We start from the raw sequence: 62,242 nt of genomic DNA, 5'->3' as shown, positions 1-62,242 counted from the left end.
TGTCCCCCTCCTCTCCTCCCCTCACATCCGTCCTCGCCCCATTGGCCAACAACAACCTCACACACTCCCTCCTCCTCTCCCCCACCGCCAAGTGCAACGCCGTCCTCCCATCACTCGTCTCTCCATCCACTTCCCCGCCTTTCATCACCAACAATTTCATCACCTCCAAATGCCCACCTGCCGCCGCGTGATGCAACGGTCCCCACGCCGAACCTACCGACCTCTCCGTGCTCGCCCCGTTCGCCAGCAACAACTCAACAATCAACGTTTCCCCACCCGCCGCTGCCGCTTCCATCGGACTCCTCCCCGCGCGGTTCGGCTTCTCCACGTCCGGCTTGAACTCGAGCAACACCTGAACCAAGTCCGCCCGTGAGCGCGCTATCGCGAGGTGAAGCAACGTTTGCCCGTGCGTGTCAACCGAGTCCACCGACCTCCACTCCGGGTTCGACCTCTCCAACGCCTCGCGCAGTGCGTCGACCAATCCATCGGTCACGAGCCGTGTCAACAAGCTCGACCCGACGAAGTAGGTCCGAATGCCAGTGTACACGAACACTTGCTTCTTGCGTGCGGTGAACCAGTCGTTAGGGACCGAGTCTAGTGTTGCGTTCGACTTCGCAGCCGCGCCCGGCACGACGACGCTGTGGAGCTCGAAGGAGTCGGAGTCGTGATCGAGGTTTGGATCGGTGGTTGAGAGGAGGTAGGTGATTTGGAGTTTGAGAGTGGATAAGGGTGCGATGACACCGGATTGGGGTCGGATGGAGTAGCGCGCGCGGTTGGTGGGTTGGAGACGGAACGCGACGGGCATGGTGTGCATGACGTTGCGGAGTGTGAGTTCGCCGATGGATTTGTGGTCGGGTTCGAGACGGATGATGATTTGGTTTGATGGCTCTAAGCTTATTAAGCGATCCATTTAGTGTTTGGTTTTCCGATGTGGGACTTGTTTGATGGCTCTAAGGTTTGGTGGGAGAAGGGAGATGAAGGGGGTTTGGAGTTAAGGACAATGGGGAGGGTTTTATAGAGTGGGTGGGGATTTGGCCGGCTGTTGAGGGAGAGGGAATGAAGAAACTGGTTTGGTTTTTGTGGTGTTTGTGATGGAGTTGAGAAGAAAGGGGTTAGGGTTGGTTTTGGAGTTCATTGTCTTTTGGGGTTGTGTTTTTTTTAAGATGTTGCTTTCGTGGTGGTGGATTATGCTGAGGAGATGCTTTTTTTCATCAAATTGTTTGTTTCTTGTTTTGTGTGTGTATATGCTACTTGTATACCCTTTTAAAATCGGGAGGTTTGTCCATTGTATTTTATAAATAGTTGTAGTTTCAACTTCGAAGTATATATATATATATATATATATAGTGAATGTTCAAAATATTAAAATGGTTCCTCTATTTTTCGTTTTTCGTCCTTTTAGTCCTTCTAATATAAAAATCCGACTTTTTATGTACGTATTTTACGTTTTTATCTTTTTATCTCTACAATTGATGGATCTCTTTTGCAATCAAAAGTAGGGTTGATGAATTAAAGGGATAAAAAGAATGAAAATGTGTAATCTGAGACCAAAAGCAGGATTTTATAATAAGATGAAAAATATCTCAAATCTGATAGACCAAAAATGGCAGATTTTATATTAGAGGAATTTAAAGAGGCGGAAAAGCGAAAAAAATAGAGGGACCATTTTGATATTTACACCTATAGTGAATTCATCATATAGGAGATATGAAAAAGTTTGAGAGGGAAAGACGGTAACAATGATGAATAGTATATTAAATAGTACCCGGAGCATGTACCTCGAGGAGTATGTTGGGTCTAAGTTTTGTTTTTATCTTCAACAATCTACGGTACAGAACTAGTGGAAATAGAATTAGATTGTTGTGATTGATTAGATTACTGTGTAAATATGATTGAATAGTTCAGATCAAAATACTGTAAATTTTATTTTTTACTAAAGTATTGACTTTTTAATCTATGAGCATTAGATCCTTTGTCTAAATTGTTTATATCCTACTGAGGGGCCCATGGCTATTGTTATAAAATAAAATAAAATATAAGAGATATCAGCATTAAAGAGTGGATGAATTATTTTGATTTTTTTTAAATGAACAAATTTTTATTGATATTACTCACAATACGAGAGGAAAAATTCAAACTCCCAACTCCGCACGAGACTTCCGTAAGTAAGCATTTACTATACCAATATTGGTGAACTATAATGATGTCAATGAAAGTTGATATAATTTTTTTATATAAACAATGGATAAATCATATAAAATTAGTACATCAATAAAAATTTAAAAAAAATAGCTACGAGTGATAAAAAAAAATTATATAGAAATGGTGACAACAAATAGTTTCAAAAAATATAAATAAATAATGAGAGAGACAAAATCAAACAAGATATGGAGAATTCCCCATTTTAAAAGATGTCCACACTAATAACAGTGTCATCAAAAAATTTAAAATTATCATGCAATAATATTGCCATTTTGATTTGAATATTTCTTATAAAAATGGAGAAAAGGTTGTATATATCTATATGTGTGCACACTGCAAACCAATAGAAATTATAATTAAGAATACTTTTCTTCGCAGCATTATTAAAAAAAAATGCCACCCAAACTCCCCCCTCCTCACTTGAGATTTTACTAAAACATATCTCACATGTTCTCTCTCCCCCTCATTGACTCTCTCTCTCTCTCTCTCTCTCTCTCTCTCTTACTTCTTGTCAATAACTAAGCTTCGGAGCTTCCATTTCACTTGGATTAAATATTCTATAATTTTTCAACTTTGGAACTCTAGTAAAATATATTTGATATTTTAACTAATCTCTTCCATACTCATATATATATATATATATTATAAATTATGTTTAGAAATTATTCATAGAATAAACAAGCAAGATTTTGTTTTTGGCTTGCCATCTCTTTATTCATAGTAGTCATATAATTAAAAATAAATAAATAAATAACCAAGAGATTTTTGAAGGATTTTGAAAGGATCATAAGGTCCCTATGATTTTTCAACTACTCACAAAATCTTTTCTTTGAACCAATACTTCCCTACAAATTTAATATTATATTTTTATTTTTTAAGTATATATACTTTTGTTTTTTATCATCTTATTATGAAGATCACTAAGTAGAGACAAGCTATGCTTATACTAGCTATGCTTACTGTGAGGCCTCACAGTAGAGACAAGCATGCTTATACTAGCATAGCTTGTCTCACAAACTTGCTCCCTACAAATTTTTTATCACACATGACAAATTGTTAAAATCTATTGCGTAAAATTTAATATTGTGATTCTCAATTGATCTTCTTGGCTATTCTAGTTACAATTAGACCCAACAACGAATAAAAGAGAGAAAAAATAAGAAATATGAAAATTTGATTTTATTCACTTGAACTCTTATTGCATGGTTGATTTGACAATTAATGGCTATGTTTTTTTGCACTTGTCTCATGGAGTCATGGTTGCCATTTGGAAATTACCCATTGATTTTTCTACTTCAATTCATCATCCACTCTTTTATATTTAACATCTTGATTCAATGTTAGATTAGATTGTGCCATCACCTTCAATGCCATCTATCATTCAACCTAACTTTTTGATAATTAGAATAAGTTTAGATTGATTGAAAACCAAACCAAAATGCATGAATAGAAGTAAAAGATAAAACATAACAAGTCAAGTGGTTCAACAAAGATGAGAAAATGTCACCACTCTTACATCATTAACTGTTGGGGTTTGGACGGTATTTAGAAACAGTGAAAAACTGCGGAAGTTACTGTAGCAATAGTACTGTTTATTGACACTGTGGTACTGTTACTATTCACATGCTGCCGATACGCAGCCCGTGCAGTTCACTGGTGATCCGCTGCGGTTCACAAACAGGCTTGCGCGGCCCGCGTGCAGCCCACACACTTCACTGGCGATCCGCACACTCCGCTTACTAGCTTGCGCGGCCAGCGTGCAGCCCGCGTGAACTGGAAAAACCTTGAATTAGATCCTTTGAGGCTTCAAAATCTTCCCAAATGTTCTACAAATCTTCAAGGCTCCAAAGTAAGCTCAAAAACACCATCAAACCCTTAAATCTTGTCAAAATGAGATGAACATGCAAACAAAGATTCAAGACAATGATTTTTAGCGTGGAAACCCTACAAATCGAGGGAAAAACCACGGGACTCTTTAGAGCCTCTTAAACATGTATCCACTAGGGTCAATAATGAATTACAATGGATCTTCTCTAGCTAACTAGAGGTTTACAAGCACAAGAACAAAGGCATTCATGAGAAAAGAGTTCTCCTTGACAAACATCATCATCATCAAGATGGCTAACAAACAACAAGTAGGGGGAAATAGAAGGATCAAATCTAATCAATAGGTAGTGCTTCTTGCAAGAAGTCTTCTCCAGGAGTTTGAGTGAGATCCGGCGAGGTTTGGCCGTCAATCTCCTTGCCCTAGCCCTCTCTCCCTTTTCTCCCTCTTTGTCTTCCCTCTCTCTCTCCTCTTCAGGATAATACCACTCTACAAAGCATAACCTATTCTCATTACCAAGGAATGAGAAAAATTTCACCTTGTAGAGTTACCTCTTTGCCCTCCATCTTCTCCACTATTGACCTAGCTTCATTTTTTTTTCATCATTGGGCTTGGAGCCCAATTATTCATCCAACCCAACAAATGGGCTGGACCCCCAACATTAACAGTGTTTTTACCTTAGATCTTCGTGTTTATTAATCAATCAGACATGTTAATTTTGATACTCTAAATAAAACAAAAGTGCAAAGTTGATCTTAAATTATGAAAGATCAAAAAGTTTTTTCTAACACCTTAAGAGTTAGGTATAGATAATCAAAAACAGAAATTGGAATATATTTACCATTGAAACTATTTGGCATTTACAAAGATTTGATGAGTATATATATATATATATATATATCGATGAAAATGTTTGAATCACACAGAATGTATTAGAGAGAAATGAATCAGTTACATATATATATAGTATAGATCATGCGGTACAAGTACATAGAATTGGAGTAAATGATTAAAGAAAAAACATATTACAAAAAAAGTTGAATACACGTGTAACTACCAGAAATAGTTATAGCAATAGAATAAAAAGGATGAGAAAACATGACAAAGCTTCTAGAAAAATAACCACACAAGAAAATTCGTCCACAGTGGCTCTATCAAACTGACGTGTCAAGAGATCTATAGCTGATTTCTAGAAAGGAGAGAGTTCTTCCCATATTTTTCCTCTTACTAAAAAACATGCACATAAAGTCAAACTATATTTAATTATTTTTACAAATTCCTCCGGTTTAAGTTTTTTTTTGTCCGAAGCTTTAGAAAGGTTGACTATACCTTTTTTTTTATGGTTATAAACTTATATTTAAAATAATTATGTTATTAGGTAATATATTACATGGAAACCTTGTTCCTTCAAAAATACATAAGCCTATATAAACAATGGTTGAGGACTTCTTATAAAGTTCGATCTATTAGGGTTTATATATATCACAAAAATATATCACAAAAACCCAAAAGTAGAACATGTCAGATGAATCCCATTGTGAAGAGATAAAACAGAAGGTTGAAAATCATACACAATCTTCACTTTAATGTCTTTGCCATACTATATGCTTTTGGCAATCCAACAATCAACAGCTATGAATGAAATGCAATACTTATTAAACTTATTTCAAATTTCATTCATTTTCCTCATCGATGTTGTCAAAATACTCAAAAGGGGAGTATAATCCATGATGAGAAATTATCTTTGTTAGTTAATGTTGTTGGGTCCAGCCCATTTGTTAGGTTGGCCCATGGTTATGGTTAATAATAATAATAATAATAAAAAAATGAAGCTAGGTCAATAGTGGAGAAGATGGAGGGCAAGAAGGTAACTTCACAAGGTGAAATTATTTCTCATTCTTTGGGAATGAGGATGGTCATGCTGGAGTAGTGTGGGGGTTCCTTTTAATTGAGAAGGAGTAGAGAGAGAGATAAGAAGAAGAGGGAAAAAGAAGAAGAGAGGGCTAGGGCAAGGAGATCGGAAGGCCAATCCTCGCGGATTTCACTCAAACTCGGGAGAAGACTCTTTTGCAGAAGCACTACCTATTGATTAGGTTTGATCCTCTATTTTTCCCCTACTTGTTGTTTGTTTGTAGCCCATTTTGATGATGATGATGATGTTTGTCGATGAGAATTCTTCTCTCATGAATGCCTTTTGCCCTTGTGCATGTAAACCCTCAGTTAGCTAGAGAAGATCCATTGTAATTCATTATTGACCCTAGTGGATTCATGTTTAAGAGGCTCAGGAGTCCTGTGGTTTTTCCCTCGATTTCAGGGGTTTCACGCTAAAAATCGTTGTCTTGAATCTTTGTATGTTTGTTCAGTCTCGTTCTACGAGGTTTGAGGGTTTGATGGTGTTTTTGAGCTTGTTTTGAAGCCTTGAAGATTTGTAGAACATTTGGGAAGATTTTTGAAGCCTCAAAGGATCTAGTTCAGGTGTTTCCGGGTTCACGCGAGCTGCACGTGGCGCGCAGAAACTTGATAGTGAAGTCGCGTGGGTGCACGCGGGCAGCGCAGCTTATTTGTGAACCGCACGGATCGCTGGAGTGAATCGCACTGGGCCGCACGCGGGCGCGTAGAATTACTGAGTGAAGTTTTGCGGGCCGCACATCGTCCGTAGCGTAAGCGATGAGATGAGTGCAGACACCGAGTGAAGCGATAGCTGATGCTACAGATTTAACTTAAGGTAAAATTTTTATTTTATAATAAATATGGACAAGTCACACAACTAAACTCTCAATTTTTGAGTTAAAAGAAAAATAAAATACCAAATCTTGGATCGTTGTTTAAACAAATTCAAACAGTACAAACTATAAAAAAAAATTTCGAAATAACCTTGGTAAAGAAAAAGAATGGGTTGGGCTTGAAATACAGCCCACAACCAATGTAATTTAGATTATGGATTTTTAAAAATAAAAATAAAATAAAATTATGAAATAATGAGTTTATTCTATAAAATAAAAATCATATTAACTGTCACCGCAACAATAGTCAATAGCCAAGCAGTTATTGTTAGAAATTTCTCATAACAATCAACAATTCTGGATTGACAACTAAACTAAGGAGATCAACGAAAAATATCCATAGTATATGAAATATATTGTAAATTAATATAATAAAAGGTGTTACTATTCAAAGATGGTGAAATCGGGATACATGTCATCAAAGAACTAGTCTATGTTCCTCTCACAGATGATGGACCTAAAATCCTTGCCATCGGAGGTATCCTGCAATAAAACAAAAAAGGCGATGCTAGGGTTTATTGATTTCTTTCTCTCCAACTTTTCAAACGTACACACGCGCACCACCACAAACGCATCATTAGCATATTATTAATATGCCACATTTTGGGTGGACCCAAGCCCAATGGGCTGGGTAAGTTTTAAGAGTGGATTCAATCGCTCATAGTATAGCTAAATAAAAAAAATATTCATTTATAAATGACCCAATATGTCACATGCATTCAACAACGATATTAACTATCTTTTAGCAAGATAATCCAAAAGTTAAGACACTTGACTCACATACAGTTGAGACATAATAAAAAGCTAATCAAATTCAAGCATTGAATTAACTAATAATTTAGATTATATGAATCCACCTTTTATACCAAAAAATTAGTTTATATTTTTTAAAATCATAAACATTTTAAAAAATCAGAATAGTTTTGATTCACTCTCGAATAATTATAGAAGAGTCATTTCCAAAACGAAATGTAACCTCTTATATATATATATATATATTACATATTTAGTAATATGAATTTCGATCAACTTATTCTATATATGTGATAAAAAAGAATATTTATTTATTTATTTATTTAGTTAATTATATGGCATGGAGATTGTAATGAAATTTTATAATTAAAGAGAATAACGAGAGATTGCATATGTAGCAACATGACACACGCTCCATCTTTAGCTCACCTACTCGTTGGTTAGGAACACCTAACTTAAAGACAAGCATTCCATTTGTTGATTGCTCTTACAAAGGTCTAATTAAAAGTCTCCAACTATAGTAAGTAGTGATGGTGCTTGTTTTCCATTGATTTTGAATTAGTGGATTCTCTATTGTCTCTCAAAAGAACTCATTTGAAGGGTGTTAGATAACAGGGATCTATCAAAGTTGGTGGTGGATTTTCTATTATTTATTTATTTTTACTCTTTTGAAAATAAATATATATATATATATATATATATATATTTACTTATACATTGTAAGATGATTCTTATTTGTATATATACTAAAATTTAAGTAAAAAAAATTATTAAAAAATTATACTAATATTTACTATATTCTCTTCTTCATTTATTATAGAAAAGGAAAAAAACAATAAAAATATTAATTGATATTTTGATAAAATTTGCGATTTTTTTATATAAACAAGTGGAGATGTTTTGTAGATTTATGTTAGGAATTATTCAGTTTTATAAATGTATAAAACAATTTTCCCTTATTTATTTTTAAATAGTTAGTTTTATTGACTTATGTATGTAACTAAGAATATAATACTTTTATTTTGGAGTAGCTCTAAAGTTTTTTTTTTTTTGGGATATATATATATATATATATATTGAATTTTGAGAATATGTCGCAAACTTGATTAACGATGACATAAATATTTTTATAGACCATTTCTTTGACTAAGATAGTTTTTTAAACTAGTCGTTTCTTATAATTGAATTTATAAGTGTTTGAAAATACAAAATTATCAATTTGGATTAATTATTTATTCCAATTAGAATATTAAACTCCAACATACAACTCTTTCCCACCAACTACTTCCATACATATAGTTCCATTTCACCAACTCAACCACTTCCTCCATCTTCCTTGATTTTATTTATTTAATTTAATTTTTGGTTTTCATGTCACTTTTGATGCTATAAATTGAAGAAAAAAAGAAAAAAATAGTTTTTATGAACAATATTCATCTTAAAAAATTATTAATTTTCTCTCAATATCAATATAATATATATATTAAAAAAATTAAATAATAACTAAATATTAGTTCATCTTATTTTTTAGTTATTTGTGAACCCTGTAACAGATATTTATTAAAACAAATATTTTAAAAATTAATAAATATATTTATTTATATTATTATTATTTTTTAAAAAAAGATTTGAGTTAATTAAAATTAAAGATTTTTGTAAGGACTTGGATGCAAAATAACTAAATAAGTCAATAAAGACACTTTATAAATACCCCCTCGACGTTCCCAAACAATTCGCGCCTCTTTCGAGACTCTCTTCCTCGCGGGCCACTTCTCTCGCCGGAGCCTTCGCATCTCGTTGCGACCGCGTCCTTCTCCGCCAGAAAGGTTCTCACTTTCCGTCCGAGATCTCTTCTCCTCCTCTGAAAGTCCTCATCTTTCTCTCCTTTCCTCTCTCTTCTCTACGAATCTATATAGTTCACTGTTTTTCATCTCAGTTTATCAGTGCTTTGCTGCAAAGATTTAGCTTTTTGGAATAGTTTGGAGTTGTTTTATAGTTTTTTTTTCTCTTGTTGATATCTTGCTTTTGAGTGTGTTGGGCTGGTGGTTTCGAATTCGTTGTCGTTGGACCTGATCTGGAGTAGTTGTGGAGCTTCAGATCTGGGGGCCAGGGTTTAACATTAGAGCTTCAGATTATTAGGAGTTCTAAAAGTGAATTGGAATAAAATACAGTGACTTTTCAATCAGTTCAAGTTTTTCTATTTATCTGTTTGGAAGTTGAGTGTGTTCTCTTGAAGATTTATTCATCTTAGTAGAAAAGGTGCTAGTTTTCCCACTATTTTATTACATGTTTCAGTGATCTTAGATAAAATTGATTGTTTCTGAATCAGTTATATGATTTTCTCATGTTCTGTTGATATAATTGAATTGGGAATGGACATGAATTTTCATCTTTTACTATGTAGTTTTTGACCAATTAAGTCTCTCCTTTGTGCACTGTTGGAATGACATTTTGTCTAGGAGGGTTTTTAATTCCCAGATTTGAATAGAATTGAACTGCCTTTCCATGAAAATATAAGCTGATTAAATTTGAAAATTTAATTTCTGCTGTGCTTCGCTGTGATTTTGTGTTTTTCTTTTTCCAAAGCAATGTAAGGTCCATTTCGTTATTGTGCTTTATAGTTGGCTTAATGCGTGGTGGATCAAATTTAATTTAATTTTGTTTTTTAAATTTGTCAGTAATGGTATCTGTTTCTGGAATTTTGAAATATGGTTTTGTCTGCATAACCAGAAAGATGGCATCACACATTGTTGGATATCCTCGTATGGGGCCCAAGAGGGAACTCAAGTTTGCTCTGGAATCCTTTTGGGATGGGAAGAGCAGTGCTGAAGATCTGCAGAAGGTTGCTGCAGATCTCAGGTCTTCCATTTGGAAGCAAATGGCTAATGCTGGGATCAAATACATTCCTAGCAACACTTTTTCATACTATGATCAAGTGCTTGACACAACAGCAATGCTCGGTGCTGTTCCCACTAGATATGGATGGACTGGTGGTGAAATTGGATTTGATACCTATTTCTCTATGGCCAGAGGAAATGCTTCATTGCCTGCTATGGAGATGACCAAGTGGTTTGACACCAACTAGTAAGCTAACTTACCTTGCCTTGAGCATCTTGAATGTTGAATGTTTTCTTTTGTTTTGTCCAACTTTGTTTAACTTTGTATGTTTGTTGATATTTTCCTTGTTGGTTCCTGACTAATTTCCTGTTTTACTATTTATTTTCCAGCCATTTCATTGTCCCTGAACTGGGTCCAGACACAAAGTTCTCCTACTCTTCCCATAAGGCAGTGTCAGAGTACAAAGAGGCAAAAGCGGTATGGATCTGAACCAGCAGTTACCTTAATTCAGTTTGATGGTTTACACAATAACATACTATAGTCTTGTTTGACTTGAGACATCATCCTCTTCTTGCTATATAATGTCTCTCTGTTTTTATCTGCATTTCGGAACCTTTGTGATGGCTTTATGAATCGTCATGTATGTAATGCAACTTAAACCTGTACTACGATTTATAATCTGTTAAAAAATAAATGTAGATTGACATCTAGCAAGTTTATTTGTTACCTGTTGATGTTCTTAGTTATAATTATAGTTTTGGGATTCATTACTGCAATGACAGTTAGATGCTATACTGATAAGCAAAGTTGAGGAAACTATATGTTATTTGTTAATTGTAGCATGTCCTAGTAATGTGCAGACAAAACATTCAATTGAATTAGGCAACACTTGGATTTGTAAACTCAGTCCCAAAATCTATCTACATATTCTATGTTGAGTGTCATAAATTTTTTTTCGTTGTTGAGTATTGCAAACTTTTTACTTGTTATTTGGCAATCATCCTCACTACTGCCTGATAAATCCTTTGCTCAAGCTACGAAGCTGATTCACATAGTTGATTCTTTGGAAATTATTTGCGTATTGTTTATGTGCCCCATTTCTCTGCAGCTTGGCATCAATACAGTTCCTGTGCTCATTGGGCCTGTGTCGTACTTGTTGCTCTCAAAACCTGCTAAAGGAGTAGAAAAGTCATTTGCTCTTCTCTCACTGCTGGGAAAAGTTTTGGCAGTTTACAAGTGAGGATTTGATTGCACGTGTATTCATATTTTGTAGTAATAATTGTTTTTGTTGTGTTGGTATAACATGTTAATCATGCACAGGGAAGTTATTGCTGAGTTGAAGGCTGCCGGTGCCTCATGGATTCAATTTGATGAGCCTACTCTTGTGATGGATCTTGACTCTCACCAACTTCAGGCATTTACAGAGGCGTACTCTGAATTAGAATCATCATTTTCTGGTCTGAATGTTCTTATTGAGACCTACTTTGCTGATGTTCCTGCAGAGGCATACAAGTTAGTGGGATCTCATGTTTATTTTTTGAGCCCTGATATATTCTTGCTTACAAACCATTTCTTTTTCCTTCTATTGCAGGACAATCATTGCCTTGAAGGGCATCTGTGGTTTTGGTTTTGATCTTGTACGTGGGACTAAGACCCTCGACTTGATCAAAAGTAAGGGCTTCCCTTCTGGCAAGTTTCTTTTCGCTGGAGTTGTTGATGGGAGGAACATTTGGGCCAATGATCTTGCTTCCTCTCTCAGCACTCTTGAGTCCCTTGAGTCTGTTGTAGGAAAAGGTAATGTCACTTTCTTTTACATGGAAAAACATTCATTTCATTTTAGATGAGCTAATGATGTTTTTTTAACAGACAAGCTTGTGGTCTCAACCTCCTGCTCACTTATGCACACTGCTGTTGATCTGGTAAATGAAACAAAGTTGGATGATGAAATTAAATCATGGTTGGCTTTTGCCGCTCAGAAAATTGTTGAAGTGAATGCACTGGCCAGGGCATTGGCTGGTCACAAGGATCAGGTACTATGCCTTCAAAACTCTACCTTGTGCTACGAGCTATTAAATCTTAGTTTTCCCCTCATTTTAGACATTTTAATTGATTCCACATGACAAGCTTCTTCATCAACTTCAAATTTATACAATTATACTCATCTTTTTTGCTCTGGTGTATAATGCATACACAATAGTAAAAGTTCTAATTTGCGCTTAAATTAATGTTTGGTATTTTCATTAGGCTTTCTTCCAAAGCAATGCTTCTGCTCAGGCTTCAAGAAAGTCATCCCCTAGAGTTACTAACCAGGAGGTTCAGAAAGCTGTAAGTTCTTGATATATTTCTTTCGTATTTCTGCTTTCAAAGTCAATATATCTTATTCCGCACTATGTTCTTGTATCTAGGCTGCTGGTTTGAAGGGCTCTGATCATCGCCGGGCTACTAATGTTAGTGCCAGATTAGATGCACAACAAAAGAAGCTGAACCTCCCAGTTCTTCCTACAACCACCATTGGTTCATTCCCACAGACAATGGATGTCAGGAGAGTGCGCCGTGAATACAAGGCCAAGAAGTCAGTGCTCTTCAGACTTATTCATGCAATATTACAAGACAATGCTATGACTTATTCTCTTCCTCATCATTTTTTACTGATTTTATTTGGTCGCAGGATCTCTGAAGAGGAGTATGTGAATGCCATGAAGGCAGAAATCAGCAAAGTTGTCAAGCTGCAGGAAGAACTTGATATTGATGTCCTGGTTCATGGAGAGCCTGAGGTGAGCTTAATTTATGAAGATGAATTTTACTGTCGCTTTGACATTGTGTTTGTTTGATCACATGATTCAGCAATTATCTGAACTCTACTTATTAACGATTTGCCAAAACTTCTTGGATATACTTATTCTTCAGAGGAATGACATGGTTGAGTACTTTGGGGAACAACTCTCTGGCTTTGCATTCACAGTTAATGGTTGGGTGCAATCATATGGATCACGGTGTGTTAAGCCACCAATCATCTTTGGTGATGTTAGCCGTCCGAAAGCCATGACTGTGTTCTGGTCTTCAATGGCCCAGAGTATGACTTCCCGCCCAATGAAGGGAATGCTGACTGGTCCGGTCACCATTCTCAACTGGTCTTTCGTCAGAAATGACCAGCCGAGGTGATTTCATCTACACATTGTGCTTCATTCCTGAAAGTTTTTCTATATTTGAATCTATTTGACTCATATGTTTGTCGCTAGATATGAGACATGCTATCAAATTGCTCTCGCAATCAAGACCGAAGTCGAAGATTTGGAAGCTGCAGGCATCCAGGTGAGCAATTAAACGTATTCAAATCACATTACCTCAAACAGATCATCTTAATTTTGTTTGTTGTGTACAGGTTATCCAAATCGATGAAGCAGCTCTCCGAGAAGGCTTGCCGCTTCACAAGTCAGAGCAAGCTTTCTACTTGGATTGGGCTGTTCATTCCTTCAGGATCACCAACTGCGGTGTTAAGGACACTACTCAGGTCTCTCTCTCAAATTCTTATACTTCTCAGCTATCAACACAAATATTTCTAGTTCTAGAGAATTAAATTTTGAAATTCATCTAATGACTTACAGATTCACACTCACATGTGCTACTCCCACTTCAACGATATCATTCACTCGATCATCGACATGGACGCTGATGTGATTACTATTGAGAATTCCCGCTCCGATGAGAAACTTCTCTCTGTGTTCCGTGAGGGAGTGAAGTATGGTGCTGGCATTGGACCTGGCGTTTACGACATTCATTCTCCGAGAATTCCATCCACAGAAGAGATCGCTGACCGTATAAACAAAATGCTCGCTGTGCTAGAGACAAACATTCTGTGGGTCAATCCCGATTGCGGTCTGAAGACCCGAAAGTATCCTGAAGTGAAACCTGCTCTCACTAACATGGTTTCTGCAGCGAAAATTCTTCGCAAGCAGCTTGCTAGTGCTAAATGAGAATTGAGAATAAGTTCTATATTCTGATTATTATGCATCTTTTAGTTATAGAATGAGTTGTATTTGTGTTATGCTTGTTGAGCTAATGATCAGGAACATCAAAGTGTCACTGCTTTTCAGCAATTTTTTCTTTTCCTTCATTCTGAGGCTTGAGGTTTGTTGTGGTTTGTATCAGTTGTTTCTATGTACTTCAATCAGTTGAAATGCTGGGAAAAAAACTTCTATTCACCTTTTGGATTCAGCCAGCTCTCTCAGAAGTAAAGAAAGATTGAAAAGATCTACAGGTTGGCTTAAGAAGTAGATGTTTGGTGTTTGACTATGAGTTTAAATTTTTTGTGTATGTAAAAAACATTTATGGGAGAAATCTACCTTATCGTAGGCCTTTTATTATTTATCTCAGACTGATTTAGAACTCGTGATTTGTAGAAAATCAGTGGATTGAAGACCTTAAATAAAATTAAAACGAAAAAAGAGGTCTAGTGGATTTTCGTCTTTTAGCTTGCATTTTTTTAAAATTATTTAATTATTTTTAATTTTTATAATATGGATAAGCCATTTTCAAATGCACACATTTTATTATTATATTTCAATTATGCTTTGGAAGAAATCTTGATATTTCTCATAAAAAAACAAGCGGTTTAACTGCTTAGTTATTGCGATGGTGGTTTTTTTAAAAAAATTATCAATTTTGTTCTATTTGATAAGTATATCCAGGTATTTCTATTGGCTAAAACAAATTTGTTTATTTGAGGCATAAAAATAAATATTTTTTATAATTTGAGGACTAAAGCAAATGTTGGCTAGCTGTTTGATTAAATATTTTTCTTATCTTAGTGCCACAGTACAAAGGGTTTTTAACAAAGTAAAGCTTTATTGGAACGACTGATGGTTAATTTACTCCAAAAATTCCTTTTTTGCATGTGATATTTAAAAACATAAGATGAGATACAATTAGCATTCTTCTGTTATTATTATTATAATTTTTTTATGAAGCATTCTTTTGTAATTCATCTAATCATCCATAGTAATGATTTTTTTTTTAAATCACTGATAGTTATTAAAATGATGAATCGTCAGTCCAAAGATTGAAACCTTTTTGATCTCAGTACAATATATTGTATAATATTATTCATCTGTCATTGTCTCGTGTATTAACCCATTCTATATAATAATTTTTTAGAAGTTGTGATATCATTATAAGTGGTATATTCCATATTTGCCTATTTATGTGACGGTGGTTTTCACTTTTATAAAAAAATTAATTTATTATTAGAATTTTCTTAATAATATTTATAAAAATTAGTATTTAACATATATTTGCATTTATGTTTTGAGAAATTTTTTTTATTAAATTTTAAATTTAGAATGATGGTTAAAATCTTGAACAATATATATATATATATATATACGTCGAGAAATAAATAGTATATAAACAGTTATATACATCTCATTGCTTTTTTTACTGAAATAAATTAAGTGGGATTGTTGTTTATTTATATTTATTTTTAAGTGTAAATGAGATTTAACCATGATAATTGAGTATGCATCACTAATGTTGATCTAATACTTGTAAATCCAACAACTGATTTACGTTTGTCCTTAGATTTTGGTTTTTATCTAACAACATGCATAGATATATAGATATAAAATTAAAATATGCTAATTTATGATTTGCCCCCTAGTTCAGTGATTCTTCTAAAATGTTTGGGCAATATAATTAAATTGAGGGGTCTATCTGTAAATAACTCTCTTCATGCTCACCCACAAAACCCTGCCCTAGGGTTTTTCACCTCTGCTTCTCCTCCGGTTCTCCGACCGCCGGCGTTGAAGATCCCGTGATATCTCCTCCAGTCTCCAGAATCCAGGTGGGCTTCTCCATCTCTCATACTGTTCATTTTTGTGGTGCATGAGGCGTTGGGGATTTGGTTAATTGCATTTGATTTTTGGGCCTCAGGAGTTATGGGAGACTTTTTTTTTTTTTTGGGCATACTCTTAAGATTTGACTTAAAATTTTTCATTTTTTTGGTTTTTATTCAACGAAATTCATGTTTTTGTTTTGGTACATATCCGATTCTTGCTAAAGTTGCGTGTGTTGATTCTTATTGATTCTCTATTTTGCAGTCAAAATGGCTTCTGATTTTGGGTCCTTGCATTTTTGTAGTATCTTTTGCACTAGATGTGTTGGTTTGTTGATGATTTGAAGAGTTAGTAATGCATACCACCATGTGAGGAGAATGTTTGAAATGTTTTAAGGGTTAACTTAAATTTCTCATTTTGTCATTTATCTGTTATTTTTTTAATGAAATTCTTGCCCTTTTGTATAATTTTATCTTATCCGGCATGCATTTTTGTAGTATTTTTTGCATTAAATTTCCTTGGATTTGATGATTAGTTGAACATTTAGTAAGATGTATGCCACTATTTTAGAAGAATGGTTGAAGTATGCTTGCAACTATCTAGTTTTTTTCAATGAAATCATTTACTTTTGTATATTTCTGTCCTTGCTGAAATTGTCTTTGATTCTTGCTAATTCTATATTTTCAAGTCAAATTGGTTCTTGATTCTTGATTCCTTGCATTTTCAGGTTTTTTTTAACTTGCTAATTCTCTTGGTTTAGTGATAATTTGAACATTTAGTAAATGTATGGCGGCATGTGAGAAGAATGTCTACAATGCTTTCAGGTACCTGATATTTTACCATGTTTGTGACACGGCTTTTTGGACGAACTTTGTGCACAGCAGCAAAAACAGAGGCTTCTACTTCTGCTGCTGCTGCTGCTTCTGCTACAGTGAAGACAGCTCGCAATCCTCTTGAAGAGTTCTTTGAGGTGGATAGGAGCGGAGATGAAGAAAAGCCCATTGTATATGGTACAACCTGCATGCTTTTTTTTTTTTGAAATTGCTTGTGAGAGTATTACTGTGTTAGTATGGTTGTCCGAAGTTAATTATTTGAGGGGAAAAGGTTGCAGTTGGGTAAAGAAATGAGTCATCTATCAAGAATGAGCACTTTAAATGAAATCTTGAGCTTGCTCGTATATCATACTTTCTGCTTAGTCGACTAGGAGTTGAGATGGTCTTTATTGGAAGTTTGGGCATGATATTACGCCAATGATGAATAAGCCTTCACGGGTGGTTCTTTCTAGATTGCTGCTTTTTTATGGGCTATTGGTGGTTCCATGTTGTTGCGTTTTATGGAATATGTTAGACCAAATGATAAATTCCCATATTCGAATCACAGGAAAGTTAGCTTGTGATGGTTGGATGTCCTTCAGATGCTTACCCGACTCTGATCCTCATAATTATATGTTTGTTTGCCATTTCTTTATCCAGCATATTATGGTTGAATGAATATCATTAAACAGTATTTAAGCAAGATGTGTAAAACCTATTAATCTCAATTGATTATCCGAAGGGCTATATGGAGAGTTCCGTTTTATTGTTTCATCATTTTTCAGGCCGCGGTTGGAAGGCTTCTGAGTTGCGTCTAAAATCCTGGGATGACCTTCAGAAGCTGTGGTATGTTCTACTGAAGGAAAAGAACATGCTCATGACACAGAGGCAGATGCTCCAGGCTGAGAACCTGCGCTTTCCAAATCCAGAACGGATTCCTAAGGTTTGTTTTACTGTTCAGTGCAGCCTTATATTTTAGTTTATGCATTGTGCTATTTTGACATAATACCTTGTGATTTTCATACAATATAGTCATGGAACCAAATAAATTGGTATCACACTTGAGAGAAAGCTGGGTCATTTAAGCTCTGTTTGTCTGTTTGGATTGAGGACGAGAGAGAATTTGTTGCACAAAGACTTTCAGATGGATATGAATATTAAAGAAATGAATTGATAAAGTATTTTTTTTCTTTTTATTTTGTTATCTTTCTTTTCCTATATTTCCCCTCAATCCTAACTTAGCCTTAAAAACAAATGCATTGTTTTATATTGGTGTAGAAATGTGAGAAGGGGAAAAGCATAAAATGGGATAAGCGTGGTATTTATATTCTGGTCATTTAGTACCTTAAGTACCACTAAACTGAAAGATTCTTGGAGATTAGCAGGATGACATGATAAGCAGTTGGATTACAAAATTTGAGGCCACCTGACTATAGATATGAGATCTGTGTAGTATTAAGCATTTGTTCACAAACAAATTAATAAATAGCATGATATGACAGGTACCCTTATTTTGTGCCCCTTAAATATTATTGTTGTTATTATTATGTGCTTTATGTATTCCATGAATCGAATGAATTTTTTTTTTTTGGCTACTATTGTGCTTGTGAAACTTGATTCTATGTCATTGATCAGACGATTCAGACCATAAAAATCTAATTGTGTGCTAGTTCTACAAAGCTGGCATTTAGTCTAACAAACCTAGCATTTTGAACTTTATGCCTGCAGAGTTAACCCTCTATTTTATTAAAGGAAGTTGGTTTTTTTTTTGGAGCTTAGCATTAATTGTTAAACACACAGCATGCTCCCATCCCACATAGTTTTATTTGTTTTATTTGCGACAATTTTCTTAGAAGAAGCATAAACAAGATTGAATGGTGTGATTTGTCACAGATTGAAGTTCTCTTACAATGATGAACTTCTATATCTGATTTTTTGATGGACATAACTGTTAAAAGGTTTTTTGGATGTAAATTTCCGGCAACATCATCAGAGACTACCTGATGATATCAATGATGATGTTCTTATCATTTGCAGGTGCGGAAATCAATGTGCCGAATCAAGCACGTATTAACCGAGCGAGCGATTGCAGAACCGGATCCAAGAAGGTCAGCAGAAATGAAGAGGATGATCAATGCTCTATGATGTTTTCCTTCTGATAAGTTCTTTTCACCATTTTCATGGGAATGACTTTGAAATATAGTTCTTGTGGTCTGTGTTGATACATTGACAGTATTCTGACTTTATGATATGCTTGGAAGCTTTGGATTATAAAGATTCTGAGTTGTTGTTGTTGTTATTATTATTATTATCCTTCTTAGCAGGCATTTCACTGAACTGTTTTTCATCACATTATGATTTCTTGTGGCCAAACTGTGAAATAGAGAAAGTGATATATTATATATATATATATCAAGAATCAACAATAAATATGTTGTATTTTTAAAAATTATTTATATGTTATTCTAGATGACTTAAATATGTGGATTTCTCAAATGGGCTAAAAGAAATATATTGTCAAAATAAACATATTATTTATATTTTAGAGGCCAAAATAAATACATATGTGTTTATCTACCGTGGTAACTTTAGGAGTCTTTCTTATATATTATCTTTTTCCTTTTTAAAATACACAGCAAATCACTCTTAAAAACCCTTGATCTTTTAAAAATTATTTCTGATTTTTTTAAAAAAATTATTCTTCATAAATCAAACAACGCACATCCTAAACATGGTCCGATAAAAAATAATTAAAAAAATCTAGTAGAATATTGGTCCAATGTATTGGATAGCAAGCAATAATGAAAATCTCTGGAGTAAATCTTAAAAAATAAAAAAATATATAAATCTATGTACAAATAATTATTGGATTTTTCAGGGTCAAAAAAATAAATCCATTTCTAGTTCTTCTGAGATCCTCTCCGCAAGCTTCGAAACCAAAAATCTCGTCCAAAAGGTCCTCCTTTCCTTTCGCTTCGCGCCTTTCACTGGCTTCTCTTTATCTCGGTCTTCTCCTCCACTGCGAAGGTGCGCTCTTTCATTGCATTCATGGCCTTCTCTTTCGCTCGCTTTGTCACCTCTTCCATTTGCCAAAGTTCTCGTCTTTCCGTTGTTTCGCCCTGCTCATTGTATTGCGTCTTTTCACGGTTTGTTTACCGTTTTTCATGCGCTAGTTTCTTGAACTGTGCTTGATTTCTTGTTGCTTTGATTGGGTTCAATAGTTTGGATCACGTGGTTTGAGCTAGAGATTTTGACTGTTTAAATCTAGGGTTTGGAGTGTTTTTGAGTTTTTGATCCGTTTCTCTTGTAGAGCTGAAGCTTTGATTCTGTGATTGAGTATTTGCTGACGGTTTGGTTGCTTTCGCTGAAACGACTCTTTCTTTTTCTGTAGTTCAGTGTACTGAAATTTTTGTTTGACTTTCTCTTGAAGTTGTCTGTTTGAAAATTTACTGGTTTCTTATGGTAAAGATCCCATCTTTTTTTTTTGTTATCTATCGGTTTGGTATTTTCTCTTGGGATGTATTCTATGCTATCTCTCAGTATTAGTTTGGCTATTTAAGTGTAGATCAGAGAAAAGTCAATTCTAACTTTCTGTTTGAATCTTCAAATTTATATTATTGTTATTTCTTTATCAATCTATCTTATGGCTTTTATTATGATTAGAGAAAGTGAAACACTAAATCTTGTGGAGATACCTCTGGTCTGCTGATTTATAGTATTATTTTGAAGTAAATAATGTGTTTCTTTGTCTTTGTGAGTTAGTGATATCTGTAATTTATAAACACAATTTGATTTTGTTGCATCTGTTATACTCCTTGCATGTATCATTATTTTGAGAATATTTGATGTTTTTTTACATTGGCATGAACAGAAATATGGCATCACATATTGTTGGGTATCCTCGCATAGGACCAAAAAGAGAGCTCAAATTTGCATTGGAATCTTTTTGGGATGGGAAGAGCAGTGCCAAGGACTTGCAGAAGGTTGCTGCAGATCTCCGGTCTTCCATTTGGAAGCAAATGGCAGACGCTGGGATCAAGTACATCCCCAGCAACACCTTCTCCTACTATGATCAAGTGCTTGACACAACAGCAATGCTTGGTGCTGTTCCCATGAGATATGGTTGGACTGGTGGAGAGATTGGATTTGACACTTACTTCTCTATGGCCAGAGGAAATGTCTCTGTGCCTGCTATGGAGATGACCAAGTGGTTTGATACCAATTAGTAAGTGTCTGACTCTTTACTTTTAAGCATCCAAAAGATTTAATTTTGTTTAATTAAACTTCGATATATTTTTTTTATAATTTAATTTTTGTTGGCCTTCAACTCGTGGATGCCATTCTTTTCTGTTTTGTGTGTCATTTCCCAGTCATTTCATTGTGCCTGAGTTGGGTCCTGACACCAAATTCACATACTCTTCCCACAAAGCGGTGTCTGAGTACAAAGAGGCAAAAGCGGTTTGGATCTGAACACAATCAAAGAATGTTCAAACATAAAACTTTCCCCTTGGTGTCAAATATGCCTTTCTAATATTGCTTGAACTTTTATAGTTTAACTAATACGTGGTCTAGAAAAATAAATTGATGTCCATCATGTTAATATCATGTTTTGGCAACTGGGAGGCTTGTGAGTATCTGCCATCAATTGACCAACTATTCTACTCATTGTTGTGATTGCTTTTGTTATGCCAAATGACTTTTGCTGAATTCATGCCAATGCAAGATGTCAAACTACAGGATTTTTTACAATTTTACTAAGTAAATGAGCTAGACTTCCTGTTATTGCTCGCAACATGGCTTGCTACATTGAGCTAACCAGAATTTCATGCCAAGCAGAATGCTGCTTGCATACATATCCATGCTAGCTATGGTTTATCAGCCAAACTACAAAGCCTATGAAGTTTTGATATTTGCAGCTCAATATTACTAGCTAGTTATCAATATCTTGGTTTGCTTCTTGGTTGAATATGTATTTTAATGCTGCAGTGCAAAGCCTCCTGCTTGTTGTATGATATATTAAATATCTTCAACTTATTTCTCTTTTCCTCATATGCTGATGCAGCTTGGAATTGATACAGTTCCAGTACTTATAGGACCTGTCTCTTATTTGTTGTTGTCAAAACCTGCTAAAGGAGTAGAGAAATCCTTCTCTCTTCTTTCTCTGCTGGGGAAAGTGCTGGCTGTTTATAAGTAAGGAACTCAGCATGCTTCTAGGCTATTACTAATTTATGCAATGCCTGTTTCTTGCTCATTTAAACTGACAACTTGTTTATATACAGGGAAGTTATTGCCGAGTTGAAGGCAACTGGTGCATCCTGGATTCAGTTTGATGAACCAACCCTCGTGTTGGATCTTGACTCCCATCAGCTGCAGGCATTCACTGAAGCATATACAGAGCTGCAATCATCAATGTTGGGGTTAAATGTTCTTATTGAGAGTTACTTTGCAGATGTTCCTGCAGAGACATACAAGTTAGTGTTTCACATACTCGTCTGGCGAACATTATTTATTTAATTATTTTGTGGATTGTAATTTTTCTTCTTAATCCAGGACCATCACTTCCTTGAATTGTATATCTGGTTTTGGCTTTGATTTTGTTCGTGGAACCAAGACCCTTGACCTGATTAAAAGTGGTTTTCCTTCTGGCAAGTATCTTTTTGCTGGAGTTGTTGATGGGAGGAATATTTGGGCCAATGATCTTGATTCCTCTCTCAGCACTCTCAAAGAACTTGAGGCTATTGTTGGCAAAGGTATTTATGCTTTTGTTTATGTTTTGTACTGCAATATATGTTATGTATGCTGATGGACTTTGTTTGACAGACTTGCTTGTGGTTTCCACATCCTGCTCACTCATGCATACTGCTGTTGATCTGATAAATGAGACAAAGTTGGACAGTGAAATCAAATTGTGGTTGGCTTTTGCTGCCCAAAAAGTTGTGGAAGTCAATGTTCTGGCTAAGTCACTGGCTGGTGGCATGGATGAGGGAGATATGCTGATAACCAATGTAATAAAATAAATTTAGTCAATCCCTCACTTGAACTTTACACCCCTCGTCATTTTTCACTGCATCGTGATTCAGTTAGCGGAATTTTAACCGTCTCTCTCTTGATCTCTCTTTCTTTCTCCCTCTGTGTTTGTGTTTGTTCAGGGTTTCTTTGTAAACAGTAATGCTGCTCAGGATTCAAGGAAGTCATCTCCTAGGGTTACCAATGAGGAAGTCCAGAAAGCTGTTTGTATTTGAAAATCTCATGTAGCTGTGATGTTACATAAGTGCCTTTCTTACCAATTTGCACGGTGTGGTTTTTTGTTCAGGCTGCTGCTTTAAAGGGCTCTGACCATCGGCGAGCTACTGCTGTTAGTGCCAGATTAAATGCACAACAAAAGAAACTAAACCTTCCAATTCTGCCTACCACTACTACTGGGTCTTTCCCTCAGACATTGGACCTCCGCAGAGTCCGACGTGAATATAAAGCAAACAAGTTGGTGTTTCCGGATAGATGCATGATTTTCTGATCTGATGTTTAACGCTCTCATTCCTCTGATAGTTTAATTTTCAATGATTTTGTTCTGTTGCAGGATATCAGAAGATGACTATGTGGATGCCATCCAAGAAGAGATCAATAAAGTTGTCAAGCTACAGGAAGAACTTGATATTGATGTCCTTGTACATGGAGAGCCAGAGGTGAGCTTAATTTGCAAAGATCTTTTATTCTAAAAGATGTATTTGGCCTGAACAAACTATTATGCTGAAGAGTTTAATGCTTTAAATTACCTGCAATGTCCTCAAGATTCTTTAGATTTAATGTGATCAATTCATCTACTTGATCGTCTGAATAGTTTAATAATTTGTTTTCTCAGAGGAATGACATGGTTGAGTATTTTGGGGAGCAGCTCTCCGGCTTTGCATTCACAGCTAATGGTTGGGTCCAATCTTATGGGTCACGATGTGTTAAGCCGCCAATCATCTATGGTGATGTTAGCCGCCCCAAGGCCATGACGGTTTTCTGGTCCTCGATGGCTCAGAGTATGACTTCCCGCCCAATGAAGGCAATGTTGACTGGTCCAGTCACCATCCTCAACTGGTCTTTTGTCAGAAATGACCAACCAAGGTGTGCTCACAATTTGAACTTCCTCTCTGCTACAAACTCCGAAGTAAATTTTTTATTTTTTATTTTTTTGTTTTTCTCCTTTTTGGCATTTTATCTTAACATACTTGTTCCCAGATCTGAGACCTGTTATCAGATTGCTCTTGCAATCAAGAAAGAAGTGGCAGACTTGGAAGCTGCTGGTATTCATGTGAGTTATTCACAGTTCTTACAAAGTTCTCGTGTACGACAACTGAAACTTCCGCATTTTCCTTCCGTAACCTCTGACCTTTACATGATATGTTTATGCTAAGATTATCCAAATCGATGAGGCTGCTCTTCGGGAAGGCTTGCCTCTTCGTAAATCCGAGCAGGCTTACTACTTGGATTGGGCAGTCCGCTCCTTCAGAATCACCAACTGCGGCGTGAAAGATACAACTCAGGTCTTTTTTTTCTTCACTTGTTTGGCAAATCCATAGCTTCAGAACTTAAATAATAAAAAACTCGATTTCTCATTCAGATTCACACCCACATGTGCTACTCAAATTTCAACGACATCATCCACTCAATCATCGACATGGATGCGGATGTAATCACCCTTGAGAACTCCCGTTCTGATGAGAAGCTTTTATCAGTGTTCCGTGAGGGAGTCAAGTATTGTGCCGGTATTGGACCTGGTGTCTATGACATCCACTCACCAAGGATCCCATCCACGGAGGAAATTGTTGATCGCGTCAACAAAATGCTTGCCGTGCTCGAGGCTGACATTCTATGGGTCAACCCTGACTGTGGTCTTAAGACACGAAAGTATGCCGAGGTCAAGCCTGCCCTTGCCAACATGGTTTCTGCTGCCAAGCTCCTTCGCAAGCAGGTTGCCAGCACCAAGTAAGCCAAGCCCCTAATTCTCTTATCAATTTTTGCTAAATTCTTAGCTTCTACCTTTCATACTGAAATTATATGATTAGAAACAATTCTCTTAAATTATTGTGTTTCCAGTTTTCTGCTTATGCACTCTTATTAGAGTACATGTATGTTTAAAAAAAAAATCTGTTAATTAGCCAGTATTTGGATCTCACTTGAATGCATGAAGAATCATAGTTCATACATTTCTTTCTTTAGAAATTCAACATCATTTATTTCGAAGACAAGAACAAACAGAGTCTCAGATTATAATCGTAAGTACTCAGTAGGTAGGTAGATAAGTAGGTTCACCAAAAAATAAATCAGTTTTCCGACAATAGTTTCCTAGCCCAGTTAGCAGGGCTTGGAGCGCTGGCAGATGGAGAAACAGCCGGTGAAGTTGCAGGTGCAGGTGCAGGTGCGTTGCTCACCCCCTTCACAATTGCTGGCACTGCCGAGTGACTTGGTGCAACACTCGACCAAGGAGCTTGCACGACCCGGGGACTCGGTGCAACACCCAACCAAGGAGCTTGCGCTGGTGCTGGAGCAGTCCATGTAACTGGTGCCGTAGGACTAGAAGCAGGGACAGGCCATGGAAGCAGAGCTGGAGCCTCACTTGTTTGTGCTCCACCAGGCACTGCAATGACTATAACTATGGCCACTAGTATTAAAAACAATGCTTGGTTTGAAGCCATTGAAGTTCTCTTATCTATGTTGTTTAATGTTAAGTTTTGATACAAAGGTCTCTATTTATATCTGAGTTTTGAATAGAGATCTCAAGGCAGGCAGGCCGGCCGGCCGGACAGCAAAGGTTCAGGGAAAAAAGGAAAAAAAGTTTAATATTGAGTTGAATCTGATTGTATTTTTAGGGTTCATCGTTTTTGGTCATTTGGTGTTTGGTTTTGCTTCACAATTAACAAGGATGGTGTTGCATTGCATGGCATTGCATTACAAGCGTTTGAACTAGTTCTTGTCTTGAGCTATTTGGAATTTTCCATATGATTAGTAACTAATCCCATTGTTTGACAAAATCAAATTATAGTTTGTTTCTTTATAGTCTGCCTTGTTTGGAACCAATCAAACTTTGATGACTGATGAGATGCTAATTACAAACAGTTTTGGTATTTATTCAACAGTTATTTATGATTAATATTGTAAACAAATGCATTCTTTGGTAAATATATTAGCAACTTCTAGATTTATCATGAAGCGGTGACAATCATTATTCATTTCACTAGGGTATTTTGGACCGTCGGATCAAATTGTTCCTGGCCGTTCATTCAACTCTTTTAAAAGTTGAATGAACGGCCAGGATCGATTTGATCCGACGGTCCAAAAATACTCCCTGGCATAATAAGCAATGATTGTCACTCGCTATCAAGATCAGCATGCTACTACCGCTGTAATATCTAGAAGTTGCTACAATAATGTCTTTTGCTACAGTGATATAGCTACAGTAGGTATCCGTTTATAATATTCATAACAAGCAATTAGTTTTTTAAAATATATAATTATTAACATAAATGGATTGTTATTGCAAAATCAGAATTATAATTTTTAAAATGTTTTAATTTTAATTAATATTAATTAAAGCAAAATTTTGTCCAATTTTGACTTAAAAATATTTTTTTTATATAAATTAAAAAAAAAAGTTAATCCACCCCTGAACACAACCTTAATGAAATAGTTTGAACCATGTGATTTCCGTAAGGCATGTTTAGTGATTCAAGAAAATGCTTAGACTTTAATTTGATCCAGAGACCAAAATTTATTTATTTTCTTTAAATTGCATGTTCAATCATTTTTGTCCCTTTTTTTCACTTCATGATTTATTATTAATGGATTATATTGCACTATTTTAATGTCATTCCAATAAATATTTAAAAACAATTGGGGACAAATCAGGAGTATAAATCGAATCCTAATCATCTTAAACAAATATTATTTAAAAAAACCAAAAATCAAATAAGCATCATGCCCCATAAAAATATACACCACAATAGAATTAAACTCTTCTATTTTCTTCTATGCTTAATTCAATAAATTATATATGAAGCAAATTTTACAGTATATTGTTCATCAACAATTAATGTCAAGTAATTAATAGCAAACCAAAGGATCAAATTAACTCTCAAATATTTACCCACAAAGATGACCAAACAAGAGTATTACTATTTAATTACTACACAATCAACATAACCAATGTGGCAAATACAAGAACAATATGAAAATTACTATACATTGGAATGCAAGAAAAGGAAGAATAATTTGGTGGAGGAGCTTGAAAGGAAGATGGTGGTGAGCTTGGAAGCACAGTAATGGCAAGCTTCTGGTTGGCGGCGGTGCAGTGGCCCGGCATCCCGCAGATGTACCAGTTTGTTCCCCGGAGTTGTGAGCTCCACCACATCATCACCGGAGAACAAGGCGGCGGCGCCCGGTGGCGCCGTACATGTTTCATAGTCACTCTCATTCACTTTCATCACATTGTGATCACCCATCCGGTATTTGAAGACTACGAAAGTAGTACATCATGTTATCAATTTCAATAGTATGTGTGTGTATATATATTAGGATGTTATTTTATGCATCTAAATTATATTATAACAGTCTTTATATAAATTTCATTATCATTTCAAAGAAGTTATATTCAATATTGTTTTTATTTTTATTCTTTTGGTTTGAATGTATACACACATATCAGTAGCATTAAATACATTTTTGAATGTTATTTTATGGATTTATATTATATTAGAATAGTCTTTATATTACATGGTGTACTTTAAATAGTTTATATTCAGTATTGTTTTTTTGGCTTAGTTTAAATGAGTATATATGTTTGTTGAATTGTGCATATATATGTATGTATATATGAGTTTCTTGTTCTATAACTAGAGTTTTAGATTTGATTGAGTTTATTTTGAATTTTCTTTATTTAATAAAACTTATAGAGAGAGAGAGAGAGAGGAAGTGATTAGTAGACTATATTAGAGATGATAATTCTAAATTGATTTATTATCATAAAATGATCCACAAAGAATAAAAATGAGGACATTTTGATGAAAAGTATTAGAGATAATAATGCTAAATTTGTATATATATTTTTTTTTTTACAAAGTGAAATATATTATTCATGAAACAATATTAATTAGCTAGCTAACTATATATATATAGATTAAATTGAACTCATTTAACATAAAATAGCAATACATACAATGCAAACTAGTAATATATAGATCAAACTCACCAAGTGTGTCACCGACATAAAATTCTTGGCTTTGAGCCCACACTTTGTAGTTTCCGTCCAAACCCCAACCGTAATCTCCTCCGACTTGATGATCAGTTGCCTTGGCAAGGAACGGAAGGATGACAATACTGACAACAATAGCGATTAGTAGGTGATTAAGATCATGTTCATAAGACATCGTTGAAGAACTTTTTTTGCTTTGATTGCTTCTCACAAGATGTAAAGGAGTATTTGTCTTTAATTAATTATATTTAATATATATAATATTTTTAAAATAAAAGTTTTAATCGATTAACTTCGTTTAATAAAAAAAAGCCGGCAAAGAGAAGACGTGATGAGTCATTAAACATCAGAAGAAATGACAAAGGGAAAAGAACAAGATCACAAGAAAGAATTAAATTAAAAGTTGATAAATGGAACTAGGTTCATGTTTTCTCTGCATTGTGGACTCGCTTGGATATATATATATATATATATATATATATATATCTCTTAAGGTTGGTTAGTTTATGAATTCAAATTGATTTTTTTGGGAATAAAATGGGTAAAAAATTAATATACATAATTGGTTGTTTAGATTTTCTAAATTTGTCATGTATGTCTAATAGTTTTAATAGTTTTAATGGAGTGATGATGAGAATGAAATAAAATAATCAAATTATTTTTTTTTGAATAAAGTGGATAAACCACGGATTTATTAGAAAAAGAGAGAAGGTAACAGAGAACACCAAGTACAAAAGAAAATTAAAGTAGGTATTTTTAAATAACTAGGTATTTTGTTATTTAAATCTTATTGATTTTTTGAGTTTAATTTAAAAAAGGAAAATGTAGATGATGAATATTATTATTCAACCTTATCAAGTGAAATGAGAAAGAAAACCCAAATCTCTGGAAGACTGGCAAAGAAATGGTATTATAATAATATTATACAATTGTAAATTATATATAATTATCCTATGCTTAGTTGTTCTGATTACTTTTCCTTTTTGTATGTTTTAAAAAAATCAATGAAAATCTTCTTATAGTCTTTGTATATCTTCAAAAAAAATACTTTTTCAAAGATTAAATGGAATTAATTTTTTAGTTTCTTTTTCTAATTGGTTCTCAACCGTATCAGAATTATTCAAATCAATTTTTTTAAAAAATTTTTCTTATACTTTATTCAAAATTATTTCTATACGCTAAGTTCATGCAAATGAGATTGAGACTCATTCATATTGAACCTTGAAGAGATGGCCGGCAGTTTTGCTAACAAAACATACGTGAACCATTTCTATTTCTTCTCTTTTGTCTTTCTTATTATTTATAATTAAAGATATATCTTTAAAGAACTATATAAATAGATTAAGCATTTGGAGGTGGATGTGTGTGTATATATATATTGAACCAACAAACAAATTAAGTTCATATTAGATTATTATATATATATGGATTCCAAGCAAATGTTTGCCACCTTTGTCTTCATAGCCATGGCACTACTCCCCACAACCATTCATGCAATTGAGTACATTGTTGGAGAGGATAATGGTTGGACAGAGAACTTTGATTATCAAGCATGGACTAGTGATAAAGAGTTCAGGGTTGGAGACATTCTTGGTAAGTGTATCATTTATATATATATATATATATATATATTTATCTTGGTTTAGCTTGATAAGTTTTTCCTAGAAGCAGTGCATGTATCATATGAATAATATTATGTTGTTCATCATGAATAATATTTTTGTATATATCAAAGCCAAACGTGATGCATGAATAGATTAAATGATATTAATTGCATGCAGTGTTCAAGTACGAAGTTGGCAAGTATGATGTAATAGAGGTAACTCCGGCGGAATTTTTAGCTTGCGAGGCGTTTTCGGAGGCAGAGCCACCAGTGACTTCCGGTGAAGAAATCATCATACTGTTAAGTGAGGGGTATAAGTTTTACATCTGTGGAAAAGATAATGGTAACCATTGCTTATTAGGACAAAGGCTTGTGATAGATGTTCTTCCGGCCATCACCAATATTAATGTTACTCAAGAGCCTTCACCTTCACCTGAGCACTTTCATTTGCTTAATTAATTATGATCACCATGTAATTAAATTATATGGTCAAGATCAACTCCTTTATATAAATATATATATATATATATATGGTGATCTTGTATATTATAGTATGTATTGTCATAAATATTTTATTAATAAGAAAAAAAAGAAATAAATGAATATTTAGAGTAATCTCTGTGATAGATTTTTGTTATTTTTATAATAACTTATTTCTTTTTAGTATGAAAACACAAACATTTCTTTAAAACCTGATGTTGCAGATAGGTTCAAATCCTACAATGCATGATTTTGTTTATCTTATAATGTTGAATAACTTAATTCTAAAAAAGTTGAATTACAATTTGAATTTGACCTCTTATAGTCAATATAAATAAATAAATAAAAGCTATTTTTAATATTTTTTACATGATACTAATAAATGTTTATTATTATTTTTTTAGTGGCTACACAAGACTTCATAGTCATAGTCACTAATTAGGCCTATGCCTAAATCATGGGGCCCAAAATTTATTATTTTTAAAAAAATTAAAAATTAATACTTAAAAGTTGTCATTTATTATTATTATTATTATTATTATTATTATTATTATTATTATTATCCACGAATCCATATTATTAATCATTTTTAAAAAAATATATAAAATTTATCTTATTTAATTGATTTACAATAATATTAAATTACATAAATTTTTTTCTTACCGTCAACATAAGGCCCCATCATTTCTTGAGGCCGCCACAATTTATTATTTTTTAAAAATTTATATTTAAGTTATTTATGTATTTATTTATTATTTTATCTGCATAATAGGTAATTTTAATTTTTTTTCTAAAATATAAATTTTATCTTGTTTAATTGATTTATGATAATATTAAGTGCATTAATTTAATGTAATCATTAGGGCTTTGGCCTATAATTTATTATTAAATAAAAATAATTTTTAAAAAAAATAATTTTGATTAGGGCCCCATTGTCACTAAAACAAAATTTTACTTATATATTAATTCCATATTTATCTAATCATATCAAGACAAGAATCTTAAATACATATGCAAGATCTTGAAACCATAGACTTTATTAATATGAATTTTTTTCTCAATACTTCAAATATAATCTCAACATTTCACAACAATATACATATTTATACATGATATATATGTTATCTTTTCCCTCATTTATCTCTTTCTTTCTTTCTTTCTTAATTTCTTCCTTTCTTTCTTTTAGTTATCCTTGAAACATGGCATCACATAAACCCTACTCTTCAGCTACTTCCAAATTATTATTATTCCTCATCTTATGACTTAGAGACATCCAAAGCACCACCAAGACTAAGAGAGCAGCAAACACATTTAAAATCAATTGTCTAGTGCTGTTATTCATCCCCATAATAACTTGAACTTTCTTACCAACTTCATGCTTGCTCTTCTTCATGATCTCCACTTCACTATCTTCTTGACCTTCATCTTCTTCTTCATGGATGACTTTTGGAAAGATCAAACAAAGAACTCCATTCTCATAGTTAGCCTTCATTCCATTAATGTCACACTCCTCCGGCACAGGGAAATCTCCGGTGAAACGCCACCATGGGTCACCGGGAATAGGTCGCTCACATGTTATGCTTAAAGTATTGCTAGGGTCATCTATGGAAATGCGTATTTGCTCTTTCTGAAAATCTATATAAATTTTTTAAAATATGTTAGATTCAAACCAAACATATATTATTTGAATTATTTTTTAGTACCTGGGAGGTCGATGAGGAGAGTATAGGCGTCTCCGCTTTGAGACCATGTGCTCGTTGAACTCAATTCTATGTAATTTCTTTCTACTTCAATTTCCTTTTCCATGGTTGGCATATTTTCTTATTTATTTGGCTATGAGGATTGAGAATTAATGTGCATTAACACATGGGTGTATTTATGCATGCAAATTTAGGAAGACAGAGTTTTGAACAAGTATTCCTTGTGTTTTGTTCAAAGGTTGAGAAATATTCTTTCCTTAAGTTGAATGCATGGACAAGGTAACCAACCCTCGTAGTTCAATTAACCTTTACTTTACTAGGGCTGTTTAATTACTTTGGCCCTCATAATTATTAATTCCTCTTGTCTTCCTATGATCCTAGCACTCTCGAATGATTTTTAACTTTGGTCTTATAATCATTCTGTTATTATAGTTTTTATTTTTTATTTTTTATTTTAATGGATGGGGTAAATTCTAAACTTTTGTATGTTTATGATATTTTTAGATTAGATGAAAATTTTGCATTTTACTGGTATAATTTTCTATTTTTATATATAACATATATAGGTTTTTTTCTGCCTGTATACTTTTGAAAATTGGCCTAATTGCATGTATACTCAATATCCAAATACATGTATACTCCTTAGACTTCAATTTATTTGCATATATAAATATATTTACACAATATATATACACTATTAAAATATATTATAAATTATATAAGCATTGATATTTATAATAATAAAATAGAATTTTTTTAAAAAAATTTCTAAAGCAATGTTAACTTTTATTTAGATACAATAAATAAATTAACTTATTTTTTAGGGGTACATATGACCTCATTTATAACATATAATAGTATATTTTAATAGAGAATACGCAACAGAGATATATAAAAAAATTGCATACATATGACATTTAGTTTTTTAAGAAATATATAGATACACACTTAATTAGGCTAATTTCCAAATATGTATAGGGAAAATAACCCTATAACATATATGGCTATATCTGTCGCATGAAAGTTTATAGAGTCAAATGAATTCTCCTCATATTCACTGATCAATCATTCAGGCAATGTTCACATAGGGCAAGAGGCGGGGAAATGAGCCTCCTGGGGGATCTCTGGGGTGGTACAGGCGGGGGTGACGACGGACGCGACGGTGGTGAGGGTGGCCTCCGGGGACCGCAAGCTAAGAAGAAAAGAGATGACGTATGTGCAGGCGGTGAACTCGGCCTCCTCTACTGAGAGCTCTCCTAAGGTGAGGAATGGAGCGAATGTGAAGGTGGGGGCCAAGCGCCCACGCTCTCCCAGGGATGGAGCGTGCGGTCGGTGCTTCCGTACGTCACATCCTACGGCCGAATGTCGGCACCAGGTGGTGTGCTTGCGATGCTCGGGTGTAGGACACGTCGCGGTGAGGTGTAAGGTTGAGATCAGTCAAAGCCCGCGTCGGAGAAGGTTGCACGTGAGGTCGAAGAGAGGTGGCACTCAGGATGCTGGGATTCAACCAGTGACTGCTGACGAAGGCTTCCTCTACGGAGCTCCGCCAGCCGATGCACCCGCAGATGACGGAGGATCTTGGGGAGGCTTTTGCGTCCTCTCGGGAGGGTGAGCAGGGATTGGTGGAGAAGGTTGTTGGGACAGGGCGGCCAGGGGCATCTCGTGCATCTCTCTCGCTATCCGTGTCACCTGAATGCTCTGAACTTCGGGAGGAACTAGCGAAGGTTGCCATCCTCTCGGTGGTGGATGGTTACGTCAATGAGACCAGTGTTATGGAGGTTGTCCCATCGGTCGTTAACACTAAGCTGGCTGGGCCGATAACACCGATTATCGAGAACTCCTTCCTGCTACCTTTCGCCAACCGAGAAGAAGTGAGAGAGGTGGTCAAATTAGGGACATTTAAGGTGTCGACAAAGGATGGTCCCTATTCTTTGAATCTAGCCTCTCTGATGCTGGAGTCGGGTCTTTGGTAACAGCGGTGGTGAGGGCCAATGGGTCCTCATATGGAACCTTCCGCTTCATGGGTGGTGTTGGTCCGTAATTGAGCGGGTCTTGCGACCAGTAGGGGAGCTTATATCTCTTTCGCGCATGTCGGTTCCTCATAAGAGATTTATTATGGCGCTGGTGCGGCGACGGAGAGAGGTGACGCTACCAATGGAGCTTGACTTTTCCTTCGGCATGAGGAACTATCAGGTGTTATTCACAGTTGAGCGGGGGGTCTTTCCAGTGTTTCGAAGGGAATTGGGACGCTATGTTCTGCCAGAACGTGGTGGGAACGAAGGTAGTGGGAGGTCGGTGGAGTGTCGTTTTTCTCACGAGATCTCCAATGGGGATAAAGGAAAACAACCAATGAGGGGACCGGGCTGGGATCCCCCTACCATTGGTAGTGATGATGGGTCGTCGAGGAGGAGGAGGAGGACGATCGGGGACCTCCCCAATACAACGATAACTATTCTGAAGAGAGGTAGAGATGAAGAGAGTTCGAGGGGACATGGTGCACCGTTAACCTAGCTGGTTGAGCCTAGCTCCTAGGGAGATGGTGCAATGGTTACCTGTAAGATCCAGCCGGTGGTTGAGCCTAGCTCCCACGGCGACGGTGAGGAGATGCCTACACTGGTCGAGCCTCGCTCCCATGCTGGCCGGAATCCTGGTGCTCAGATGGTGGCCACATCTTTTACCCGCCAGTCTGTCCGAGGATATCGTTCGGGCTCGGTCCTCCAAGCATGGACGGGATAGGAGACGCGATAACTCGGTGTTGCATGCCTCGAGACCAAGACGTGTCGATCAATGGAGGGATGAGGAGCTCCGCGGTGATCAAACCTAGTAGTAGGACAGGTGACGCTACCTGCGATGCCGAGGTTCCTTGCTTGGCCGGTGTGGACATCTGCATGGAATCAGTGAATTTGAAACGTGGAGAGGTTGGGCCACGTGGGGGCAAGCACGTGAAGAGATTGATTTGGTGTTAGTGGATGACCCTATAGTGGATCATGTTGGGATGGGCTTGAACCGGGCCCAAAGTGCATATGGAAATTCGGCTGATCCTCTATTACTCTGTGATGTGGACTGCGTTGTGGGCTGCTCCAAAGCTTCTCTAACGGGCCAAGAACCGCAGCAGGGGGATGTGGGCCAAGAACCACAATAGGTGGGCTTGTGGACGACTGCTGGGATTATTTCTGGGCCCGTGGGCCTAGCCCATGTTGACGTTATGGGTGTTAATCTTGAGGATGACAAACTTGAGCCAAATGTAGCTCCACCTGTGGGGTTCTCTTGGCGGTTTGCTTCAGGTGTGTGGGCTATCTTTCCGGAGATGCTTACACTGGCTGGGAACATTGGTTGCCCGGCCAATAATGCAAAAGCTGTGGAGGATGTGACAAATATTGACACCAAGTCCGACGATCAGGACTCTCAGTCAGCTGTTCATGAGCTTCCTCTAGATGTGGATTCTGACGACTCGATGACCGAGTTTGAAAATAGTCTATGTAAACTTTTGTCGGGCCTTAAGGATAACAATCCGGACCAAGGTGCTGACCAACCGAAGGGGGCTCGATGAAGCGAAAGGCCTAAGAAACCATCAACAAGGTTCAATGAAAATGCTGGGTATCTACCTGAACCACCGAGATCAACTAAGAAAAAAGCACCGCTTGAGGAGACCATTGAAGGTACGCCCTCTAAGCCGCTTCTCATCTCCGATTGGTTAAATGCTCAATTTGCTTGTTATTGTGATGCTTGTGGTATTGCTTTTACTGATTCGGCAAATGATTGTTTTAATCATCTACGTAACCTAGAATTAGCAGCCTCTGTGAGAAGGAAGGCGGAGACCTCTGCGGAGGTCCGCGAACTCTAAGGTGTTTTTATGAACATTATCACTTGGAATGTTAGAGGTCTAGGCAGGCCTTCTAAGCATTTTTTGGTCAAGGATTTTCTTAACTTGCACTTCGCGGAGGTGTGTTGCCTGCAAGAATCTAAACTTGCAGAGGTCTCCATTGCTACCTGGCGGGAAATCGGGGGTAGTAGACTGGATCAATTTGTCTTTGTTCCCGCGAATGAGACTGCAGGTGGAATCATTGTAGGGTGGAACGGGGCTCTCTTGGTGGGTACGCTTGAAAGGGTGGGGATTTACAGCATTACTGTAAAAAAAATTTCCATCAAGGGTAACTTTATCTGGCGATGTACTTCGGTTTATGGACCAATCGCCAGATCTCAGAAGCAATCGTACTGGGAGGAGCTTAATAGTTGTGGTGGTGATCCACTGATCCCCTGGGTGATTTGTGGGGACTTCAATGCTATCTTCTCGGCTGAGGATAAACCATCGGGTGTGCTAAACCAGGAGGATTTGCGGAGGGCAAATTGTTTCGTGCACAACTTGGGACTGTTTGAACCTCCCTCGATGGGGAGAAGATTCTCCTGGACTAATGGACAGGAGGAGCCGATTTGGGTTAAGTTGGATCGTTTCTTGGTGAACGGTGCGTGGGCCGATCGCTTTCCTAAACTGACTCAAAATAGCCTCCCTATGTGGCCTTCATTGTTCTTTCCCTAGACCTTTTAGATTTTGAGTTGGTCTGGACTTCGGCGGAGGGATTACATGAGCGGGTTCGCTAATGGTGGATTGCTCCAGCCCTTCACGGCTGTGGTGCATTTATTCTGTCCAAAAAACTTTCTATGTTGAGGGAGTGCTTGCGTAAATGGGCCAAATATGAGTTTGGTTCCATCAAGCTCAAAAAGTTGGCCTTGCTACATGATTTAGATGCGCTTGATGTTAGGAAGGAAGCAAGGTTCCTTACTCTTGACGAATTTCGGCTTGAGCAAAATCTGCTATCTTCATTAGCTGTCATACATAAGCAGGAAGAAATCTATTGGAAACAAAGAGCCAAACTGCAATGGCTTAAAGAGGGGGACGGGAACACGAAGTTCTTCCATGCGGTGGCAAATGGGAAGAGGAACAGGAATTTCATCCCACGGATTTTACATGAAGGATAGACTGCTGAGGACCCTCAGGCTATTGGCAAGGCCTTCATCTCACGCTTTAAACAACAGTTTGGTCATAAGCGTGAAACAAGGTTGAGGGTGGATTTTAGGAAGTTGTTGGCGCACAAATCGGATGTTGACTTGTCTTCCTTGGAGAGGCCTTTTCGCGTTGGATGAGGTTAAGAGCGCTGTTTTTGAGCTCGGAGAAGATAAGGCCCCGGGCCCAGATGGTTTCCCGTTGCGGTTCTTCAAACAATTTTGGGATACTATCAAGTCTGACCTCTTTCAGCTATGCGAGGACTTCTACTCGGGACGTGCCAATTTGGAAAGGATTAACTGGGCTAATATTGCGCTTATACCAAAAGTGGATTCCCCTGAGTCGACTGGAGATTACCGACCGATTAGCTTGATCAACTCCACCTTGAAAATTATATCCAAGTTACTGGAAAACAGACTTAGAGGAGTCATTGAAGCACTAGTTGACACGACCCAGTCCGCATTCTTGAAGGGAAGATGTATCATAGACAACATTGCCGTGGCGGAGGAGCTGATTTTTAGTATTCATAAGCGTAGGCTCCCGGGTTATATTCTGAAAGTCGACTTTGCCAATGCTTTGATTTGGTCGACTGGGACTTTATGTTTGACTTGTTGAAAGCAAGGGGTTTTGGAGATAGATGGTTGGGCTAGATCCGGAACATTTTGGTCACCTCTAAGGCGAACATTCTTGTTAATGGTGTACCAAATGGTTACATTAGATATCAGAGAGGGCTGAGGCAAGGGGACCCTTTATCACCACTGTTTTTTGTCCTGGTCTCTGATGTGCTCAGCTCCATGTTCACTCATGCACTAAACTCCAAGATCCTGGTTGGTGTGCCGCTGGGGAATTTTCAGAGTCATTGTAATCTCCACTACGCGGATGATCTTCTTGTCCTTACCACAGGGGGGTTGGAGGACCTCAGGATCGTGAAGCTAATCCTATTGATTTTTTGCTGGTATGACGGGCCTTGAAGCAAACTTCACTAAAACTTGTCTTTTCTCGACCAGGATGGGGGTTCTACCGATGGCTTCTACGGCAGCTACTCTCAACTGCTCTACGGGTCTTCTTCCTGTAATTTATCTGGGGTTACCGATTTCAGGACGTCGACCTCGTAGACAGGATTGGGAGGGACTTATTTTAAATATGAAAAAGAGACTCTCCTCGTGGAAAGTGAGACACCTGTCTCTGGGGGGGCCGTTTAACGCTAGTGAACTCAGTGCTTACTGCCCTGCCAACTTACTGGATGTCCCTCTTCAGGCTGCCTAAGTTGGTGATTAAAGCATTAGATCGTATTAGGAGAGATTTCTTATGGTCTGGCCTAGATATTGATCATCCGAGTTGTAGGCTGGTGAGATGGAAACACATTTGTCGCTCCCGGGATCAGGGTGGTTGGGGCATCCTAGACCTGGATAACTTCAACCAAGCACTATTAGGTAAATGGTGGTGGAAGTTCGCGACTAATTCTAATTGGATTGGCTCGGAGGTGATTCTCTTCAATTATGGTGGACCAAGTTGGAACATGTTTCCTAGACAGTCCGGCAGAATCTCCTTCTTTTGGAAGGGGGTCTCCAGATGTCTTCCACCTCTTAAAGGATGTATCTCTTTTGATATCAACTCTGGCAAGGAGACCCTCTTCTGGAAGGACAATTGGCTAAATGGTTGGGCTCCTAGATTGGTGTGGCCGAATATTTACTATGCGACGCACCAGCAAAATGGTTCGGTGTGGGATCTGAGGATGTTGCTGACTGAGCCGCCTTTCTCTGTGGAGCCTGAGGTGTGTGTAATCCGTGATAGGCTACAAAGATCCGAGTGGGATGTCAAGGATACTAAGCGGTGGAAGCTGACGAGAAATGGAGCTTACTCGATTAACTCCTTTTACAGATTTCTTAATGATGGTGGGTTGCGTTGTCCTATCTCAAAATTTTTTTGGAAAAATAACTGCCCGAGAAAGATCAACATTTTCAATTAGCTGGCCTGAAATAACAAGATACTAATTCTGGATAATCTTGCACAAAGAGGTTGCAATAAGCTGCTCCCTACTGCAACTTGCGTTATGTGCCATTCTGATATCGAGTCGGTTGACCACTTGTTCTTGCACTGTGCTTTTGCTCGTGCCCTGTGGGAATACTTTGGTAGACTATTTAATATACCGGAACCTCCAAGGATCTTACGTCAAATTTGGTGCTCGTGGAGGTTGGAGTTGAGGCCTTCTAGTCGGGTCCTAACTGACCTGGTTGTTAAAGCTTTACTGTGGAATATCTGGATTGCTCAGAATGATTGCATATTTAATTCTCATTGCTTGCCTGTGCATGCTTTGTACTTGAAGGTTAATCGTATGCTCCTTTCGTGGTTTGATGTTCTTACAGACAGTGCGAAAGCAAAGCTGGAGGAGCCCATGGCAGTCGTTCGACGTAGCTTGGATTTCCTTGGAGCTAGTGGGGAAATGTCTGGGATGGCCGAGGAGGCACACGATATGTCCACGGGCTAGACTCCCTTTGATGTTATAGGCTCTGAGGAGGCCTGTTGTTCCTCTGTTTTATTTTTTGGTGTCTATTCTTGTGTATCACTTCTTGTGGTACACCCTCTGTATCTTGTCCTTCTATCTTAATTTAATGTGGTTTATCCACTTTTTTTAAAAAATTCTCCTCAATTCTTCATGAAAAAAATAGACCAATTTCAAATTAATTAAGCCAAGGATTAATTTGAGAACAAAAGTAATTAGTAGTTCTATTTCAATAACCTTATTTAAAAAATCAAAACTATCAAATGCAAACCAACCAAATATTTCAGTGTATTCTCATTGCACTACTCCACAAAGGCTTAAATATAATACATGCCCTCAAGGCCTCAACCGGTACACAAAGGGACCCTGCATCAATCACCTCCTCACTATTCGTTAATTGGGTGACAAATTAATAACCCATCGATCCCTCGCATGGAGTAAATCTGTACCGTTGGGCTAGTAGAACGTTGGCCCATGTACATATATATATATATATATATATATATGAAGTGGTCTTTTCCCATCATTGATTTCTTTCATGTATATACACACACACTTTGATCAAAGATGACCATTCGCACAATTGCCTTAATATAGTTTTGTTCTACTTCAGTCTTCATTTCCAATTGGAAGACATAAGTTCTTATTTATTTAATTAGTTGCAGATGATTTGTTTGCTGGATGAAAAGTGAGAGTGTACATTAACACATAAACTTATTTATATATGCAAATTAATTATGGAGTTAAAGATAATTTTCAAAAAGTATCACTTACGTTTAAAGGGTGAGAAATATATATTCTTGCTCTTATTTGAATGCATGGGCAAGGTTACCAAACCTCTTACTCCAATTAGGGTGTTTACTATGATCCTTGTGATTATTCTTCTTGTCTTCCTATGATTTAGCATTTTAATTAATTAACAATTTTCTTTCCCATTCTGTTATTATATATATATATATTTGTTATTTTTGAAGTTGGAGTAATTCCAAACTTTTCATATGCTTTAATTTGAAATTTTGTACTAAATGAATTTTTTGTTTTTTCGGTTTACTTGAATATTTAAAATCCATGTGTAGTCTCCATAATTCTTCACAATGAAAAATCTTATTTTTTTCTTGGACTGAGTTTAAATTAGCTAAATCAGGTCGTAAATTCCATATGTATGTGCTTGGTATTATGTTGCAAATTCAACACCTACATAATGAGAGAATAATTACTTGTTATTTAATAAATAAATATTAGTTTGAATAAACATCATAATTTTCATGCATTACAAGAAAAACAAGAATTTGGCAAGGTAATTTTGGCACGGAAATGAGCCAAAAAAACCGTGACAAATTAATTTTGGCATGGATTTTAGCACAGAATAGTAACTGTGCCTATAACATGCGTGACAAACGTAATTTGTCACGAAATAGTAAAATCGTGACAAAATTGTCACAGTTTTAGACACGGTTTTTGACACTGTTATTTTGTCACGGTTTTTTTGTCATGGTTTTTGGGAGGGTTGATTTTGTCACGATTGAGTTTGTCTTGGTTGATTTTTTTTACGGTTTTTGGCACGGTTGATTTTGTCACAAAGATATTTTGACACAATTTTTGTCACAGTTTTAAATTTAACATGATAATTGCTTGAGTGTCGTCATAAGTCATAAGTCGCCACGGTTTTAAATTTTTGTCACGGTTCCTTTGCTCAACGCCTGCAAAATGTTGAAGAATTGCTTGAGCGTCGTCATAAGTCATCGCCATGTCTCCATGTTCTCCATATTGCCTGCGTAGTTGTTGCGTGTGTCTTGGTTCAATATTGTACCTTCCCATGTAGATGTCTTGCAGCTCTGATGCTATGATCGTGCTGAAGTCTCTGGTGTTTATGACCAAGTGAGTCTGTGGCACTAAGAAATGTGCTTGAGTTCTCTCCTGTCCGACAAGTTCCATACTGGGTTGATCCATCAGTGCGGGGCTTGAGGTTCCTTGTGATACTTCTTGAGCTAAACTTTGCTCATCAATAGCAATGACGGCAACAACAGCAGCCGTAGCTCAAGCTTCTTCTTCTTCTTTCTCCCTCTTCTGCTTCTCCAACAGGTACATCTCCACTCTTTGTCTACTAGACATTGGTGAAGCTGACCCTCGTTGCCGTCTATATGCCATGACTCTCCAAGTGGTTGGTGATGGTAGAACACATCTTTGGTTATGGCTCAATTTAAAAGCGTTCCCCAACAGTGAAGATCATGGAGTCCATAGCTTCCTTTTGTGAGTAGGTAGGTAAAAGTGTTTGTTAGGTCACTTCGTAGTACTGAGCTACCATGCTATGAACAATGTGGGAACACATCTTTAACTTCTGAAACGCACGTAACTCGAGATTTAGTATTGTCACACCAAACACGTAGATCAAAGCATTAGGCCTCTATCCTAACTAGAAGGCCTAAAAGCAAAATGGAAGGACGCTGATGAAGAAGCAAGCCGGGTGTTTCAAAAATTTTAAATTATAATATAAAAAATTATTATAAATAGAGTACAAGTATTATAAATATAGAATATCATGTGTATGCGTAATTAAATTATGCAAGAAAAATTCTCATATATTTCTGTGAAGCATAGTAGAGAGTTTCTAAGAAAATTTTATGCAAGAAAAAAATTAACTTTTATTATTGTGGGTAAGAAATTATTATAAAAAGAGTATAATTATTATGTAATTATTAAAGATAAAGTATAAGTATTATAAATTATGCTTATCTAATTTTAAATTGTAATATAAAAAAATTAAGTTTTTTTTTATTGTGGGTGCATAATTATTAGAGTGCAATTATTATGTAATTATTATAAATATAGAGTGAAATTAAGTTTTTGGTATGTTTTTGAGTTGGCCGTGCCAAAAACCATGACAAATATCATCATCCCTTTCTTTGTCACGGTTTTTGGCATGGCCAAGCCTAAATTGTGCCAAAAACTATGTCAAATGCTCATGTACTCCATTGTCATGGTTTTGGCTTGGACGTGCCAAAAATCGTGACAAAGAAAGGGATGATGGTGTTTGTCATGATTTTTGGCACGTTTAAGTCTAAACTGTGCCAAAAACCGTGTCAAATGCTATGTACTCAGTGCCCAAAACCGTGACAAAAAAAGGAATGGTGTGTTTGTCACGGTTTTTGGCACGTCCAAGTCTAAACCATGCCAAATACCCTGTCAAATGCCATGTACTCCACGGTTTTTGGCACGATTTTGATTTGGCCGTGCGAAAAATCGTGACAAAGGGATGGTGTGTTTGAAAACCCGTGCCAAATGCCATGTACTCCATTGTCATGGTTTTTGGCACGGATTTGGCTTGATAATGTCAAAAACTGTGACAAAGAAAAAAATGATGTGTTTGTCACAGTTTTTGGCACGTCCAAACCTAAACTATGTCAAATATTGTGCCAAATATCATATACTCCATTGTCATGGGTTTTGTTACGGTTTTGGGTTAGTCGTGTCAAAAACTATGATAAAGAAAGGGATGGTGTGTTTGTCAAGGTTTTTGGCACGGCCAAGCCTAATCCGTGCCAAAAACCATGTCAAATGCCATGTACTCCATTATCACGATTTTTGTCACGGTTTTAGCTTGGTCTTGCCAAAAACTGTGATAAAGAAAGGGATGTTGTATTTGTCATGGTTTTTGGCATGTCCAAGCCTAAACTGTGCCAAAAACCGTACCAAATGTCATGTACTTCAATGTCACGGTTTTTAGCACGATTTTGGCTTGGCCGTGCCAAAAACCGTGACAAATAAAGGGATGATGTGTTTGGCACGGATTTTTATCTAAATTTTAGACGAAAATATAAATGATGCTAAATACCGTGACAAAATTGTCATGATTTAGTAATCGTGTCAAATACCGAAACAACTTTGTCACTACCTTTGGCTTCGTGCCAATTTCTGTGACAAATTTGGTACGGAATCAAACTTGTGCCAAATAAATCTTGCCAAATTTATGTTTTTATTGTAGTGATGTTACATCTAGATAAAACATTTTATTAACCACATGTTTTAACTTTTTTTAGTGTTCTCTGGATGATTCAACTGATAATAATCTAAATTTTAAATCACGTATAACTGAAATAATAGTTTGAATTAAAAATTTTCATATTCAATCAGCAGGATTTGGAGAATGCAAAAGTTTTATTTGTTTCAGTTTTCTAAGGATTAGCTTTATATCAGTAATTTCATTTTCATTGCACCACTTCATGTATATATACACATAATAATCTCAACATTTTACAGTTATAAATTGTATATACACACAGATACACATTAATGGTGTGTTCTTTTATCCTGAATCAATTGGCTCTTCATAATTCTTTATCTTGTGACTTAAAAGGAGACATCCAAAGTACCACCACGGCAATGAGAAGTGTAACTCCAGTTAGAATGATCATTTTAAGCTGACCATCAATTCCATGCTTGCTCATTTTCTTCATGGTTTCATCTTCTTCATCACCTAATTCCTCATCTTCTTCATGTTCTTCTTCATCTTCATTTATTATTTTTGGAAATTTCACGGAGAGCAATCCATTCTCATACTTAGCTTTCACTTCATTAACATTGCACTTCTCCGGCAATGGAAAATCTCCGGCGAAACGCATCCACATGTTTAAGGGGACCTGGCTTTCACATTTTACACTGAGAGTATTGCTACCGGTGTCTACTGAAACATTCATATCCTCCACCTTGAAATCTATATCATACATCAATGGATGTTAGATTATTAGCTTATATATAAAAGATATGTTTTAAAGCACTTATTCTTATATCTATATCTATTTAAATTTACTATGAATAATTAAGCTTCTATATAAGATAAACTTACATGGAAGGTTGATCACTAGAGTGTGTGTATCTTCATCGCTGGACCATTTGGACTCCGGCTTCAAATCTATGTAGTTTCGCTCTCCGGTGATCGCCGGAACTCTCTTATCTTCTACCGTGGGGGACTTTTTTGTGGCCGGAGCTCTTGTCTTCTTTGCCATAATAGACTAGTAGACCTTGCTTTTGTTAGTTAATTTATGGTGTGCTTTTAAGGAATGAATATTAATTAAGATGGAGTATATATATTGAGAGAAAGATTGATGCATGAGCTTTTTGTACAGTGATTTAAGAGGAGAGCAAACCTTTGAAAATATATTATTCCTTGCGTTTTGTTTAAAGGTTGAGTAATTCTTTTCTTTCCCTTATTGAATGTTTTGGCAAGGGAATCCTCTTTGTTGAATTATTATACTCTTTACCTTTAGTAGGGTGCTTACTTTTATTCCTTGTAATTTTTCTTTTGGTTATACTTGCACATAAACACTAGCTAGCAAAACTCATATACATATATTCATAACTTTACAAACTAAGTTGAAATTCTTATATATTATTTAACAAAAAGTAAAAAAAAAACACTTGCACCTTCCGTTTATACCAAAATGGGAATGGCACCTTAACACAAACTAAATTCAATGCATGTGATTATGAAATTTTATTAAAATGATTTTTCATATATGTATTTTTTTTATTATTTAACAAAATTTGTGGATATATAAATGCTCAACTTTGTGCACAAGATATATCGGATATATTTGGTTTTTAATAAATTCATAATTTATCTATTTTTATAAAAAATATATATATATAGAATATATTTGCCATATGAGATAACCCTCTCATGTTGATATATATATATATATATATCTTATATATAGTAATTAATTTATAATCATTTAGCTAGTTTCATCCTAAACTTGTTCTAAATTTATTGAATATAGTACTTTCTTGATTTCAAAATATATATATTAAATGGCGAGTCAGCAGTTGAATTTAGACATATGGAAGGAGAACACAATTAATCAACAATTAATAATTCCAAAAGAAACAAATTACTGTTTCTTCTACTATACATGGATCAACAACAACCCATGCATGCATGCATGCAATATCACTACGTTGTTTACAAGAACAACAAATTAGACCTGGTCTTATAATAAACAAACAAATCAAAGGCGCCAAAATTCTCATTATAAAACCATATATATATATATATAAATAGGCTGTCATTAATCACATCTTTCCAAGCACTCATTCACATAGAAATCAAGAAAAAATTTTGCAACAAAAATGGCTTCTAAACAAGCATTATTTCTATTATTTGCATTGGTTGCCATTGCAGGGCAATATGAAGTTGTTCAAGCCAAGGTGATCATCATGCTCCAGCTCAATCTCCATGAGCTGCATTTGCACCTGGTCTTGAATTCACAACTCAAATTTCTGTTGTTGGAATTAGAAACTCTGGCATCGTCTCCTTCAGTTTTCGTCTCTCGACACTGTCTCCTTTATCAATGGGTTCACCGGTGAGTAGGGGCAGAACCATATATATATTTTTTTTGGGGGGCCAAAAAAATTTTTCAAAAAGAAATAAAATTTTTTTTAGAGGACAAGTAAAATGTGAATGAGAAAAATATTATATTTTTATAAATATTTTTCTAAAACTATACTTTTTTAAATAGCATATACATACTAATTTTTCGAAAATCAAGTTATCGCAAGATAAATTTTACAAAAAAAATTTGTTACTATATAACCAATTTATTAAATATCCAAAGACTAAACAATAAAATTTTATAAATATGTTTGTCTAAAACTATAATATTTTAAACTATATATACTAATTTATAAGAAAAAAACAACTGATCAAACAATAGACTTTTTGAAATAAATGTGGATAAACCACAACTTTATCGAATAGAAAAGAGTAATGAGGAATGAAGATAAAACCTCTCACCAGAAGTGAGGAAAAGAACTAAGAGCAGCATAAAATAAAAAAAACGAAGAGAAAAAAGCTGAGAAGGCGGAAGACACCGTCTGGTCCCTCAGGCCTGCCCAGACCAACAAAAGAAGCAACTACTCCTAGCAAGATTGAGTCGGGATCTCCAAACTTTTGATTTGAGACTTTAGCGCTTAAGAAATTAAGAGAGCGCTTAATTTTTCCGGGAAGCTTCATTAAAAAGATGATCGTTGTCTATCGCAACTGTTGAAAACCAAGAAAGAATCATATTAGCAATTTTAATAAAAAAATATTGTAAAGCGGTAAAAGCGATCAATCGAAAAATACGATTATTTCGTTCAATCCATATATTCCACAAAATCGCACGGGAAATGAGGTCCCAGAGAGTTCGGTGTTGAGGGATAAGGGATGGAATCCAAGTAGTCCAAAGTGTGGGAATTGAATGTGGGGAGAGATTGAAACCAAGGATTTGTGAGAAAAAAGTCCAGATACGTCTGGAGAAATCACATTCAAGGAAAAGATGGTTAAGCTTCTCAGAGGCTTTATAACATAGAACACATGTATCTGTGGAGTTTTGAATGTTGCACCCTTTCTTGAAAAGATTTGTAAGAGTCAGTATTTTATCTTCCCCAGCAAGCCAGCAAAAAAGAGTTATTTTGCTAGGGCAGCGGATTTTCCAGAATTGAGAGTAATGCGGACTACGCATTCCACCATCAATAAGGAATTTATAAAAGGATTTGACTGTGAAATTTCCACTTTTTTCCAGTGCCCAGGAGTAAGTATCTTCCTGATTATGGGAGCAATCAGGAATGATCTCTAGAAGAGAGGACAACATATCAGGGGAAGCAGAGCGAAAAAGAATCTCTGGGTTATTAATATGTTGGATGAATTGTCTGATATTAATCCAAGGAGATGTACAATCAGCGAAAAGTGTTGGCCAAAGATCTTTTAAGCAATTGTCCAAAGATGCCAATCTGGTCGACTCAAAGAGATGTGTTTAAACCATTTCTGATAATTTTGTTTATGCAGGAACGAAATGGTAAAAGAGAGGAATTCACTCCTGCCCAAAAGAAAGATTTATTTCTAGGTGGATTATGGGATAAGATTCCGTTTGGGCTTCTAATTGAGTAATTGGATTGAATGATTTTAGCCCAACCACTGTCTGGATTACAAGTCAATTTCCACCACCATTTCCCAAGTAAAGCTTTGTTAAATTCCTGAAGGTTGAGGATTCCCCAGCCCCCCATATCGCGGGGCCTGGTAATTCTATTCCAGGCAATCAGTCTGATTCCTTTGGAACCCAGATCAGGACCTTTTCATAGAAAATCTCTTCGAATTTGATCAATATCTTTGATTACCCAAGCGGGAAGTTTGAAGACCGACATCCAATAAACTGGAACCGTTGAAAGCACAGAATTAATGAGAGTTAGGCGGCCACCAAGGGATAAATAATTTGCTTTCCAGGGGTTGAGTCTAGATCGAACCATTCCAATGAGCTTTGCCCAGTCAATACGTCTTGGTCTTCTTCCAGAAAGAGGAATCCCTAAGTAAGTGATTGGCAAACAGTTTCTGGAGCAGTTAAGGATTCTGGCGGAAGTGTAATGTGGTTGGAAGCCATAATGTGTAGAATACAAACAACTTTTTGAAAAATTTATGGAAAGACCAGAAGACCCCTCAAAAAGATAAAGAATTAATTTGATGATTTGAAGATCTTCTTGTCCTCCAGCAGAGAATATTAAGAGGTCATCAGCATATTGAAAGTGGCAAATGTTGATCAAAGGATCCAAGGAAACACCCACTAACACTTTGGATCTGAGTGCATGGGAGAACATAGCGCTTAGGACATCTGTAGCAAGAACAAAAAGCAGGGGTGACAAGGGATCACCTTGTCTCAGACCTCTTTTACATCTAATGTATCCCTGAGTGGTTCCGTTAATGATGAACTGAGTCTTGGCAGTACTAAGAATAGTATGAATCCAGGAAAGCCATCTAGATCCAAAGCCTCTAGCAGCAAGGACATCAAGGAGAAAGTTCCAATCTAAAGAGTCAAAGCCTTTTGTAAAATCCACTTTGAAGACATAACCAAGTAATTTTCGCTTTTGCAAATTGAAGATAACTTCTTGGGCACCAATAATATTATCCGCAATGCATCTACCTTTAATAAAGCCAGATTGCGAATCATCCACCAGATTACTAATCACAGTGCTAAGCCGGGAAGCAAGGATCTTCGAAATAATTTTACAGGTGGAGTTGATAATGGGACGATAGTTCGATACATCCCCTGGCTCATTATTTTTTGCGATAAGTGCAATATGAATCCAATTTAGACGCTCGAAGTTGATTGTTCCTTCATAGAAGTCATCACATAATTTAACAAAGGAGTCAAGAAGGGTGGTCCAGGTGTTTCGAAAAGAAGAAAAATAGGGAAAGCCATCCTGGACTCGAGCTTTATCAGAGTTTAGATCAAAAACAGCTTGTTTTATTTCTTCAAGAGTGAAGGGAGTTTCAAGCTGAGAGAGATCAACCCTTTCCTTTTAATCAAAAAGATACTTCCAATCTAGTAGAAATCTATATAAATCAATTTGTAAAATATTAAAGAGCAAAACAAAAAAAATTTCACAATTTTTTTTAAAAAATATATTTTTTATATTATATGCATTAATTTGATATATATATATAATTTAAAAACAAAAAAATAAAAATCAGGGGCCATGACCCCCGTCGCCCACCTTTAACTCCGCCCTTGCCAGTGAGCTTGTCAGGAGGTTCTCCTCAGGTCGCCGGAGTTGCGCCAAGCCTGGCCAATTGGTCCAGAAAACTCTTGGTTGATTGCAAGTTATATGGATCATTGGTTGTGAAATTGTTTATCAGTTTCTTATATTTATTGAAAAAAAAAGTTGTGTTGATGGATCTTGTATATTCCTTAATTACTTGTGTGATCTCTTTACTACATCATGTTATTTGTTTTAAGGCTGAGTTTTGTAATTTGTTTTCTTTTGGAAAAATAAGAGTTTTATTTAGTGAATTTCTTTTACATTAATTGGAGAGGTTTTAGAATGTGTAATAAGTGGAGATTAATTATCTTAATTAGTTTGATTTTTATCATATTTTGCTATTTTATCTCGGTTTTATGCTTTGTTTTTATTTCAAGATTTATGAAGTAACTGTTATTCGATTTATGAGATTTAATTATTTAAATAAATATATTTAATAATTATTTTTAATAATATTATTTTAATTAGTATTAACTAAATCTTGTGAAAGGTTTTCTCTAAAAAATAACTATAAACTTACCTCATTATTTATAGGTATTCTACCAACTTTTTTTTATTGGACTTAATTATTTATATCAGTAATTTTTAAAACATTTAAGTTGAACGGTATTAACTAAATAAACGGTTACCACTGCTGTACCCTAAATCCTTTTAATCAAAACATTTATCCTCCAAGTAAATTCAACATGACTCTCATTCTAAGTAAAGCTAAGTAATAATTAATTATCTAATTTTTTATCCATAAATAAAAAAATGACACGAATAATCAAATTTATCCATATCCATATTTTGAATATAATGTTTCATAAATTAGTTACTAAATCAAATCTTGATAGTTTGAGTCTATAGTGTGAAAATGTTTTTTAAAAAATAGCTTATTTGTTTTTTTAATAAAGTGAATAAATTATAAATTTATTAAAAAAAAACTTATTTGTCAATAATTATTTTTCAAAGTGAACCATATATCTTTTAGTTAATTTATACTAGTTGCTCAAGGTGTTTATATTTTGGTTGGTTTAAATCTCAACTCATGTAGAGTGCAGGGAAAATCACATAAAGATTAACTCTATGTATGTGGTAACTGATGTGTTATTTTCATATTTTGTCAATTTTTTTTAAATGGACAAAATAAATAAAATTGAAAAAATACGTATTAATTAATTAGTATAATACCCGAATTGATTCCTCTATTTTTCTTTCTATTTTTTTTGGTCCATCTAGTCAGAAATGCTCCCCACTAGTCCGTCTACTCTTGAAAATGACCCAACGTAGTCCTTCTACCCTTAATCTCTTCTCATTTAGTCCCCTCTATTTTTGAAAATACAACCACTAATTGGCCCATTTTAGAATAGAATGGACGAAGTAAAACCATTTTTAAAAGCAGAGGACTAGTTGTGAGCAATTTTTGAGTAGAGGGACCAAAAAGAAGAGAGAGAAAAGTAAAGAAACTAATTCGGGTATTATACCTAATTAATTAATTCATTACATTTTTCAAACAATCTGTAATATATATATAATTAATAGTTTTAGTAATATTTTGACATCATACCAACGGGTGTTTGGTCTAATCCCTAACTTAAATCTTAAATGGGTGTTTGTCAACTAATATAAAAAAAAATTGGCATTATAATTAAATAAAATACGAAATCTATTAGGTAATGAAACATTTCGGATTCGCTCCGATTCCGGATCGAGATCCGGATCCGTTTGGGTTAACGGAGCTCCGCATTCAAACTAGCCGTTCAGGCATTCCCCCCTTTCTCTCCTCAAGTGAAGATAAGCCAAAACCCTAACCCTAGATCTCTATCCTCCTCCAATGGAGGTAGATCCCAATCTCTCCTTGCTCCGGCGAAACCTCAAGGTCGACGACCCCTGGATCTCTCCTAAGACCTGGGAATCCATTAGCTCGGAGAGCGGTGGCGGGGCTGCCCCATCCTCTAAACTCCGGCAACGCGAAGACCCGATCTATGACACGCCCATCGTCTCGGTGAGCTCCCTGTGATGTCTTCTTCGCGATTCCTTTGTTCAATTTACCAAAGATCTGTTTTTTTTCTCTCGCAGGAATCGGCTTTGGTTCGTCTAGCGATAAATGCATTGCTAGGTGTGAAGTCAGCTCTAGTTGAGATCGATAAGCTCTCTACCGAGTTTTCCGTGAGCCCGGCGGACCGGACTTCTCATCGGATTCCTGATTTCTGGCGACGGTGGTCGAGCACCAGTGCACTGGCCAAGCTTCTGAATTCCTTTTTCCACTCCGGCCTCGTGTTCTTCCTTCTCCAAAGGTTTGTAGACTATAATTCCTCTGAGGGTCACAATGCCACGCAAAGTCTTGTAAATCAAGCATTCTCGGTAGCTGTTGGAAAGGTTTTGGAAGGGTATGTTTGTGCTCTGAATACTCTGTTGGCCTCTGTTAAACTGAGGCGTTCTTCGAGTGGAGTCACTGCAGAGGAGAGTTCTCTGGATGGGGTAGGCAGTCTCACGAGTGTTGTGCATTCTGAAGTTACGGTTTTGGAGGTTTTCTTGCATACTAAGGAGTTGAGGACTCGGATTGAGGCTCTTGGAAACATATGTTTTGCTGATGTTGTTAATCTTTCTAGAGAAGATTTGAGTGTTGATGTTGAGATAGAATTCAGCAAGTTTCCAAGAGGAGCAGATCTGCTTTCATATTTGTATGTTCAGCTCCGAGTAAGCCTGATTAACTGCTTTCTCTTCTTGTATTTCTTTGTCGTTTTGATATATTGTTACTTGCATTCTTGAGTTTTGTTATGACTGTGCTGTTTATTTTCAGTAATTGCTATAATTCTGTAGATAATTTGTTAATTTGTATGATATGGGTGTTCTTTGAACATTTTATTTCCAACATACTCATGCATGTTTAAAAAAATGGATTATAAGGGACTTTAGATCTGGTTAGAAGTTGCACAGGGTTATCTTCTATTATGTTCTTATAGTGAGATATTTACACAATCTGATTTTGCGAGTGAATTATAGATATATTCTTCAGTTTGTTCTTTTCAGCTGATGCTTCTCCTGTTTTGAATTTTAGGATGCTGATCCAGTCCATTATGCGCTTCTCAAGTTCCTATTCATTTGCTCGTCTGACCCATATTGTGGGTTCATTAAGTCATGGATTTATCGAGCAAGCATTGCTGATCCTTACAAGGAATTTCATGTTGTGGATTCAGATTCAGATGGTGCAACTAGTTCAATCACTAAAACTGGGCCTCTTGATGATTTATCATTGGCATATGTCAAGGTAGTATATTCTTCTAGTCTCCAAACTTGAAACTTCCGCATAAGACTTCTCATTTACTTGTGTACACATTCATGCATCATGCTTGTTTGTACTAGGTATTTTGTGTGACTTCTGTGTGTCTAGGTGTCTTTCATTTATGTGCATATCTTCCTTTTTGTGTATCTAACAATGGAAATAATTGAATTTCTAGGAGCTGGATTTTATTTCTGTTCCTTGTTTTCTAGAAGATGCTTCTCGCCCACTTATACGAGCTGGACAGCAACTTCAGGTTCTTGTGAAACTCCTGAAGTTGTGCAACTATGGAATTTTTGGATATAACAACTATGGAAGAGAAAATGACCCAAAGGATTTGCCAAATCTTGAAGATGTTCTGCCTTGTTGGGAAGGAGTATCAAGTGATTCTGCATTTCTCCTGAATCCCATGATGTTTTGTAGAAAAGACTTGGGGGATTTAGTTGAGAAAAGAAACACTATGTACCAAATGATGCTGGATAAGCTTCATCATTTTTTCACAAAATTAGATGTCAAATATCATCAGTTAGGTTACACAGTAAGTTTTATTCTCTTACTCAAACACCTTGTCTTTCATCGCATTTGGTGTTACGTTTCTTATTCTACTTATTGCTATGCTTGGTTTCGTACAGTTCCCTTTGAATTTTCAACTTTAGCAGCAAGTGTCCATAAAACAAATAACCTGGAATAGTGCCCTGTGCATGATGAAATTGCAGTATTCTGAAGCAAACACCTTTATTCTAACATGAAATAATTGAATTTCTTGTTTTTTAGTTTTTCCAGTATTCCCCTAATCATTTTGCCATGATCCATTTCTCTCTTGTCCTTTCAGTTGGCAGTGAACACTTTTATTATCAACTTAATTTTGTCTGCTTAGTATTCTATCCATTGCCCTTATCATCATGCCACTAATGTATTTCAGGCTTTAAATTCAATAAGTTTTTTGTAGGGAATTCCATGTCCTTCTATGCCTTCTTCTGATTGTAAAAGGAATGGTATGGATAGTTCCTTATCTTTGCCACTTGATCTGGACTTAATTTGGACTCCAACAATCCATGAACAAGGGGCTTCTGGGTAAGTACAATATTCTTCTTCTTCTATTCATCGCCCACCAAACCCTCATCTTATAGGTTTTACTTTACTTTATTTTATTTTATTTTGGCTAATTTCAGGGCTGAAGCTCAAAAGGATAATGATGATTCTAGCACATCTGATGACCTCTGTTATGTTGTTGATCCCTCACAGTTGTCAGACTCTTCATCTTTTGATAGTTGTGAAGATGAAGATGCGCCCAGTGTGCTTGGCATTTCATCGCAGCCAGATGCTTATCTTCTTTCGAGGGTGTCCATTTGTTATGACAGTAGAAATGTGCTGCAGAAGTTATGTGAAACTGTTAGACCAAACTCTTTGCACCCATCACACCACAATAGTTCCGAAGGTCCTGTTCAAGTTTCTCCTCTTGTGCACCCTAATCATGAAGATGTGGAACTCGGCAAAATTTCTACCGGTCAACAATTTGGGGATTCAAAGTGTTCTAAAATATTAAAAACCATAAATGAAGGTTTTCAATCTGGTAAGTGCTGGCCATTAGGAGGTCTTCTTGAGAATCCTTTTTATGCCAATATGAAGTACAAGAGTCCAAAACAACTACATTTCACTGAGTTTGTCTCTGAGATAGCTGATGAGAACTCAGACAACATTGACAGTGGGAAATCATATTTTCATGAAGTGTTTGTTTCTGAAAGTTCTGAACTGGATCCATTTAGGCGGATCAAACTCATGAATGACACTTTTGGGGGTCAATCTAAGGGTATTCCAGAGCCATGGGCTTGCCATGACTCGTATGACCTCAGCACTAATCCAATTTTGAGAAAATCATCATTTCTACATTCAACATGGAACTTGAGAGACAGAAGCTCTTTGAATAAAAAGGGGTCTTTTTTTTCGTACTTCGATTTTTCTTCTGTTTCAGATCCTTGTAAGGTCTACTCTGAGCATGAGTTTCAAGTTGAAGCTCCTATTCCTACAGAGTCAGGTGTTCCTTCTCCAGGAACAGAGAGTGTTTCCTCTGAACAATGTGCTCCAAAACATATGACAGATAAATTAACAATAAAAACTGTAATTTCATCAAATGAGGATTTCCAGAAGGAACCCCTGCAAAATGCTTCCTCTGGGGCAAATTGGGAGGGATCACTAAGTTATTCAGGTGAAAATTCCACAGTTAGTACACGAGATAAGTGTGGCTTATTTGCTGCATATGAGACACCCCTGGATGTTGTCATCAGCAAATGCATAGTGCAAGGGATCATGCTTCAGTATCCTTGAGGTTACTCTTCTAGTTTCATTAGATAATGAATTGTAGTTTTTTGTTTTTTGGCCATTTTTCCCCTTGAACTTTTCCGTTGTGGTTTAATTTATTAAAGCTCTCATTTGCCTACTTTCCCATATTCACCCATGTTTCTCAGTCTTGGTAATTTAAAATGGTTCCATCTTTGAGCCATTTTACTTACTAAACTTGTAATGCTCAACCACAGTGTCTCTGTATGAATCGTGTCTCATTTGTGACACAGCCTTTGGAAAAGCAAAATAACAATAAAATGGAGTGCTTAATCAATGTGAAGCACATTAGAACCGTCACATCTCTGTGATACTTATCAATACTTTCTGTCAGTTGCTATTTGCAAAAGTTGCTTCTATCTTCTACTTAGCTGTGGTAACAATAGGAAAGAATTGGCTAGCTGTATGAGAGAATTGTTTTCTTCAGTAAAGTTGTCTTTCCCGTTTTGAAGTAATAATCTTGCTGCCCTCCCTTTAACTGCCTTTTAGATATAATTATGTGAGCAACTTCACTATCAAATTGCTCGAGCAGGGATTCGATCTACATGGACATTTGTTGGCATTGCGCCGGTATCATTTTATGGAACTGGCAGACTGGGCGGATTCTTTCATTCTTTCTCTTCGTAATCAAGTATTTCCTTCCTTTATTTATGACTTCATCATGTGGTTAATGACGAATTCCTGTTCACTTATATTTTGAAATGACTCTTTCTGGCAGAAATGGTATGGTATTGAACCAGAGCAGAAAATAACTGAAATCCAAGGACAGCTTGATTTAGCTCTAAGGAGGTCTTCATGTGAGAATGATCAATACAGAGAACGATTGTTTTTATTTATGAAGGGGAAGAATTTAACTGCCCGACCACATTCCACAACTGGTAAAAATTGCATTATGATATTTGCTCTTCTAAACTTCTTGTTTCTCTTATATGATATGCGAAAGTCCTTCATATATGGTAATCCTATTTTATGGTTGACCATCTGAAATGCCAGGCATCCATTGGTTTGATTTTCTAGTACTTGGATACAGAGTGGATTGGCCTGTCAGTGTTGTTATAACTCCAGAGGCATTGGAAATATATGCTGGGATATTCAGTTATCTCATTCAAATCAGGCTTGCTGCTTTTTCATTGGCTGATGTTTGGTGCAGCTTAAAGGTGTTTAGTATTCTCTTTGGGTGTTTGTTACATTTGGACCTCAATTTTGCATATACTATTACTAGTATGCATGTAGGACTTTTTCTTTGCTCTGTTGTAGTTTTAGTTGCTACATCTTGAGCTTCTATGTTCATAATCAATTTTTCCCCACATTGTGACCAGCAAATCCTGACTTATATAAGCCCAACCTAACAGCTATAGAACGTAGATACATTTTGTGCATTCTCCAAATGATTTGTATTATATAATTTAAATGTGCATAGTTCTGCATTTTTGTGCGTATATTGTGCTGAACTTTAGTATGCTAAATTTGTGACCATATTTGAGGCATGATTTAGGAGGTACTTATCTGTACTAGTTACGGAGCTACTTGTTTGTAAGCTAGGTTTCAGCTTTGTGGCATCTTGTTTTGTTCTATCAAAAAATGCACTTCAGGTGAAAATGTGACCCGGGCCATATAGACCACATGGGGCTTTTCCATTGAATTGTCACTGCTAGTATTCATTCCAAGCCAATCCTACTGAAGTGAACCTTGAAATGCCTAAGCAGTATGTTTGTGAGAGAAGGAAGCGTATTCAATATTTCTCTGTTATCCTAACAATTGAAAAATCATTAAAATTTAGTGAGACAACCAATATATGGCTCAGGTTTTTCTGGGACCTTGTGGGTACCTTTGCTGTAGAGGATGCCCTCAATTACTTTCTTTATATCTGACATTTTTACGTTTTTTTTCTGTGCAATGATTGTACTATTCAGAGCATGGGAATGGTTGCTTTTCACTTTCCATCACTGTGAAGTTGATCATTCAAGTTTTTCTTTGCTGGATTTCTTTTTTATCTTATACTTTTTTCTTTGTCATAAGTTACCATTGACATTTATCTATTCTGTTAATATATGAAAGAAATAACAGCCATCTACTTTAAATTTTCAGACCCTGATGTATCCAACCTGTCACAACAGAAATTTGATGCATGGTGAAATGAAGGATTTCAATATTTTAATAAAAATGAGGTAGTTTCTTTTTTGCATTGTTCTCTGTTTCACCTATTTGTGTATTGTGATTGTCATTACTGTGTAAGCTACCTAGGTTTACACATTGTAATCATGACAATATTAAGTGTGTGTGTATTTATTTATTTATTTATGCATGCATGTGGATGGTGGATGTATAAGGGACAACATGTATGAGATAGACAGTGCTGTTTGTAGATTTTTCTGTATATATACCTAATGCTCTTCGGTTCTTAATCTGTATCCTCTATACAATGTGCGAGTTTTTGAGTGATGCTATGTCTGGGTTGGGTAAAAGCTTGAAAGCTTTACAAATGGTTGGGATTGATTCCCACACTATTTGTTAATGTAAAAAATTTCCGAGGTGTCACATTTTGAGAGTGTTAAGTTTTGGAGCAATGTTGTATCTGGGTTGGGCAAAAGTGTGTTAGAGATGTTAATGGTGGGAGTTGATTCCACACTATTTATTATTGTAAAAAACTGAGGTGTCAAATCATATTTTAATATTCTGCCAATCAAATATTAGAATGTCGTTAAAGTGGAATTTCTTGTTCATTTTCTTTTATAATTTGTACTTCTGATGAAGGCTTTTTCTTATATCAACACTCATAATAACTCATTCCGGTGCTCTTCTTGAATGACAGGCAACAAATTGACCATTTTGTGTCTACATTGCAACATTATGTGCATTCCCAGTTGTCACATGTGTCATGGTCCCATTTCCAACATTCACTTAAGTACAAGGTAGGTATATTCTTTGAGTTTTGTTGCCTCTCTTGATCAGTGACTTGATTGTTGTTGCTGTTTCTGAAATGCTAGCAGTAAATAAGTGTCATGGGAGTACCCTGCTGTTTCACTAGTTGTGGCCATTTTCATAAACGAAGGAAGTATTTTGATATTTGGACTCTGGAATTGGGATTTTGGAAATAGGCACTTGAAGCACAGCATTTGCGGGCATGTTTTTGCATTTCAGAATTTCCCACTTAGCAAAATATTACAAGACCTGTCGCTATAAATATCTTGTTTTGTATTGTTCATTAAATTTTGGGCTTAAAGCTGAAGGGAAATCAGGTTTGACTTATCTGATCACACCAAATATTTTGCCCCTTCCTACCAATTATATATATATATATATATATTCATATAATTTGCCCCTGATATTGATTGAATGTGTGTTCTTGAAGTGCTTGAGATAGATTTGGTTTGTTACTGAGTATGAATGCAAAACATGCTTATAGCTTGATTTGGGGAGTTTTCTTTCTAATCCATTTTCATCCTATCATTATGTGTTTAATAACTGAAAGTTTTTCATGTTAGCTATGATTGCCAGTAATTATTTTCGTTATTGTCACCCCTTTTAAATAAAAAGCATGCATCCTGCAAATATTTAATGATTTTTTGTTTTTTCAAATTTTCTAGATTCTTATCCTCTTGTTCTGCACCTCAATAGAAAGGTTCATTGATGGACTGAATTAAGGCTTATAGATCTCTTGCAATACGTGGTAAAGATAACTTTAATGCGTTCACTTTCCACCAGTGATTTTCATTTTTTTATTAAGGTCTTGTACAGTTATAGGACTTTGTGTATTCAAACTAACTAGATTTATTACATATATGGCTTTGTGTGTGCTGATCTATTGAAAACAAATCCCTGGTACAGTATCAAAGACTTGTTCACTTGAATCAGTATATATACACAATAAGTACACATGTGAGTAAAATAAACTTGGCTTAATTAAAGTGGTCTGGCCATGATAAAATTGATTTTCTGTTCTCAACAATTATTTTAACTTTTGTATAATGCAATATACAGCGCATACCACACCTTGTAGCAGCTAATATAGATTTTCAATTCTCTTGAAATTTTCCTTTATTATTAGTGAGAATCTCTTTGCACTTGATGGAGCACATCAATTAGTTGGGCTTCTTAACCTATGTAAATTATGCTTCATTAAGGCTGTTAAGTTTTGGCATTCTCTTCTCATGTTGCTTCACTGACAACCTACAGCGTTTTGTAATTTCTAGTACTTAACTTTTCGGTTGACTTGCTAGTTCATAAATCAGCGTTTGAGCTGAGGTTTTAGCTCTTCAATTGTAATTTTGTCGTCTATCCACCATCCTTTTTTTTTGTTCACCCATCATCATTGCTATCAGTTATTATGTAGTTTGGTAAATTTTGGCTAGGATACAAGGCAAATGCTCTCTGTAACTTTACAAGAAATTCTTTAGACGCGGTATTCAGTCAGTTATATTTTATAGTTTACCTGTTTCCACTAAACAAGGCAATTTCATGATCATCAACCTATTGCCCTGTTTCACTTAAGTAGGTTCATATAACTTGGTCATGATCTCACCACTTTGGCAATTTCAACTCTGTTTATTCAGGCTCTTGCCCCAGCTCTGTCGGTATTAACTTGGTGGTATATTTTCTGTTCTGGACTTTCATATATACTAGCATTATCGATTGCTTGTGGGATGCTATTGTTAGTTTATGTCATTGATCACCCTGGAAATTTTACACTTAAATAAAAATTAATTGCACCCTGGCAGAGGTTCATACCAGTTTGAAACTATTTGGAGTTTTTGTATATTCAGATCCTATGACTTGCTGCTACAAATATCATAGATATCCCAAAGCTCATACTTATTCATTTATTATTTTTCTCTTACCATTTAGTTTTGCTGGTTCACAAACCATTTTAACTGTGGGAAAATGTTTATTTTGCAGATGTTTTTTGTCTGACGATACGCAACCTGTGGCCATCATTATTAAGAACATTCTGCAATGTGCGTTGAACTTCCGTCAATGTTTCTTTGGAGGTGGTTTGCATGTGGCATCAGATGTAGACTCATCAAGCTTGCTGTCTCGCATAAATTTTACTCAGGTGTTTTTCACTTTTTTGCTTACTGTTCAAAGTGCAATGCTGATAAATATTCTGTGTCTTGGCTATGCAAATTTTGGTGCTGGAAACTGATTTTTTCCTTTAAACATGTTTTGTATCGGCTTCATGACAACTTGGCAATAACTCCGCAGGTCCTTGCTGTCAAAGCTACCTTTGAGAAAAATATTAATGATTTATATCTGCTCTATTTGAAGTCTCCGAGGCATGGTGAATCCAGCATTTGCCGTTTCTGGGACCTTCTTAACTACAATAATTTCTACTCAACCATTTTCAACAAAGGGACTCAGTACTTTTCCTTGTGAAACTATGCCTGTTGTTGATTTAAAATTGTACAGTTACTGCTCAACCTTCTTCTTGCCATATGATCATGTTCAGCTGTTGCCACTTATCGCACTGTCAAGCGCTGTGAACAGAGGACAAACAATTTGCATTTGTGAAATTTTAGTTTAGGGATTCTGTTGCCGTTCGGCTTTACCTAAAGATATGTACATTGTACAGTATACATAATTAAGAGTTGTGGAATACGGAAGGTATCTTAGCATAGTGCCTGAGGCAATGGGAAAAATCTACATGTGGTTGTAGAAGAAGCATCTTCGCTCTTGATGACCACATCTGGGTTCCATTTCTTGACGGTGAGTTTTTTATTCTGGTTGTGTAATATCATCATGTTTATTACAGTGGAAAAACTGGCCTTGAATCGATTTTAAGTTTCGCTGATTTTACAGGGCTGGTACACAATTTGATTTGAGTTACAAATGGTTGATGATCTTGTTTTCACTTGCTCTATCGACATTTTCATCGGCTTTAGTGTAACCTGCCTATATTTGTGAAGCTTGTCATCTGATTTTTTTTTATTTTTTTTATTTATGCAGGTAATTTGTTCAGGTTCCTCTCAAATTGCTGAGGTTGATTTTTCATTAGCAAATGAGAGTATTTGACTTTCATTTCTATCGTTTATGTTCAGGTGAAATTTGATTTTTTTTTTTTATTATGCATAACTAATGTAATTTGTCTGTGATTTCAGCATTCTTATTCTCAATTATAGTTATGTGTTTATTTTTTTTAATTATTATTTTTTAAATATCCCTTTAAGTATATATATATATATATTTGTTAGTAATATGCATTAATGAATTTTGAGCGTCTGGGAAGTGATCATTAAAATTTATCAATGTACACTGGGTGGTTATTTTCTTTTTATTTTTAGCTTCCCACCCCCCTACCAAATTTTTATTTTTTATTTTTATTTTTATTTAGAAAGACAAGTGCTTGGATAACTCAGTGGTGTGTACAGAGTTTAAGGCTTAATGCCTTAAGCATCCTCACTTAGGCTTCATGGGGTGTGGATGGGGATTTCAAACTTTACTTCTTTTCATAACTCATAATTGAAAATAGGGGGAAAAAAGGAAGAAGAAACCTGTTTTCATATAAGAACTCTTAAAATCTTTCTATTTAAAAATAATAATAATAATAATAATAATAATAATATTGAATATAAATGCAATTAAAACTTTCCTATTTTAATACATATAAACCATCTTCTCATGTGCATACGCATGCAGATCCATACGTATATACGTTATATTTGATGAAAAAAAGTTTAAAAAAAAAAAATTTCAGGAAAGCTAAGCATCTAAAGCTTAAGAGAGAAACAGTTTGGGCTTTATCATGAAAACATGAGAGGGAATAATATTGAGGGAGAGAAAGTGGTCAAAAAGAAGGGAGAACATGATTGATGACTTAAGGAAAAGTCCAATCACATGATACTTATTTGAAGGGAGGAACCAGACAAAATATCATAGATAAGTGTGTATATATATATATAGCTATGTTTCTGGAGTGTATTTATAAAATAAATCTATAGAATTTAATTTGTCTTTATTTTTTGAAAAAAAAAAAATGAACCTCAACCTCTATTTTTCTTTCAAAAATAACATAAATTCTGTTCCATATTTCCCCCAAAATAAATAAATAAATAAATAATGAACATAACAAAAGTTTGAGTAATTAAACCATTGCAAAGAAAAAATTATAAGTAACCAAAAATAAATAATATAGATTATAAAAATTATTTTTTCTATATGTACATATGAAATATATTTATAATATTTATTGATAATGAATTTAAATAATTCTTTATAACTTATTACCAGTTCCTAATGGTAATTCTATCATTTTAGAATTTTACAACAGTAGTTAACACTTTATGATAAGTTTTTTATTAATATTTTTCAACAAATAGTGTGAGAAGAAATTGATGTCTCCACCTCTCAATTTAATAAGGAGAGAAGTTACCTTCTTAATATGAAGGTAGCTATGGTAAGATTTTTAATGGTAGGTTTCTTTTACCATATAAAAATATTTAAAAGAAATTTTAAAAATAAAATATCACTGTGCCTTGCTACATTATATTAACTTTTTCAAAAATAAAAAATAA

The 62,242-nt window shown here is 35.7% G+C and overlaps 9 protein-coding genes and 1 long non-coding RNA gene across 13 annotated transcripts in view; 6 read left to right on the top strand and 4 right to left on the bottom strand.

The window, feature by feature from the left end:
* LOC120277627 (protein VAPYRIN-like) overlaps positions 1-1,268 on the bottom strand; it is a 1,777-nt gene extending 509 nt beyond the window's left edge. The window contains exon 1 of the mRNA XM_039284483.1: positions 1-1,268. This exon is cut by the window's left edge and continues 509 nt beyond it. Coding sequence (XP_039140417.1) covers positions 1-910 — 910 coding nt within the window. The 5' untranslated portion in view covers positions 911-1,268.
* An 8,036-nt stretch (positions 1,269-9,304) lies between these two features.
* On the top strand, positions 9,305-14,616 carry LOC120277306 (5-methyltetrahydropteroyltriglutamate--homocysteine methyltransferase 2). The gene is made up of 14 exons (XM_039284094.1): positions 9,305-9,389; positions 10,294-10,647; positions 10,791-10,878; positions 11,510-11,637; positions 11,722-11,913; positions 11,993-12,195; positions 12,268-12,431; positions 12,646-12,726; positions 12,807-12,973; positions 13,070-13,175; positions 13,309-13,559; positions 13,641-13,713; positions 13,784-13,912; positions 14,007-14,616. The coding sequence occupies exons 2-14, from the start codon at positions 10,298-10,300 to the stop codon at positions 14,373-14,375; spliced, it is 2,301 nt and encodes a 766-aa protein (XP_039140028.1). The 5' UTR covers positions 9,305-9,389; positions 10,294-10,297; the 3' UTR covers positions 14,376-14,616.
* Positions 14,617-16,127: 1,511 nt separating this feature from the next.
* On the top strand, positions 16,128-19,346 carry LOC120276876 (39S ribosomal protein L47, mitochondrial). The gene is made up of 4 exons (XM_039283610.1): positions 16,128-16,240; positions 17,057-17,242; positions 17,830-17,987; positions 19,082-19,346. The coding sequence occupies exons 2-4, from the start codon at positions 17,074-17,076 to the stop codon at positions 19,187-19,189; spliced, it is 435 nt and encodes a 144-aa protein (XP_039139544.1). The 5' UTR covers positions 16,128-16,240; positions 17,057-17,073; the 3' UTR covers positions 19,190-19,346.
* Positions 19,347-19,933: 587 nt separating this feature from the next.
* On the top strand, positions 19,934-25,903 carry LOC120277252 (5-methyltetrahydropteroyltriglutamate--homocysteine methyltransferase 2-like). Of its 3 annotated transcripts, none has more exons than XM_039284012.1 (15): positions 19,934-20,071; positions 20,916-21,269; positions 21,415-21,502; positions 22,107-22,234; positions 22,324-22,515; positions 22,595-22,794; positions 22,865-23,049; positions 23,194-23,274; positions 23,358-23,524; positions 23,622-23,727; positions 23,904-24,154; positions 24,269-24,341; positions 24,445-24,573; positions 24,651-25,015; positions 25,380-25,903. In XM_039284012.1, exons 2-15 carry the CDS (start codon positions 20,920-20,922, stop codon positions 25,426-25,428), a joined length of 2,364 nt encoding a protein of 787 aa, XP_039139946.1. In that variant the 5' UTR covers positions 19,934-20,071; positions 20,916-20,919; the 3' UTR covers positions 25,429-25,903. The 3 variants fall into 3 exon arrangements, with proteins under 3 accessions (XP_039139946.1, XP_039139945.1, XP_039139944.1); XM_039284011.1 differs by lacking the exon at positions 19,934-20,071 and adding an exon at positions 20,078-20,190 and having other exon boundaries at positions 25,385-25,903; XM_039284010.1 differs by lacking the exon at positions 19,934-20,071 and adding an exon at positions 20,078-20,190.
* A 1,288-nt stretch (positions 25,904-27,191) lies between these two features.
* On the bottom strand, positions 27,192-28,485 carry LOC120276659 (blue copper protein 1a-like). The gene is made up of 2 exons (XM_039283326.1): positions 28,275-28,485; positions 27,192-27,542 (listed from the first exon to the last, which is right to left on the bottom strand). Exons 1-2 carry the CDS (start codon positions 28,450-28,452, stop codon positions 27,265-27,267), a joined length of 456 nt encoding a protein of 151 aa, XP_039139260.1. The 5' UTR covers positions 28,453-28,485; the 3' UTR covers positions 27,192-27,264.
* A 1,153-nt stretch (positions 28,486-29,638) lies between these two features.
* On the top strand, positions 29,639-30,495 carry LOC120278081 (blue copper protein 1a-like). The gene is made up of 2 exons (XM_039284986.1): positions 29,639-29,870; positions 30,059-30,495. Exons 1-2 carry the CDS (start codon positions 29,702-29,704, stop codon positions 30,337-30,339), a joined length of 450 nt encoding a protein of 149 aa, XP_039140920.1. The 5' UTR covers positions 29,639-29,701; the 3' UTR covers positions 30,340-30,495.
* Positions 30,496-31,379: 884 nt separating this feature from the next.
* Positions 31,380-32,205, bottom strand: LOC120278018 (inactive protein RESTRICTED TEV MOVEMENT 2-like). Its single transcript, XM_039284906.1, has 2 exons — positions 32,064-32,205; positions 31,380-31,995 (listed from the first exon to the last, which is right to left on the bottom strand). The coding sequence occupies exons 1-2, from the start codon at positions 32,173-32,175 to the stop codon at positions 31,577-31,579; spliced, it is 531 nt and encodes a 176-aa protein (XP_039140840.1). The 5' UTR covers positions 32,176-32,205; the 3' UTR covers positions 31,380-31,576.
* An 11,550-nt stretch (positions 32,206-43,755) lies between these two features.
* Positions 43,756-44,601, bottom strand: LOC120278075 (16.9 kDa class I heat shock protein 3-like). The gene is made up of 2 exons (XM_039284980.1): positions 44,409-44,601; positions 43,756-44,276 (listed from the first exon to the last, which is right to left on the bottom strand). The coding sequence occupies exons 1-2, from the start codon at positions 44,566-44,568 to the stop codon at positions 43,891-43,893; spliced, it is 546 nt and encodes a 181-aa protein (XP_039140914.1). The 5' UTR covers positions 44,569-44,601; the 3' UTR covers positions 43,756-43,890.
* Positions 44,602-50,903: 6,302 nt separating this feature from the next.
* Positions 50,904-58,510, top strand: LOC120277109. 2 transcript variants are annotated; one of them, XM_039283853.1, is made up of 12 exons: positions 50,904-51,119; positions 51,194-51,814; positions 52,176-52,385; positions 52,576-52,935; positions 53,347-53,471; positions 53,570-54,712; positions 55,224-55,365; positions 55,453-55,612; positions 55,728-55,891; positions 56,823-56,902; positions 57,547-57,646; positions 58,322-58,510. In XM_039283853.1, exons 1-12 carry the CDS (start codon positions 50,949-50,951, stop codon positions 58,376-58,378), a joined length of 3,333 nt encoding a protein of 1,110 aa, XP_039139787.1. In that variant the 5' UTR covers positions 50,904-50,948; the 3' UTR covers positions 58,379-58,510. The 2 variants fall into 2 exon arrangements, with proteins under 2 accessions (XP_039139787.1, XP_039139788.1); XM_039283854.1 differs by lacking the exon at positions 58,322-58,510 and adding an exon at positions 57,725-58,030.
* Positions 58,511-60,111: 1,601 nt separating this feature from the next.
* LOC120277110 lies at positions 60,112-60,871 on the top strand. The gene is made up of 2 exons (XR_005541465.1): positions 60,112-60,437; positions 60,678-60,871. It is a non-coding gene; the product is annotated as an uncharacterized LOC120277110 (long non-coding RNA).
* Positions 60,872-62,242: the final 1,371 nt, after the last annotated feature.

Source organism: Dioscorea cayenensis, chromosome 15 (genome assembly GCF_009730915.1).
Source record: "Dioscorea cayenensis subsp. rotundata cultivar TDr96_F1 chromosome 15, TDr96_F1_v2_PseudoChromosome.rev07_lg8_w22 25.fasta, whole genome shotgun sequence".
NCBI lineage: Eukaryota > Viridiplantae > Streptophyta > Magnoliopsida > Dioscoreales > Dioscoreaceae > Dioscorea > Dioscorea cayenensis.
Note: the sequence above shows the minus strand (reverse complement) of the source record. Positions and strands in the feature narration are given on the sequence as shown.

Coding starts and splice junctions, on each gene's coding strand:
- LOC120277306 (XM_039284094.1), top strand. CDS start 10,298: ATGGCATCACACATTGTTGGATATCCTCGTATGGGGCCCAAGAGGGAA. Junction 12,727..12,806: donor ACCAGGAGGTTCAGAAAGCT/GTAAGTTCTTGA, acceptor TCTTGTATCTAG/GCTGCTGGTTTGAAGGGCTC. Junction 12,974..13,069: donor CGTGAATACAAGGCCAAGAA/GTCAGTGCTCTT, acceptor ATTTGGTCGCAG/GATCTCTGAAGAGGAGTATG.
- LOC120276876 (XM_039283610.1), top strand. CDS start 17,074: ATGTTTGTGACACGGCTTTTTGGACGAACTTTGTGCACAGCAGCAAAA. Junction 17,243..17,829: donor AGAAAAGCCCATTGTATATG/GTACAACCTGCA, acceptor ATCATTTTTCAG/GCCGCGGTTGGAAGGCTTCT. Junction 17,988..19,081: donor ATCCAGAACGGATTCCTAAG/GTTTGTTTTACT, acceptor TATCATTTGCAG/GTGCGGAAATCAATGTGCCG.
- LOC120277252 (XM_039284010.1), top strand. CDS start 20,093: ATGGCCTTCTCTTTCGCTCGCTTTGTCACCTCTTCCATTTGCCAAAGT. Junction 21,503..22,106: donor AGTACAAAGAGGCAAAAGCG/GTTTGGATCTGA, acceptor ATGCTGATGCAG/CTTGGAATTGATACAGTTCC. Junction 24,342..24,444: donor TGGAAGCTGCTGGTATTCAT/GTGAGTTATTCA, acceptor GTTTATGCTAAG/ATTATCCAAATCGATGAGGC.
- LOC120276659 (XM_039283326.1), bottom strand. CDS start 28,452: ATGTCTTATGAACATGATCTTAATCACCTACTAATCGCTATTGTTGTC. Junction 27,543..28,274: donor TTATGTCGGTGACACACTTG/GTGAGTTTGATC, acceptor CTACTTTCGTAG/TCTTCAAATACCGGATGGGT.
- LOC120278081 (XM_039284986.1), top strand. CDS start 29,702: ATGGATTCCAAGCAAATGTTTGCCACCTTTGTCTTCATAGCCATGGCA. Junction 29,871..30,058: donor CAGGGTTGGAGACATTCTTG/GTAAGTGTATCA, acceptor AATTGCATGCAG/TGTTCAAGTACGAAGTTGGC.
- LOC120278018 (XM_039284906.1), bottom strand. CDS start 32,175: ATGCCAACCATGGAAAAGGAAATTGAAGTAGAAAGAAATTACATAGAA. Junction 31,996..32,063: donor TCTCCTCATCGACCTCCCAG/GTACTAAAAAAT, acceptor AAATTTATATAG/ATTTTCAGAAAGAGCAAATA.
- LOC120278075 (XM_039284980.1), bottom strand. CDS start 44,568: ATGGCAAAGAAGACAAGAGCTCCGGCCACAAAAAAGTCCCCCACGGTA. Junction 44,277..44,408: donor TCTAGTGATCAACCTTCCAT/GTAAGTTTATCT, acceptor TGTATGATATAG/ATTTCAAGGTGGAGGATATG.
- LOC120277109 (XM_039283853.1), top strand. CDS start 50,949: ATGGAGGTAGATCCCAATCTCTCCTTGCTCCGGCGAAACCTCAAGGTC. Junction 52,936..53,346: donor ATCATCAGTTAGGTTACACA/GTAAGTTTTATT, acceptor AGTTTTTTGTAG/GGAATTCCATGTCCTTCTAT. Junction 53,472..53,569: donor CATGAACAAGGGGCTTCTGG/GTAAGTACAATA, acceptor GGCTAATTTCAG/GGCTGAAGCTCAAAAGGATA.